General features: G+C 31.8%; 3 protein-coding genes across 8 annotated transcripts; all 3 read right to left on the bottom strand.

Moving 5' to 3' along the window:
- Positions 1-4,446: 4,446 nt before the first annotated feature.
- LOC105344187 (carboxypeptidase N subunit 2) lies at positions 4,447-10,658 on the bottom strand. Of its 2 annotated transcripts, none has more exons than XM_066069805.1 (2): positions 10,556-10,658; positions 4,447-7,184 (listed from the first exon to the last, which is right to left on the bottom strand). In XM_066069805.1, the coding sequence occupies exon 2, from the start codon at positions 6,912-6,914 to the stop codon at positions 4,836-4,838; it is 2,079 nt and encodes a 692-aa protein (XP_065925877.1). In that variant the 5' UTR covers positions 6,915-7,184; positions 10,556-10,658; the 3' UTR covers positions 4,447-4,835. The 2 variants fall into 2 exon arrangements, with proteins under 2 accessions (XP_065925877.1, XP_019929171.3); XM_020073612.3 differs by having other exon boundaries at positions 10,407-10,592.
- Positions 10,659-19,968: 9,310 nt separating this feature from the next.
- Positions 19,969-29,095, bottom strand: LOC105344175 (toll-like receptor Tollo). The gene is made up of 2 exons (XM_011451846.4): positions 28,804-29,095; positions 19,969-24,370 (listed from the first exon to the last, which is right to left on the bottom strand). The coding sequence occupies exon 2, from the start codon at positions 24,200-24,202 to the stop codon at positions 20,045-20,047; it is 4,158 nt and encodes a 1,385-aa protein (XP_011450148.3). The 5' UTR covers positions 24,203-24,370; positions 28,804-29,095; the 3' UTR covers positions 19,969-20,044.
- A 5,230-nt stretch (positions 29,096-34,325) lies between these two features.
- On the bottom strand, positions 34,326-59,846 carry LOC105344170 (toll-like receptor 2). 5 transcript variants are annotated; one of them, XM_020073607.3, is made up of 3 exons: positions 59,626-59,846; positions 39,924-39,972; positions 34,326-38,632 (listed from the first exon to the last, which is right to left on the bottom strand). In XM_020073607.3, the coding sequence occupies exon 3, from the start codon at positions 38,460-38,462 to the stop codon at positions 34,683-34,685; it is 3,780 nt and encodes a 1,259-aa protein (XP_019929166.3). In that variant the 5' UTR covers positions 38,463-38,632; positions 39,924-39,972; positions 59,626-59,846; the 3' UTR covers positions 34,326-34,682. The 5 variants fall into 5 exon arrangements, with proteins under 5 accessions (XP_019929166.3, XP_065924436.1, XP_065924438.1 ...); XM_066068364.1 differs by lacking the exon at positions 59,626-59,846 and adding an exon at positions 41,439-41,979; XM_066068366.1 differs by lacking the exons at positions 34,326-38,632; positions 39,924-39,972 and adding an exon at positions 42,829-48,120 and having other exon boundaries at positions 59,626-59,821.
- Positions 59,847-60,948: the final 1,102 nt, after the last annotated feature.

Consider the following 60,948-nt stretch of genomic DNA (forward strand, 5'->3'; position numbering starts at 1 on the left):
GTGGTAATGTAAGTGCACGTATATAAAGAACACGGAAACACCAAATTCGATTACAGATGCGCAAAACCGAAGCGTGCTGGGACACAATAGGCAGAAAATCTCTTTGTTTCCTTCTATGTATTTGTATAAGCATATGTTATATTACCACAGACGGGTCTTAGATCGACATTTTCAATCATCTTATTAGTCCTGACCTACATAACAATTGTACTTTAATTAAATTCGTACGACTTTTGTAATAATTGGTGTCAGGCTGTATTTGAACTTAATATTAATCAAAGCTGATATTTTTCTTTTTTCTTATGAGAGAGAGAGAGAGAGAGAGAGAGAGAGATTAAATCAAATGAACATATTTTTTACTGCGCACTTCCCTTATAACAGATGAAGATGAACTACATTCATTCTTGCATGTCTTATGGCTGAATTCTTACCAATCTCTATTTAAACGGAATGTTATATTTAATGATAAGGAAAATTCTCAATTCCAGCACTGCGACCTCCTTTGTCGTGAACAATTTGATTTTCTCTATATTGTTTTATAGTAAAATCTAACGATAACTTAATCTTATTCTTGTCATTATTAAGATTTTAGTTTTTGGGAGTTGATTTTAATCAACTCTCCTATGCAGTTATTCAGACAAACCGAAAGTGAAACAGTGTTTGGACCTCAGCACATATCATTGCTGTTGACAAGACTTAGTTCTTGAAATTAATTGATAAATTCGATGTAATGTATGCTAAAGCATTGTTTTTCAAGGAAACTTATTTATAAATACCTTGAAAATAGACAGATTTTATGCAGTTATTCAGACAAACCGAAAGTGAAACAGTGTTTGGACCTCAGCACAAATCATTGCTGCTGACAAGACTTAGTTCTTGAAATTAATTGATAAATTCGATGTAATGTATGCTAAAACATTGTTTTTCAAGGAAACTTATTTATAAATACCTTGAAAATAGTCAGATTTCAAATGGTATGGACAATTTAAATATTTTTTGTAGTCGTATGTATTCCTACGCCAGAGTTCAATATAGTCTCGTTTAACTCAACGCTCGGCTGTCTCCGTAAATCTTTGTCGGAGATTTACGGTGTCAGCCGAGCGTTTGGATGAACGAGACTAGAGTTCAATATTGCTTGGATCCATACAATTTTCGAGAAATATTTCTATTACTGATACATAGTTTAATTGAATTAATTTTATCTTTAAATATTATTTAACATATGGGGGTTTCTCGACATTCTTGTCGAAAAAGTCCAAAAATTCATATTATAAAATGTGCATAATTCATCTTCATAAATAAGTAACTACATATACTTGTCATGCAAAAAAACATATCATTGATTTTAAAATAAATAAACATCGACAAAATCAACTCCCGTCAGTTCTTCAGTACTTTGATTATAATAAGTTGCCGCTTAAATGTCATGGATTTGTTATTATGTGTGTCAAAGAAATTACACACCTTAGAATATCTATTTCATTTTTTACTTTTTATATATTTAAATAATGCTAATATCTAATGGATTTTTCTAATGTAAAATATGCAGGAATATCCAGAGTTTTAAGAAATCCATCAACATATTGTGAAAACGGAAAACAAGCATGGAAAAAAAATAAATACAATGGATTGAGACAAATTATATTTGAGGGGGAGGCGAAGAAGTATTGCACAGCGTTTGTAAAAACGTGCCTGCTTGTATTTTATTTGGGCGTAAGGCCTGAAAATTGTTTACTTGTATGTGAAAACAACTCCAAAAAAATTATAGAGGATCTAAACGACGACGTCAACATCAATAATGTTGATTTTACATTATAAAATCTTGTATGTGAAACTGTAAACAAACCTGACGGACGACCATGCGCAATTCTCCTCAAAATTCTCACTAATTTTAATTTGACTACCTGTAATTTTGTTATCTTATATGCCGAATAACACTCCCTGCAAAATATGCATCAAATAAATATTTTTACGTTCTATTCGAAATGCAATTAATTTGCTTCTTTAGTATAATCTGAAATTTATTTCTTCAGAATTACTATTTTATTGTAGTTACAATGCAATACTTTATTATCATATTATCACACGTATATTAAAAATTGCTACATGAATCTATATATCTTTGCTTATCTTTGTTTGGTAAATCTACCAGGTTTTTTGTTAATAATACGAAAGCATTTGCACGATTTTGGTAAAAAATTCTGTTTTCCGATTTTAAAGGGGCATGGTCACTTTTTTTCTCAAAAAATATTTTTCCGATTTTAATATCTACATTGCTTGAGAAAGGCATTTCTAATAGGCAACCGATATTTGAGTGTCATTCGTTGAGTTATAAGCGAGTTTGGAATTCTTCGCTATGTTAACAGAGCGTTTGTTTACATTTTGAACGTTAGTTTTAAACCTAGAACGAATGTGTTAAACGTTAGAAACTGTTTCTCTATGCTTAAAATAAATAAAAAGATAGACAAATAAGTTGGAAAAGATTTTTTTACTGGTATATTGAACTTATGTAAACAAAAACAGGACACGAGCCGCCTTGTTTACATGACAAAGACTTGTGAGCCCTGTATCATGCTTATAACTCTACGAATGATTCTCAAATTTTATTTGACCATTAGAAATGCATTACTAAAGCATTTTAAATAATAAAAACATAAAAATAGAATTCAACCAAAATCGTGATCATGCCCCTTTATTGTTTACAATGCCTCAGTAAGGCATTTTTAATAGACAACCAAAATATGAGTGCCATTCGTTGAGTTATAAGCGAGTTACAGAACTTACATTCATTGCTATGTAAACAAAAATTTTGTTTGCATTCTGAATTTTAAGTAAAAATTTCAGTTTCAAGCCTGAAACGAATGTGTAAAATGTTAGGGACTGTTTATTTATGCTTAAAATCTGTAAGAAGATAGACAAATCAGCTTGAAAAAGATTTTTCACTGGTGTATTGAACCTATGTAAAAAAAAACAGGGCATACGCCTTGTTTACATGACAAAAACTTTTGAGCCATGTATCCTGCATATAATTCTACGACTGACTCTCAAATTGCATCTGGTTATTAAAAATGCATTAAAAAACAATTACGATTACGACAAAGAGAATTCTCACTCCTCCTAGGCACCTGATCCACCTCTATCGATTTGGAAGTCCGTGTTGCTCTGCTTTGAATTTGTATTTCGTTTTATGGATTTTCGAGATGGTTCACGGTTTCTTATTGTCATTTTTTAAATCTAGCTTGTCAGGTTCATACACGAAGCTACAGTTAAAATATTCTATGAGGATTTTACATCGCGAACCACATGCTAGTTCTTGGATCATAATGATGAAAAATTGTGTGAGGTATTCTGGATAGTAATAAAATGCAGCATGTATGGCCTACTTGCGAGTCGGACACACGTCTTGTAATTGCGGTTGCTGGTTCGATCCCCTAATGTCTTTAACTTTTTTGTTTCTTTTCATCAGGAGTACAATGATAAAAAACGAAAGTTGAGATCATATTTGCAGCTTTTTTAATCTGCTTAAAAGTTAAAGCAATAAAAACAAATCTTAAACAAACATTTTTTCATTAATATTCCACATTTTTTTGACACACACCTTGATCAATTATGTTGTCTGAATTTAATCTCAACTCGAAATATCAAATGATTAGATACATAAGGTTTCTGATTTCAAGACCAGTCAAAGAACACCAATACTAGTACCTTTTCAAATGAGTACTTCAGTAAAACTAGGTACATGTATATTATGGTTTTTGAAAAATGTACTTCTCGTTAAATCCAAACACTAAATTAATTCAACAGAAGGGGAAAAGTGCTGTTTTACCCCTTTCCTTGAATATAAATCTCTGTTCTCGTCAAATTCTTAGGTTAATAAAAAGACGTGTCAACTATAAAGAAGTCTTTTGATCGATGCTTTACCTTATATAAGGAATAAGGAATCATTCTTTGAGTATTATGAGGTGATAATTTCGGTCGGGGCGTGATCAAATCCAATAAAGCCCGAAGGGCTTTATGATAGATTTGATCACGCTACGAACGAAATTATCACCTCATAATATTCACAGAATGATTCCTTATTACTTATATTTATATAATTTTAGGCCATCGTATGATTAAATATATAAATATGAATAAGCAAACCCCGCTGGCGCCTCAATTTGGCGTCATTTGTATTATGGGTTTTATAGTACAAAATCGATACATAGTGTTATTACAGACAAAGACACTGGGAATGTAAATATAATTTATTGATATAAAGTACACCTCCCTGACAAGCATGTGAATTATTTTTAAATTGTCAAATTATGAAAAAAAACCTGGGACAGAGAATAGATGTTTTATTGATAACAAATATCTTTTATTGATTGTAGCAAAATAGCTTTGGACTACGAAAAGTAAATTATTTGTTTGAACTAATTCATTAAAATTTCACCGTAGTTGGACACAAATGAAAAATTCAAATAATTCAATAAAAGAATTTTTATTACATAGAAACGAAAAAAAACATGCATTATATACTTTACAATATAAATAACATAAAATCATGGATATAAAAATCACATATTAATAACAAAAAAAAGACGTATAGAAATGCTCAAGTTCAATTACATTTTGCCCTGAGTATAGAAATATATGTGACTTGCACATATATAAACTTATTCTTCTACATATGCATGCAGCTGGTCATTAGATACAGAACTAGGATCATTGGCTTCCTGAAAATTCAAATAAATAAACATCATCAGTATATCGAACAACAATCAGTGTCATACCCGTGTGTATTTTTTTTTCGAAAATAATACATATAAAAATATGATTTTGTGCAATACTTATCATGTCGCCAATTTAAGAATGTCGAACCCTCTGATAACCTCGGGGCTCACTTTCAAATGTTTGTTCCCACTTAATAAAAGTTGTCTTGTTCTTGATAGATAGGAAGTGCGTGTGACGTTTGTAATGTTATTGTTTTGAAACCAAAGATCCAGAATTCCATCTGGTAGCTGTTCCGGAAAGTCTGTAAGTCCGCGATTCCGACAGTCTACGATCGTTATTCCACTGACAGACCTTTCATAGCAGGAACAGGTAGCTGGGCATTTTGGAATGTCTATTTTACAATAAGTATCCGACTCGGGCACCTGGAAAACTGGCTTGTATCGGAATTCAGCCGGAGATGAACATTTCCAGTCATTGAAGAAATACTCGTTTCCCCTCAGAAGGCCATCAGCAAGCATTCTTTTAACAAATCTAGTGAAATGGTTGATTCGACAGTCACAATGAATGGGATTGTCGGTCAAAATGAATTGGAAATATTTTAGCAAAATCAGTAGCTTAAGCTTTTTCATCCGAGCATTTAACCGTGTTGAAAGACTAGTTCCGAAATATTTTAGATGGAGGTTGTTAATTTTGCTTCCTGTTAAATCGATCCTTTTCAGCCTCCTTGGAGACGATTTGAGCAGGTCGGTCTCTGTTGTGGTCGAGCTTTGTGCGTTACCTTCAGCAAGCAAAGAGAAATTCAAATCCAGAAGCATCTGTGTGAAATTTTGAAAATCAATGCTGGTATATCTTAAACTCACTTCTTGCAGCGTTTTGAAATACAGAACAGCATCCGGAAATTTGCTCAGTGGGTTACCGTCCAAAATCAAGGACTTGAAAGAAACCGAGAAAGCTGGAAACATAGAATAACTGAGAGTTACTATATTGTTATACTCCAGTCTAAGTTCTTGAAGGTGGTGAAGTCTTGAGAAGGCGTGGGGTCCAATCATTGCTATGCTGTTGTTAGAGAGGTCAAGGTAAACGAGTTCCGTATTATAATAAAACATGTCATCAGAAACCACAGACAAGAGATTTGCGTGTAAATTCATGTGTCGGAGGGCGGTTAAACCACGGAACCCATCAGTGGGAATGTTTGAAAGGTAATTCACACTCAGGTCAAGATGCTGGAGACCTGGCAAACCAGAAAACGTGAATGAACTGAAGGAGGACAGACCATTCCCAGATAATTTCAACATGTCCAAGTATCCCTCAAATCTGAATCCTACAAGCGTTTCTATATCGTTTGAATTTAAATTAAGAACCCGTTTTCGCATGTTTGGCTGTATGATGACATTGTATCTTGTAGCAGAATCGTACAAACCAGTTTCAGATAGCGACTTGTTGTTTTCAAAGTACATTCGTTTATTATTCCATGGGAAATTAGGCGAAGTCTTCAAAAAGGAATCGGATATTTGTAGATCTTGTAGGTTTGGAAACTTATACTTAAGATGAGAAAGATGTTGATTTAAGTCAAAACGTCTAAATTGCAACTCTTTAACATTTGGAAATGTTTCATTACATTGAAACATTTCAGAAAAATTGACTGCATTATGTTTTTCAGGCAAAATAATCCCTATGGCGTTGGCGGACTTGAGATATCTGCAGTTAGAATTTAGCAATTTTGAACCATCACAATAAGAATACTTTTGAAGTGGATATGTATTGATGAAAGACACGTGGTTAAAACTGGCGCGGTTACTAAGTGTGTTCAAGCTATCTGTTGTCAGAAGACAGTTTTCTACTTGAACATGAAAAACCGCGTTTGGTATAGTTGGTCTGGCGTCTGGATTAAAATGAATAGTGTAGTTTGCAGCACATCGCATGATCAAGACAGCAACTGCCCTGTTTCCGTTAAAATGGTAACTATCTAACACATCAGCTGTGTTCAGATAGCACTCATCTGATGATGGAGGCATCAAAGAAATTCCTACAATGTTTGTCTTCAGTGGCTGATTGTTCACTTCCATAACACTGAATGATGTAGACTTAACTTGTCTGTAAAGACACTTCGGTATTCCGCATTGAGTAACAATGTTTGCTGTCGAAAGTTTCATAGCAATAAAGCAGAAGCACCAAATAACGTTGAAATTTCGAAGCATTTTGGATAATGTTTTATCAACCAGTGCTTATTCTAATTTTTGTTCCCTGTTGATAAACAAGAGATGCTCTAGTCAGTCACAAATATTCCACGTTTGTATGATTTACATTCAATTTAAACAAGCATGTGTTGCTAAGTCTTTCGCCTTGTGTCGGCTGTCCAAACTTTGTAACAAATTCTGATTAAGAATGTTTTATCCGTTGGCACGCGTCCATTTTGGCCTATCAGAGATCGCAGATCTAGTCGAGTGGTAAAATCTTTCCGTAGCTTCCTGTAAGAATAATTATGTACATATTTAGTAAATACAGGCCGTTGAAACTCACTTGAAATCTGTCTGTCTTATTGGTCTGATTGGCGACTCTAATTGAATTCATGAATGATATATCATACGATAGAACCGCTAATATCAGCTTTTTGTGTGTCGATAACATAGGACTGGGTCATCAATCAGCGAACAGTGTATGCAATGATATATAGTCAGCGGGGATAAGAAATATCTCTTTCAAGTTTGATAACTCCAAAAAAAAATTGACAATGAGAGTTGTATTTTTATGGGTAATAAAGACTAAAATTTTGTTTATATTCTCATTGTTGTATGAATTTTGTGTAAATCCATTACAAAGATAAAAAAAACTGAAATAAACAATTCTTTGTATCCTTAAATCAAATTAAATTTATGACAAACTTTCAGTTTCACAAAAAAATTATGTAAAATTTGTCAAACATGTTAAATTGCAACTTAAATCTAGTTTTCCGACAAAAGTTGTGCAAAAACTACAATAAAAAATATAAGATATTGATCAGTGGACATTTTAAAAACAAAATATTTTGAAGAAGTACAGAGTAAAGTTTACTCGCTCAAAGAATAATCGTAGTTTGTTTATTTGAACATCTGTAGAAACATCAGTGTTCTTGGGGGACCAATATTCATGGCTTTCTTGCACACGAATTTACATCCAAATTATTGCTCATATTATTGTGAGCTTTGAAGTACAGAAAAAACCATGCCGTTGAAAGGGCTTATAACATGTATCATACGCTAACACATCATCGATATCATTTTGTTTAACATATGCAATGCAATGACATCTTTACCATATTATTTCCCTTCTGTTTAGAAAGCATTATCAATACCTACATGATTATGAAGCAAAAACACCCCTTTGAAAAATCATTCTTATCATTTTGTTTAACATATTGAAAACATATCAACTTAACCATTTTATTTCTATTTTATTCGGAAAGCTAAACTAATGCATACATAATTCTGAACCTTGAATTGCGGTAAAAATATATAACTGAAACGACCTACTACTACTCGATAAATGAAACATTCCAATTTTTTTGTCGACACACGCAAAGCAATAACTACCAGATCATCTTATATCTCTTCTTTTCAGAAAGAAAGCATAACCAAAGCCTAGGTAATCATGAACATTGAAATACAGTAAAAAAACATACCGTTAAAATGACCTAGTCCTATCAAATGACGCAACAATGTTTCTATCCCGTTTTTTAAAGTCGCATAAGGTAAAATAAATTGCAACGTGTGACAGTTGGAGTTAATAATAAAATATGTCATCCCTAATGCACTTTGTTATAAAATAATACAAGGATATTTATTTGTATGCAAGGTTTCTTTTTCTATTTTTATAAAAGAGGAATTTCGTGCCCTATGCTCTTTACCTGTTGAAACCCAAGACCTACATGAATGTGTGTTTAAATGGTGCACTCTTTCTGAAAAAGGGTACACGCATTCAAAAAACGACTTCTTAATTCTAATTAAACATAACAAGATAAAAAAAAAAAAGCTTAAAAGGTGCATGATTAAAATTTAAATTAGAAAAATTAAACAAATCAAATTATGACAGGTTAACATACTGTTATGGCGCCTTTTGATAGAAAAACGAGACTTCATGGGTCTAAAAAGGGATATGATCATATAAGATCTTATACAAATGGCGACTTATTTTTCCCTGAAAAAGTCGGTTTTACCTGATTAAAATATTTTAGTTGGTCTTAGATATGGAGAAGATATGCATTATTAAAAGCATTCAAAAGCAAGTAGGTGTTGTACTATTGAACACAGAAAACAAGATCTAATTAACAATTGGTTCTTTAAATTGTTTGAAAACTATTGTTATAGGCGCTTTATGATAGCCTATTAAATAAACATGAGGCTCTGTCCGCGAATAATTTTGATCAGCTTTAAGAAAGTTGACAATTCAATGCATTTTTGCAGAATTTTGAAAAAGTACTTTTGTTTAATATAATTATAATTATGCTCCATTTTTTCAGTGCTTTTGCATAAATTTATATATACATGTACATGTTTGAATGTTAAAAAGGAAATGGTTTACACTTTAGGGGATCAAATACATATTAATTCTTTAACAATTAATGATTTTTTGTGTAATAGTTAAAAAAAAAACTTCATAGCATAAATATTAATCTGAAATATGATTGGCTATGAAAACGAGATATTAAGGAGGCTGAATAGTTACCAAAATAACCATCAGATCTACATTAAGGTCAATATCTAGTAAATGAAAGGTGCCTTCAGGTTTATAAGTTTTAAGATGTAAACTCTTCCAATGATGCTCCAAAACAATAGCTTTGTCTGATAGGGTGTACCGGGGCTAAAAGTTTTTGTAAACACAACGAAAAATCTTGTTTTAAACTGTCATTTTCAATGCAATATGAAAGAAATAAGGAACAAATCGCGGAGTGTTGTCCATTTTTGACTAATAAAATATATCTAAAATGCCTAGTCTCTCCAAATGATGTCAAATTAAATATAGGTATCAGGATTACTTTTCCCATAATTTAATATAGAATGTCAAGGAAGTGTTTACTTTTCTAACTAATTTCTTTAACGCCTTAAAGTACGGGAAAACGATTCTTCAAATTAATTATGACGTCATAATGTTTCTAGCACCAAAAATACTTTCAGGAATCATTAACTAGATCTTGGCGTTAAATATTAAGAAATGATGATTTAAGCCATACACCTTTGTAAAGAAAAATTCTATAGATATTAGCTTTGAAATTTGAGTAACTCTTTTTTTATATCTTTATATAGTGCTCTTCTTAAAGAGATCAATTAGGACTTAAAATGACCGCCACCATCGGACCCCTAAAGGTGTATTCAAATTTGCAATGTTTTAAATGTTGAGATTCTAGATGTATCTGGTTTTATTTGCCTGAATGACAAGTGTATACCATATGAAATTGTCTTAATAAACTCAATAATGCATAAACAAACCTCACCTGATTAAATGTTGCATAATGAAGAAATGCACAATATATGCAAATTGAGTTGCGTAGAAACTGCACCATATTTTGAATAATTCAATTAAAGTGCTCACCTGAGAAATCATGTAAATTTCTAACATGAAAGAAAAACTATGATAAGATATGCCCTTGATATATTTTTTTCCGACAGCTCTTATAATGCGCTGCATATATAAAACAATATTATTTTTGAACTTACCTAGCTCCGATGCAAGATTGTATCACTTGTAAGTTTTCTTGGGAAATATTGTCTATATTTATATAGGAACCGTATATCTGGTGCTAGAAAGATTATTGGATAATTAAATGCATTTAAAGTGTTCAATTCCGGCTGGGGAAAATAAGTACCTGATTCGTTGGCCTCGCCCCCAACAAATCCCTGCTTTTGGTTTTTGACTTTGTAATATGTACCTTTGTTTACTTACTTAGTAAGAATGACGTCACAGCAATAATACCACCTAATAAAATGCTTTTCTTTGCCCATAATAGATTTGCATAGAATTGTTGAGCAATTAATGTGATATATATTCTATCAATTAAGGCTAATGTGTAAATGAGACCTATTACAAGGTATATGTATGAATAAGTCAAAGGGACTTTAACAGTGTTCCTTAGATCAAACACGCATGTTAAACAAAAAGCAAGTCATAAATCTTCCATTCTACGTCACTGTCCTCTGTACATCTACCGTTTCAGATGTTATTGTTCTCCCATTATTTGTCGATTTGGATCGGCAGATATAATTGTCAAACCAGAAATTGTAATGACCATTTTGATTTTACTAAGTTTCTTTCTAGCTCCGTTTTTTCACGAATACATTTGCAAAAAAAAAATGTTTTATGACAAAGATATGAAAACAGAATGCTCTTCATGCAAAAATGTTTTCTGTATTTTATGATTTGCACGTTCTTTCCATTAACTTAATTGTTTTGTATAGAAGCACACTAGTTACACTTTAAAAACTAATTTCCTAGAAAGATTTGGTAGCAGGACATTATGCAAAGCGTGGGCTTGTGAAATGTGCACTGTGCTAATATCCCTCTTAAGAAAGATCTAGACAAGCAAGGAAAATGTCGTCTTAATCCGAACCCCTTACTTAGATTTTTATGATTAAGATTTTAACTTCAAAGTGTAAATTCGTGATATGTTGAATTTCCTATTCACATTTTTTAAAAGGATATAATGCGAAAGTAAAATTGCATTTTAGAAAGAAGCCAGTTACCAGCAGCATGCAAAGACCATGAAAAAATAATTTGGTACAGCCGCCTTGGAAATCAAAATCAAGTCAGTTTGTTGAAATTTTGAAAAATTATTCGAAACCTTATAGTTATTTTTTCTTTTAATTTGAAGTAAATAACACAATCCTGTTAAAAGTTAAATGATATTTATTCTTAATGAAAAAGAACTCTACAAATGGTAAATTTTATACAGATGTGCATCCAGCAATTTTTCTTTTCAATAATGCATGAACGATAACCTTTTAGAATAAATTTAATTTTTGACTTTTGTTGATAACATATTCGGATAAATGTAAATTTTTATGCATGTGTCCTCTTTTAATGCGTCTTATTCGAAACTATTTTTTTCAGGATTTTTTGAAAATTCATCAATCATTTTCTTAAGTCGGAAGCAACACGGATTTATGTCAACGGAACAACTCGAAACCTTGTCAAAAATTCGACATACTTCTGACCCCAACGTGAGCCCTACAGTCATCTTATTTGAATTGATGATTTTTCCATTCATGTTTTTTGTGGTTTGAGTGACTTTTCCTCACTTCCATCCAATCACATATCTAAGTGAAATCCTAGTCCTTCAAAATTGATCGCTAACACGTGTTCTATCTCAAACGGTATGTATTCACTTGGGTTACGACATCTCTATGTAAGGGCGTACATGCATTGGACAGTTGTAAAATGTATGACTGTATATCATTGAATATTCTAAAAGGATGGAGAATCATGTTTCATATGACATTTGCTTCGACAAAATGTATGACATTTTAAAAAATGTACTTTTATTTTATGCTCATTTTTGCTATCGATGATACAAGTATGTAACAATTTAAAAAGATGTGCAATAATGAGAGTTCTTGTTGGTTTGTTAATTATGATGAACAAGAAAATGATGTTGAAGGTGATAAAAATCTAGAAAATTTGCCATTTTATTTTAATAATTGAAGAATTTTCTTGATATGATAATGTAAGAAGTGGCTCCAAGTAAATTAGCAAGAACGTGAATTTCGGAATTTTTGTTTAAATTTTGCAGGTTATTCATCTTTTATATATGTACTCTCATAAAATCCCTTTCTTACTCGATAATGGGCATATACAACATTTTTTATAGTACGGGTACAGTGTCAACATTTAATTCTCATAGACCTTAAGTTCTGCCGGACCTTTGAAAGCCTTTATAACATGATTGCGCTTAGAGAGATAATTTGATGTTTTCTCCTTTAGCTTGCCAATGTATTCTGTCGAAATCTATCTATATGTATAAACAGAAAAAAAAATCCATTAATGGCTCAAATATAACTTCCAAAAAATACAAGTCGAGTGGTCATTCTCCTTCATAAACTTATCTTGTTTACTAAATTGTTGTGAACTCGCATAACCTTCATAATGTTACTCTGTTCCATTCGTGTCACGTGCCATTGATTTCAATTAGCGTGCTCGAAGTGCCTTTATATGCCATTTACTTTATTTATAAATACATCATATGTAAGTTGTATATTCAACGTATTTTTGTCTGATGGTAAGTTTCCTTAAGCTGTTGAGGAATTGCAATAAACGAAGTCACGTGTTTTGTTAATGTGTCTTTTCCGATCTGCTTAATTTCTTCTTATACATATCGTCTAATGTATCAAGATTCACCCATTCTACTCATATTTATTCGTTAAGGACAGGGTTACGAAATGGTTGAGGAATCCTTTCTATTTTTCCATTTTTTATGATTACAATTTTTGATATATAGGTATTTGTAATGGTGAGCCTGAATTTTAACTTTTAAAAGAGACACAGTTTACTTTCCATTGCTACGCAAAAAGATTTCATGACATGTATTTATTATACAGATTGTATTTAAGGAATAAGGAATCCTTTTTTTAGTATTATGAGGTGATAATTTCGGTCTAGACGTGGTCCAATCCAATAAACCCGAAGGTCTTTCTGATAGATTTGACCACACCCCGACCAAATTTATTACATATTTTTTTTTATATTATTTCCAATTTCTTCACTTTAATATAACATGTTATTACCATTTTTTTTTTCATGCAGCATATGCTGTGTACTAATACTACGCGACGCAGTTTATACCATTTTTCGGTTTTGCTATACGACACGCCTATTTTGTGTCGCTCATCTTTCATGAAATTAATGGGTTATAGGCTTCAAAATTGATTCGTATAGTTATCACAGACTAAGACAGTTGAAAATGTAAATAAATACTGTTAAAAGAATGATTTTTGCTTACATTGTTTCTAGCTATAAGATTATTCTGACCATAATTTCACATTTTCTAATGTTGTCACTACTGATTTTGTTTTGAACAACGTATTTTCTATTTATAAACGTGATTGTAAACAAAAACAAGGCACTGGCATTGTTCATATAATAAAGAATGGTTACCTCTACCCTCTACGCTTATAACTTGACAACTGACTTTAATACGAAAACGTATTGGAGCATTGTCAATATAAAGATTAGAAAAGTAAAATTGTGACCATGACCCCTTAAAGATTATGTTTGAATAGATTAACAAGGTTTTAAACCAGAGAAAAAAATACAAATTAATACGTGCAATGAATCGTTTTTAATTTGTAAGTTTAATACTTTTCATTTTCATTGATTGATAATTTTTGATTCCAATGGATTGGACACCAGTATATCGCAGGTTAACCACCAGTGTAAGCCAGTACTAAATGAAACTCGATTGACTGAAACAATGTTGAACAAGTATTCCTTTTGAATGAATGATCGGCATGTTATATCATTGGTCAGCTGCTGTGAGTGTAAGCGAATGCATTAAGGCACATGCAAGAAACATGATAGATAAGTATAAAATACCAATTTGTTTATTTCCGAAATATCAATTGACAACAGTTACTTTGTTCATTTTTACACTATCATTAATAACTATTTTTATTGTTTTACAATCTACCATAGGAAAGAAATTTTGTTCACTCCTCAACATTTGTAAGCAAGTTTGCACTTTTCTATGAAAATAATCTTCTATGCACATTTGCATTAATCCTTTTGAATAAATTAAAGAAAACCCTTCCCAGATGAATTGTTGCCGATAAAAAATTTTGAACAGGTGGGCGTGTATGACAAACAGCTTTTTAAAGTTTAATTTGCATGGAATTGTTGGTAGATACATCAGTTTGTTTTACTTCAAGCATTTCCTTCTGTTTGATAAAATTACACTTTAAAAATAAATTATTGCGATTTGGTCGTAAAACATGCAACCATCCAAGCATTATTGCGTGCAAAGGAAGAGCTGCATTGTAATTTTTTGTTCGTTTCGAAGTTTGAATAAAACACATGAAATATTAGTGAGTATATATGATAACTAACGTTGTATTAATTTTGATCATTTTGTCGTGGTAGATCAAATTAAAAGAATATTTCTTTTCTGGAATTGTTGTTTATGAAAGATTTCTGGAGTTTATCAGATTCACCAGTGCCTTCAATGGACAGCAACGTCATAAACAACAACTCCAGGAAGCTTTTAGTTTTAAATATAAAAGTAAGTATATTCAATCCGTTTTATGGACAAGCAATTTAAATCTAGTTTAACATAGCTAGCGGGAGTTAAATTTCCAACATGATGCATTGCTGAGAAATTCTTTGTAGTAATCTATCTGTACAATATGCAGTGCTTAAAAAGGAATGCGAACCTATCTATTATAATAAAATATATATTTCAAGCTTAAATATAGGTTTAGCAAACATATTTCCTTTCTTTAAAATCAAAAGTACATATTGCTGTGTGAGTATGTCAATTTCAATGTTAAATTATTTCAGAAATTTCAACCAATCTTCCCTGTGCAGGTTTTTCAAATTTGCCTCACCACAATATTGTGTCTGTTTAAGTTTATAAAATCAGCTCGAAACTCAAATTGTATAATGAAATTCACTTAATTGTCACTTTGGAAAGTGTTTCACTAAACGACAATTGTCTTTAATATTTCAATAACATACATATAGCTCTGCTGTCAAAGAAACCCACTCGAGTGAAAGAAGAGTAGTTTGTTCTAGGTCGAAATTCTTTTATTTGCAAGAGCTTCGTCTTTCATCATACATCTTACCTTATTTCTGTCAAATGGGGGATCTCATGCAGTCATGTAACTAATTGTCTGTCTTTGCAAACTGGAAAATAATACATACTGAAATCCAAGTTAAATATACACATATTTTTTTAAAGAATACTTATCCTGTACCTTTTTTTTTTTATCAAAAACTTTGCCTTTAGTCAAGCAATAAAAATGACTGTATAAACTGACAATAAGCATCTTGAAGTACATAGAAGTATTTTGAAGTACAGCATTGCATTAATAAGATAAGAATTTTATCATCGGAATTTTCACGATATAGTAAAAGTTTCGTATTTAAACCGCATCTGTTTATTTAGAGGGGTTGTCAAATACTACCTGCATTGAATGGATGACATTCTCGTGTATGCAAATTAAGTTTAACAATTATCCATTAAATACAACAAATGTATAACTTTATACATGTTCATGGTACACTGTCTGTTTTCCAGTCAAGTGAACCGAACAGATTTTCTTTGTTACCCAACACAACTTCTTTCTCTGTTTGTAACTTTTCCTTGTCCTGTTTGTTTTATCTAAGTAGACAAAAAAAAAAGCTTGAAAAAAGAAAGGAAAAAAGAACTTTTACTGGTATATTGAACCAATGTAAATAAAAACATTTCACAAGCCTTCTTTGCAAACATGTAACAAAGAATTGTAAGCTCTGATTCTTGCTTATAAATCTATGACTGACACTTAAACTGGTTTATTATTTGAAATGCATTACTGAAGCATTATAAACTATAAAATTAGAAAAATATATTTTGACTAAAATTGCTAATGCCCCTTTAAAACGGCTCCCCCAAAGATGGACAAACAACTTTGTTTTTCTTTCATAGACCTGTTCAATGTTCGTAATTAGTGGCGTTTACTTTTGTTGTACTTTCGACATGTAGATTATGATGTTGATGTTGACGACGACGACGATGATGATGATGATGATAAGATGTATTATTCATGAATGTTTTTACCAAATCAAGCAAACTGCATTTTACATTGAGTTATCTTTCTTTGACTTGAATTAGGATAACGTCTCTCTTTAAATTTATTAAGGTATTCCGTTTCCAACGGAAGACCGTCTTGTTTTCGTTCTGTTTCTTTTTCTTCGCTATTTTTCTTTTTTTCCAACAAATTTTGAGCACGCGATTTCTCAAAAACGACTCAACCGATTTTCAATAAACTTTCAGATATGATAGATACTGATCTAAACTTTATAGTTAATCTTTTTTTATTTTGGATGACGTAAATTCCGTTTTTGAGATATTGACGTTTTAGCGATTTTCAGAGGGTCGGCTTGTCCTTGGATCTTCTCCTTAACGATTGAAGATATTGAGTTCAAACATTCAGGGATTGTAGTCGAACAATTGTAGATGTATCTTTAGGCATTCATTGTTGTCTGACTCAAAAGGCGCTGATGCTCGCCTGGACCGGAAATTTGAGATTTAAAAAACGTCATTTTTTTCGGGTTTTCTTTGTTTATCTCTTTTTGAAAAATATTTTGTTAAGACATGTAACGTAAAAATGTTTATTTTTAGTAGACATTCCATTTAACATCAAGAGAAAGAGATTGGCCCCTAAATTCAGGGGACCAAAGGGCTCTACAATTTTTTAACCAATAGTTCTTTACTGAAAGATATTTTGTGAAATGTTATAGAAGCAAATATGTTTATCTTACATTTATGTATCCAAGCAATGCAATGATTTTATAATGTGTTACGTAATTAAGGGTTTTCAGAGGCCAACAGTCTAAAATTTCGATCACTCATAACTCAGAAAGAAAAAATATTTTGAAATGCAGAAAAGTTGTTTAAAATGATGTTCTTAGCAATATGAAACCTTCAAAATCTCGCTAAATGACCCCTAAAAGGAGATAAGGGACCGGCCCTTAAAAGCTTCTTTGTCATATATCTACAGAACGGTAACAAATTTCTAAACACTAGTTGAACAAAATGTGTTTAGAATTAAATGTCCGTTTATTTATTATCAAGAAAAAGGGGCTGACCCCTAAAATTTGGGAACCAAAGTGCCATAAAGTTTTTTATCTTTAGCCCTTTACTGAGGGATATTTTGTGAAAGGTTATAAACGTAAATATGTTAATTTTAGAGTTATGTACCCAAGCAATGGAATGATTTTATCATGTGTTATGTAATCAGGGGTTTTTAGGGGCCAAAAGTCAAAAATTTGATAACCCATATCTCAGAAAGGAAAAATATTATGAAATGCAGCAAAGAATAAAAATTGTTCAGAATGATGTTCTTAACAATATGTAACCTTCAAAATTCGTAAAACGGCCCCTATAAGGAGATAAGGGATCGACCCCTAAAACGTTCTTTCCCATATCGCTCGAGAACGGTTAACGACTTTCTAAACATTTGTTGACAAAATGTGTTCAGAAGTAAATGACCTTTCATTTGATTTCAAGAATAAGGGCCCTTAAATCAAGGGACCAAAGGGTTCTTAAGTCATTTATCTATAGCCCTTTACTGAAAGCTGTTTTGTGAACGAGGTTGTGTCTAGTTTTTTCTATAATTTATCTATTTATCTATATATTTACAGAGAGAGAGAGAGAGAGAGAGAGAGAGAGAGAGAGAGAGAGAGAGAGAGAGAGAGAGATTATTTGATTATTTATAAAAAAAACTCTGCAATAGGAAATAAATATGGAAATTTAATAAAGATGCAAAAATGATTCTGAGTTTAAATCAATCACAACTCAACTGCTTTGACTTTGATTTTTTGCGAGAACGTTTCAACGTATTTTACTTATTACATCATATTAAAACTCTTTTAATGATATCTGGTACCCCTATAAATATGCTGCGAACCTGTTTTGCCAAAGCAATTCGGGTCCGTTGTACTAAAAACAATTTATTCTGCACTGCAACTGTGATTAATCCAAATTATTCATAGCCAATGTATTCTCATATTTTAATTCATAATCTACCCATCCATATATAAATCTATTCCTCCAACGCTATCTATCTATCTATCTATCTATCTATCTATCTATCTATCTATCTATCTATCTCTTTCATGTCATCTCTATTTGACAACACACTGAAAACACAAAAATGTTTCACACCTGTTAAATATAAAACTAAATTAAAATGATATGAGCAACTATGTTAAATTTATTTTTTGAAAATTATTATTAAATCCTTGTAAAGGTGTGATTATATAATAAATGAAAGGACAAAACCAGACAATATTGTTCTGCACTGCTGCCTCATAAACCTAAATTAAATGGAGTGTCATTAATATGTGACAAAGTTTCTGAAGGTAAATATTCTGTGCATTTATAATGCTTTTTGTCTTTTACAATGCAGTATATTTCGATATTATTATTTTTTCAAATGATGAAAGCTTCAATTACATGCCACGTTATTCCGAAACAGAAATTGATTTTGTTAATTGAACAATTACACAACTTTACAAATCAAAACAGTAACGGTAACTCAGTCATTATAAAATATATTGAAAATAGGAATGCTAATAAAAATCAACCACGAATATTGCCCTGATCATTACATTGAAATATCAGACAGCTAAAGAACATTGTATGTCAATTTTATAGAACAGATTTCCTTTCTATTTAAGTTCAAAAGCATTCCATGCATTCGCTTATGTAAATGAATGAATTAAAAGTTTTTGAACATAATGTATTCACAACTAAATATTATATAAAATAACAATTTGTTTTTCAATCATCTTTTTAATTTTTTCAATCATATATCTTTAATATTCTCTCGACCTTTGTATAAATTCATTAAATCGATATTTGCTTCGAATTCCGTTCAAAATTTAATGTCTTGGTGCATATACTATATAGAACTTATGGCTATGAGCGAAGCAATATTAAGGCAATGGTAAGCTAACGGACATATAACAGTCAGTATGGATTAAAAAATTTCACGTTTTATACCAAAGTCCAAACAAAACAAGAGAATTATTTTTTTATTTTTTTTTATCATGCAACATAATTTTACAAATTTTAGTCTTACAACGAAAATGAGCTATTTTCATAAAAGTAGTTTTGCCATTAAAACCATGACGCCAGAGCATCAGAATGCAATTAAACGTCGTATTAATACACGAGGAGACTACACTTCAGCATTGACCGAGTATAAGTTCGGTTAATTTGGATGGCATTTACATAATCAACCTAAGGAGTATTTGAATAACTTATAAATGAAAATTATCATTTGATTAAGTATGATTTATCGCACAGATTTCATAATTCTGACAAAATACACATTTTCTCTACAAATGCATGTATATAATCTTCTCAAATCTTGTTCACCCTCTTAAAAGTTCACAGAGAAGCTAAATTACTGGATCTGTTGTCGTATCATCCTCCCCGAAATAAAAGAATTCTTGGTTCATTATCACAGAGAAAACTTTGAATGGACCTAGAATGCATGCAGAGATCTTTAAAAAATTATACAAAAATAAAATAATAATTTATTATAACAATTATTTGTCAGACATGAACGTACAGATATTGTATTTACGGTTATGAGCTTATTTACATTTCTTTATCATCATTTTCTGAGTCAGTATAGTTGTCACTGTCGCTGACTTCTTCACAGTTAGAAGGGTTATGAGGAGCTGTTATTTGGTAATGTTCACAACTGACAGCACAACTAAGAGGTCCATAATACGGAATGTCAGTATGTCCATGATTTTCTAACCTCACCTCAAATACATTGACATTCTGAATGTCCGACAAGCTTTCGTCCTCCTCTTTAACATTCAAGCACATACTGTCTTTGATGTTCATTTGTAGGGACTTGCCGCATAACAATGTTTCATCACTTACGTTCAAGTGAATGCTGCTTTGATTTACTTCAGTCCTAATTTTGTTTTCGTCTTCACTTTCGTCGGTATCTGAGGACGAATCTATTTCACTATTCTCTTCGTATGACAAGCTTGAATTGTCCTCACGAGTGTTTTGTATACTTTCATTTTCACTCATATTTAAACTGCAACTTCTAGTATCATCGCTTGGTACATCAAAGTTATTTTCGACGACAATGTTGATTTGTGCATTGTCAGCCTCTTCCTTTAGTTCCTCATCCTCGTTAATTTCGTCTCTGTTGTTCTCTATAACGTCATCATCATTATTAACGTCAGTGTCACTATCTTCTGATGATTCAAACAACATGCTATCTGTTACGCTTTGGATATCGTTTTCAAAATTAAATATTTCTACTATTTGAGCCTCATCCTCGACACATCGTACACAAGGTTTAGCATCTGATAAAGAATTCAAAAGTTTTTGCACAAACCATTCCTCACCGATTTGCAGAATTACGTGAGTACTTACAAGATTTTTAATTTCCTCGTCAAGCTCGTCGATATCTACATTTTCACTCAAAATAACAATCAAATGATTACTTTTGGACCTTAAAGATTTTTCAAAAGCAGTTCGAAAAGTGAAAACTGACCACTCGTCTAGCAGGTGGTTCTCTGACACAAAGAATAGTGTGTGAAGGCAGCTGTCAATTGCTTTGAGAATATTTTCTTCCTTTGATGCCCCTGGTATAAAATCCCGGTCGGGAAGCCATAAAGTGTAACCTATTTCATCAAGAACAGGTTTAATATCGTTAAGCATGCAGTTGATTTCTGTTTCGGAGTATGAAATAAAAACATGGCGATCGTAAACTTCTTGTCTTAATGTAATGTCACCGTACATGTTCATAACACAGTTTTGTATGTTAGGTAACTTCTTATCTTTCACATCGATATCACTGAATCCTTTATGAACAGGCATACAATAAAGAAGTTTTTGACCAAACAATCTATCGTTCCATTTTATAATATTACTATTCTTAGCAAATCGTGCCATTTCTTTGTTGGTTGTTTTTCTAAATCGTACGTTATAAAGCACGGTTACAACATAATTATGTCGTAAGGTTTTAATTTTCTCTTGTGCTTCGTTCCATATAAGTTTTAACATCTGTCCTTCCAATAAAAATTCTGGAGACACCACCAATATAAGTCGTTTACTATTTTTTACGATGCTAGAAATATTTTCTTGAAAAGAAAACCCTGGAATGAAATCCCTCATGATTTCGCATACGACGTATTGACTTTTTTGCTTTTCAAGATATGTGACTATGTTGTCCATCACCCACTGTGTTAAACCTGGAACGTGAATAACAAGAACATCCACGGGTTCTCTGCCTTCATCATCATCCAAATCAAATGGATGGATGCCCAAATAGAGAAATGTAAGAACTTTTGCCTCAAATCTAAATACATACAACAAACAGATTCCTATCAAACTAAGCAGAACTGCAAGTGTACTTGCTGTGGTTGGGATGATGCCATCTTTAATAGAGTCATAATCTTCAATGCAGACAAAGTCAACGTCTGGAATATTGATGAATTTTGTACCCTGTTCGCTCTCATTGTCAACATTACAAGTAACATCTGCGATATCCAAGATATATTTTGATTTCTTTATAATCCAGTGTTTCATCCAAAGTGACTTGCAATCACATTTAAATGGATTGTGTTTGATATCGATGAAATCTATGTTCGTCTTCTGTAATTCTCGTGGTAACGTCACTAGATTATTGGAATCCAAGAAAAGATGTTTAAGATTCATTATTCGATCCAATGCTTTAGTTTTTATTTCGTGAATTTGGTTGCTCGAAAGTGAAAGATGTCGTGTACGATTTAAGTATTCAACATTTTCCAAAACAGACACGTTATTATGTTGAAACCATATATCAAGAATTCCATTTGGAAGTCGATTCGGAAGGAAGAAGTAACCACGATTCCGACAGTCAACGATGATAACCTTACTAACGTGTCGCTCAAAACAAGTGCAGTTATATGGACAATGTGGAACAATTTTTTTGCAGTAAGTATCTGATTCCTTGATATTGACAACCAGTTCATTCTTCATTTCGTCCGGCGTAGAACATTTTAATTTCTGAAAAATATATTCAGTTCCGGAAAACTCACCACGTTCTTTTGCCTGAAGGATAATCCTATTAAACTCGTTGATTCTGCAATCACACGTGAATTTGATTCCGTCTAAAATGAATTCAAAGTACTTGACAATTAACAGAAAGATTTTTTGAACAACATTTTTTTTATTCTTCATTTGCACGATTGAACCAGACTCTTTGTAGCCTTCCAGCGGTGCCAGATAAAAATTTTCAAGTTTTGATCCAGACAGATCTATTATTCTGAGTTTCTCTGATGTTTTGAAAAATACTTTATCTATAGTACCTGGTGAAGATGTGATTACACTCATTTGTAGAGAATACCAATTTATTCTGTACAACATTTCGTTGATATTACGTAGGTGAATATTTGTGTTCCGAAAACTCGCTTTTTCCAAAGTTCGAATGTAAAGTATAGATAAAGGAATGTTTTCTAGTGGATTCATATCAATGAGTATATTTTTCAACTTTAAAGAGGCGGCAATAAACAAATTGTCTGGCAGGTGCTTTATTTCGTTAGATCTTAAATTTATTTCTTCTAAATTAGGTAATCCTCCAAACGCATTTTCTTCGACAGTTTTGATTTTATTATATGATAAATCCAAGTACTTTAAATTCTTGGTATCCGAAAATACCTCCTTAGAAATTTCTTTTAGGTTATTAGAACTCAAATCCAAATGTTGCAAATTCTGCAGCAGTTTGAATAAATTCCTTGAAATGGTATTCAGTGAATTATTTCTCAGGTTTAAACGTTCCAACTCCATAAGGCCAGTGAAAGTAGTTTCATTAATATGTCGAAGTCCATTACAAGACAAATCCAATATTAGCAAGTTTCCGTTAAATGCAAAATTTCTTAAATCGCGTATGTTATTATTTTTTAGCGTTAGTGAAGGTGTAAATTTCTTGTCAAATACAGTATTTTCCCGATTGGCACTTTTTAAATCTTTTGAAATGTTTTCTTTTGAATATTCATTTTCTTCATTCCATGGAAACCTTGGTGGCATTGTTATGTTTGAATACGAAATTTCCAACCTCTGCAAATTTGGGAACTTTTTTTCAAGAACGGATATTGTTCGTAGATCCATTGGAATACCTTGCATTAATAGCGTTTTAACTGAAGTATATGAATGGGGACAACTGACTAGAAACGTGAGATTATGTTGTACATAATTTGATGTTGATCCTTCCAGGGAAAATAAGTTTACAGATGACAACACGCCACACATATCTTTGTTCGAATGAATGCTATCACAGGGATTTTTTTGAACGGATATTGTTGTATCCTTTAATGCTAAAGAGCTAATTTTGCCGAAGTTCTTCTTCAACACAAAATAGGAATCCAAAGTGAAACGACATGTTGAAATTTTTATGGTCGAAAAAGTAACGTTGTTCGGAAGTATTTCATCAGAATAAAACTGCAGCCATACAGCCGATAAACATTCAAAGGAAATCAATCCATAGTCAGTATTTACGTTCAAAAGACCAAACAATGACGTTGTGTTAATGGAACAATTGTAATTATTTTCAATAACTACTTTTTTCTCAATGTTGTTGGTTGGTGATTGGTCGCTTGTAGAGAACCCCGAAGTCCTTTCTCCATCTACGTTTATTTTACACTCCGGAAAAGAACATATGTTGCTGCCATTGACCAATAATCCACCATTAGAGATAACGATCGTTGATGCCATGACGATGTAAAAAACATTAACATTTAAGATGTTCATTTTCACAACTGTACACAATATTAACTTGGCATGGAATTTATGCAAAACAAAATCCAGGATGTATATATCCAACAGAATTTTCTTCAGTATTTCATTTTAATATGCATAATTTATTTCGGCACTTTTGCAATAACTTTCTCACTCCTTCCAAAATTTCCCCGTCTCAATCTATATAAAATAAAACATTTAAACATAAATTAATTGTAAAACATTTCATTAAAACACGTCACCTTCTTCCCCATTTTTCTTTCGAAATGGAAAGGAAGAAGTTATTCCCTTCGCAATAAATCCACAGTATTTTAAGACGATGAAATTGTTATGCAGAATGGAAATTACAAATGGCAAATTTGCATAAGAGGACCTCGTAAAATCTTAATTAAGAACAGTGTTTGATCGCTTAGCTTTAGAAATGCACTCAAATGCTGAGTGTTGGATGTATTACTAACTAAAAGTACAATAGCCAGCCAGAACTATAATGCATCGCCTGATCACTTGCTTTTTATTAATATGCAAGTTATTTTAATGGCAAATTCTTAGTTTTATTTATGGTGCGTAATTTTCTATTTATTGCTTTGTAATGCAAGTTTCAGGTAAATTTCGATGGGTCGAAAATATTTTTTTAAAAATTGATCGAAGCATTTCGTATAAATCAACGATTAGTCAAAAATAAATGTAAAATTGCTTTTAAAATTTTTGTATTATAATTCTTTTAGGGGCGTAGTAACCATTTTTTATTTTCTATGTTTTAATCTCAGAACTGTTTTTTCCGAGTTGTATAAAATGTATAAAGACTGTAAAAGATACAGAACTCAGAAAATATTTTTCATGCAAACAAACATCCAAGCATCGTGCCATGGTGCTTTTGATTGTATTTTAAATACCAATTGGTTAAAGGTTCTTCTTGCTAATTCGATATGAATACAGATAAATAGTATTTAGTGTTTTTCATTTTCAAATATGTTTGATATCTTAAAATTCTTTTTAGCATTAGAAATGTAAATATAACTATATACAATACAAAAATATATCATGAAGTTATGCAAATTAAGGTACTTCACTACACCTAGACTTATACTTTTAAGACACTACGTCACAAGATGTCGATTTATATGTTTTGTTAAATTGTTTATATCGTTGGATTGGGTTGTATATCGTCGTAGCTCAGTGGTTAAAGTATCTGGCTTCTAAACTGCAGATCATGAGTTCGATTCCGCCTGGAGCTTTGTTGATGTTTACTGACTAAGATTTTTGAAAATGTAATTTTTTTTTATCCATAACTGCACATTCTTTTGCCTATTAGACTTGAATACTTCTTATCCATTATGATATCCATCATAATCAAGTCATTTTTTGCTGATTCGAGAAAATATTTCACGGTGTAGTGAGTCACCTAAGGCTAATAGCATTTTCTTGGTTTTAATGGTACTATATATGCTTTCATTAAATTAAACATTAAGTGCTGAAATTTGAAGATACAATATGTATAGGTCAAAAGTTGATTAGATAAATTATCTTACCTTATTATCCTTTAAATGATCAAACACGATTTTATGTTGAAAGCAAACATAATGTACGGATAAACTAACTTTATTTTTTATCTAAACCATATCGATCCTTACCCCTTAAAAATTATTTCTTGGATTAAGATAAATGTTTTACTTTTTGGGAGTTTGAGATATGTAATATTCACACATCAAAGTTGAAAAATTGTGCGAATTTCGTTCCGCAAAAAAAATTTTTTTTTCTAAACTTAATAATGATCAATATGTTTCTTTTCCTCCCTTATTTATTGTGTACCTTTTAAATTCAACGTTGGTGGTTTTTGTGGCTTTAATCCGATATATCACAAAAGAAAGACGTTTTTGATTGTGAAACAAATATTGTTTCTTCACAATCAGTACTTCATAGTTAAAACTTGTTCTTGTTTATAAACTCAAACTGCCAGAAACATTGGACATTGTTAATGTTTGTTATTTTGTTTTTATTTTTTAACCTTGTTAAGTGTTTTTTGTTTATTGTTTTTTTTTCACAAATTATAGACTAACAGATAAACATCATGTTTTATTTTTAAAAAAGCAATTATACTTAAATTTAGGCGTCATTTATTTTTTTATCCACTTTAACATACACAGGAGAAAATCTAATATTTACATTTCTTTTTTATGTTAAACTCATTTATAATGATCAATTGGGCCTCACTGGAATTTGCCAATCCCTATATCAAATAGTTGCAAGCGTTTCTTGCACTTTTAAAATTCGACAAGTACTTCTCATGTTTAGGAACATCTCGTTAGATTCGTTCTACCCATGGAAAAGGGACCTTGTGTGGTGTAATGCATTTTTCACTCCCCAAAATTTAATATCTTTGAAGATCTTTAAAAATAAGGTTGCAGATAGTTTAAATCATATTGAAAATAAGTGTATAAAAAGTCATTACCACAGTGACGTCATAATGTAGAAATGATGTCGTGCAAATTGTCTCATTTTAATAAAGTGATGTCTTGTAATAAAATATGGGTGTTTTCCGATGGTTTTCCGATGGTTTCTCGAATGGGAAACATCGAGCTCAGGGTTGCTCAAATACCATTTTTAGTAAGATGTGTATAATTATAGGAAGAAAAACGTACGTTAAAATCGTACTTGAGCAGACATACGCTCTAAACTTCTGAATGCTATATATAAAGAAAAAATGACAATTTTTTCATTTTATGTTGTTGCAAAATTGCGGGAATGGGGAGCTTAGATGACGTCATAGATAAACAAGGAATGAGTAATATTGAATTCCGATGGTTTTTCGAATGGGAAACATCGAGCTCAGGGTTGCTCAAGTACCATTTTTAGTATGATGTGTATAATTATAGGAAGAAAAACGTACGTTAAAATCGTACTTGAGCAGACCTACACTCTAAACTTCTGACTGCTATATATAAAGAAAAAAATGACAATTTTTTCATTTTATGTTGTTGCAAAATTGCGGGAATGGGGAGCTTAGATGACGTCATAGATAAACAAGAAATGAGTAATAATGACTAAAATTAACAAAATAGTGATAGGCATCATAGGTACAGTGATTTATGGAGATTTTATTTTTATACAACACTATCAATTTAAAAACTGGTTAAATTTGGGAAAGGATAATAGACCATACTTAATATAACGTTAGTCCTTTTTTTTAAAAAATCAAATCAAAATTTCCCTACAATGTATGTATGTACATTGGGTTTGTACGAAACATTTTCTGTACTTTACTTTTATTGTTGATCTCCGATAAACGTTATCACTACTCGTGGATTACTTGAAATTAAAACAAATAAACCAGTATTGTATAGATAAATCTGTTTCTAATCATGTTACCAGTGCAAGCCCTTTCATAGCAAAGTAATTTTTAGTTGCTTTTGTTTTGGATAAAATTTAGGTCTAGTTTTCTTTTGGAAATTCGTTGTTTTTTAGGATTAGAATGTATTTTACCAGATATATATTGTATCATTAAACAGGGAATTCCGTATTTGACAGTTACTTATAACACACATATTCAGAACCACATTGTTGTTATTTAAATAAAGTATGCATCATGCTTTAATCGTGTAGTTATATTTCCTTTCTCGCAATCATGAATATTTTTTTATCAGAACAAAACCCAGCATTAGTTTTAGCAGAATTTTTTTGGTTCGAAAAGTTAGAAAGCCAGGTGTGAAAAGGGGCAAGAAGGCGAGTTTTAGAAGAAAAAAAACCAGGAGAACCATTTTAAGAAACATGTACTAAATACTGCAATTGGACGAAAACCATAAGGTTGATAGATGAGGTATCATTTGTGGCAGAGAGGATGATTAGGTCCTTATACATAGATTGTTATAATTCATGTTTTACAATATTTTAAAATGAACGTACTCTCATGATCACTCTCACTATATTTTGTAATAGTATATAAGAATTGTTAAGGTTTTTTAAAGGAAATATTATACCATTATAAGGATGTCATTCAACGTCTTCTTATTTATTGATAATTAATACTTAAGACAAAAAAAACATCTGCTCCCCATTATTATGCTTTTCTAATCAACCCGTTCTTAAAGGCAAAAAATGAAAACATATTCCCATGAAAAGTTAAAATTACGATCATTTTGGCAAAAAGAAAACATTTATTTTGTTTAGTACGCCTTTAAATCTTACAAACATGTTATAAATCTATCAGCCAAGTATCAAAGTGTTAAATTCTGTAATCTTTCGATAAAACTTGAGAACGTAAAAAAAGAGATAAAGCATCATGACCTAATATTTTTATAAAATGCCACTACAACTTTTAAGTAAGGCAGATGATTAATTTGAATTTTTTTTCTCCCAAAGAGTCGGGGGGAAATAATAGCACACACCTTAATCGTACCAAGCCTTATGTAAACAAGTCGTAAAAATGATCGTGTGTACTAACAAACATTAATTGTGCACTTGCAAACAGTTTCAATCAACGACGTTTATAGATGACATATCAGAAACCTAGCATGGCGATTAATGACAAAGTGCAGCATTTTCTGTAAATTTAGATTATTTTTTCATGCATGAGCTGAAAGATATTGAGAGAGAAAATTTGATGTAAAACAACTTACCTATTAGTCTCAAAAGGAGGAAAAGGGTTTTGCAGACTTTCTGTTGTAGTTGAAACTGTGGTGGTTGTAAGTCTGTGGTATTTTGCCATAATTAATTTATGAAGTAGTAGTAGAAAAAAAGGTCATCTTGTCAATCCACTAAACGGAAGCGAGACGAGACTCCACGAGATTAGGCGAGATTTGTTGTTTATATATTAACTTATTTAGAGAAAATGGAACTATCTTGAACTTGTAATGATTCAAAGATACATCAAACCAAATCAAATGAGGAAGTCAAAGTCTCTCAGCGTAAAACAACAAGAAACGTCAGAAAGAAAATGGGATTGCTTAATGGCGTGAGCAAAATGCCCCTAGGGGAGGTTTATAATGCATGTTATATCTGAAGTCATTAATAAATCTTGTTTCTGCTTAGTGTGCCAAGAAAAATCATATCCCTGCACTTTCTTGTTTTTTCTTAATGTTTGACTACTGAGAAGTTTTATCTAAAATCACTTGTTTCTTTCTTTATATTCAGAATTAAATATCAATTATCCATGAGTAATTGTAATACAAAAACCCATAACAAATGATAAAATATTCTTAAATTGGTATTTGTGTCCGTACTTTAATTAAAAAATTACTATACATCCGGAATAATTTATGACTTGAAAAAAAATCATCCTAACTTATTCGTTAAATTGACGTTCACAATTATGAATTACTCGTTTATTTCCCGGATATGATTATTTTTATTATTTGTAGAAAAATAAAAGACATAGTTATTGATTCATTAGATGTGATTGTAAGTGTCAAAAGTTGATATAAAACATCCACCTTTGTCCGGTAACGAAAAGTAAAAACATTTTCAGCATTCCTGAGATGACAGTCATTAACCTAATTTGATACCATGTTCACTATCATTTTGATTATTCAATTAAAGACATATACACCTTATCCATGTATTTATATTTTATGGAAAATAATACCGATCAAAATAGTTTAGGCTTATTGACACAATTGTAAATATGTATAAACGAAATAAACAAAACTTTACATATACACATAAGTCCAGTAAAAAGTAATATCGACAGGGTGAACCCATAAAAGTTCAAAATTTCAGCAATTTAGATACATAGGTTAGTCATTTGATAGAACAGAGGTATTTTTAAACGATGCTCAAATAATTATATCAGTAATCAATTAACCAACAATTAATTTTGACGTATACATCTTCCGTGGAATGTCGTCAAGCCAATCAAACTTTTGTTTCCCCCTGTATTGATGAATTATTCCTCCAAATTTTTCCTCATTTCAATCGTCAATAAACATGACAGCAGTCATTTTTGTAACCCATTACTGAGGAAAACATGAACGGTATACGGTTTTTACATCAAAGAATAATCGTTAGTGCCTTAAGTAGTTCCCAATGTTCGAACAGGACACACCAAATGTCAAATGACACGTGTATCCTTGTTTGTACGAATGTAATTCTTGTTCGTAATAATGTAACAATAGATGAAACAATTTTGTCAGAATATAACACCTAAGTCTTTGTAGAGTGTAGTGTACCATAAAGTTCATTTTCTGTTATAAATTATTCATACAGGATCTTTTTATTTTTCTTTTATTAACAGGCAGGCATTATTTGAAAAATATAACTAGCTCTGACATTTCAAAATTGCAATCGCAACAGCTCATTTAAACACTAGCTGTTATTTAAAAAATTGAAAAATATCACTATAAATTATTTTATTAAAGTATATCAGTTAAATATTCAAAATGTTCTATCCCATACTACAATATAACAAGCTTTTGCATTGTTTTAGCTATGGTATGTTTCCTTTTTTGGTTTTTTTTTCTTGGTTTTTTTTTTTTGAAAACAGCCAGTACTTTAAATATCATTATCGCTGCAAATAGTTTACAAAGTTTATAAAATTGATTTAAGCATTTCATATATAACTGCTGTTACAAAACCCTAATTTACAATAATAGCTTGGGCATTTTAATGAGATTTATTCGAATAAAAAAAAAGAGAAGATCTTTTTTTCATTAAAATATGACAAACTTCAGAATTCTTTTTGTAATACTTTTAAAAATTAGATGATCTCATCGTTTAAGTACCTCTAAAACACATACACAGACAACTGAGAATATCTTTTAAATTATAAATGTGTCTCTTACGCTATTCTGATCTTGTTAAAATAAATCATTTACAACAGATATGAGTAGTGGTCTAAAACATAAAACATATATTCAAAGCTTTGCTTTGCATTTTTAGGCACGAAACACACAAGAGTAGAGACAAATGTTTAGAAAAAATTAGCTTTTGACGCATTGTCAAGCAATTTTAAGCTATTATATCTTTTTTGGAGAGTCAGCTGTATTATATTTATGCATGGTATCAAGAATTAAGAAATGATGTATATGCACTTGGTTTTTATTCCGAGATTTTTAATAAATATCTCTCCCCTTAAAAACGTTGATATTACAATGAAGAATACACCTAGGTGTGTACTTTTAAAATAAGAAACACAGGGCGCAGCACATTATATGTTTTCTCGTCATAAACTTAAAACTCTTTGTCAAATGTTGAAATGGTTTCTTTTTGGTTACCTTTTTTTATAATAGAATTTATTTGGCAGGCTCCACTAAAACCGGGCCTTTGAAACCGTAAGCAACTGTTTCGAAACAGTGGAAGAAATCTGCTACTGGTTAAAAAGGTACTAATAGTGCCATAGTATACTGATGATTTCTGACAATTACTGATATTTTACTGCTGTTTCTGATAGTTACTGATATATCTACTGACGATTTTGCTGAGGGTTCTGATAATTACTGATAGAATGAATTTGACAATTCAAAGCCCAGTATATTATTTTTTAATTATTGAATTGGTATAATTCAAATTTAACGTGATAGCGTGATTTCTTTTTATAAATAGTATACAATATCAGTAATAATAAATAAGTACAACACTTATTACTAACAGCATTAAATTTATTAGTAAATATCAAGCAATTCTCAGCAGTTTCTGTACAATATCAGTAATTTAAAAAGCTATCAGTAAATGGTCACTTTCAGTAGTTATCGGCCAGTAATGTAATAACTTTACCCCAAAAAACTAATTAATTACGTGCTAAATGTGCATGGTAGTAATTTGCGGATATTGTAATGGTCAACAACTTTGCTTCTTCAATGCTTTACAAAAATATTGATCGTTTTTAAGTTATTTGTAATTGAGTTTACGAGTCTTTTGGCTCCTTATATTAGGGGCAAGCCCCTTTTTTCTTGCTATTATACGAAAAATCTTAAAAATAAAAACATATGTTTGTTCTTACAGCTAGTAGTGAATTGAGAAATTGTAGAAAATGAACATTTTTTTCGGCATGACTAACTTTGTGCCTCTTGGCTTCACACAAATCCAAAGCGTAAGTTTTTGCCCTGTTGACTTTCGATTTTTGTATTTAGACGTTTTTATTTACTCTAACACTGTACGTAATGCAACATATAAATATAGACTCGAAATTACGCCGATGGCTTTTTTTACAGATTGACAGAGAAATTAGGACATGGTTAATGTGTGTGTTTTTCCTAATTTTCATTTTTTTAAATAAAGATGAAGATATGTTTTAATGATGACATCAGAAACTGAGAATGCCATTTAACAAGAAAACAAATGACTGTGTCATAAGACCTCTTATTTATGACTTCATACTTTGGTGGGTTATCATTTGAAATTGATAAACGTGTTCCACTCTAAAGACATTACTGGAGTAAAAACTTCACCTACTACTTTAGGTCGTTTTTTACTACAAATTAATATTTGATCATTATTACGTAAACATTATTTAGCATATGTTTTTTTATTTATGAAAAACAACATAAAGAATGGTTCATATGATCAGACACAATTTAATCAAATGTTCCCAAACTATGCCTTAGGAAGATTGTAATACTGGATTTTAATGTTTATTTTTAAGACGGATATGCAATATAGATATAGCCATCTACTATATAATCACTTATCATATATGTTATTGAAAAATCGGTAAAACACCCCAAAATTCTACATATGTGATAAACACAAGAAATAAAAGACTGCATTGAAAAGTCACCTTTTTATGCTAAAATATACATGTGTAACATTTTAATAACAAAACAAGGCACGGCCCGGTACTTGAATGGTAAATACTTACCTTTGTTAATAACTAATCCATTAACATTTAAATTTTGAAATGCATGTACTCAAATAAAATATTGTAAAATTTGAAAACATCGTATTGAAAGTTATTCACCCTACAACCGTACAGCTATGCGTTTTCAAGGAATATAAATCCCTTAAATGGTCGATAGAAAATTAACTTATAACATTAAACTCTGATAAGGGTATTTTGAATTTGAAAATTTTGTAGATATCTCTTTACCTTTAATTTTTTCTCAGTAAGCCTGCTAGATAGATACTTGGCAGAGGGGAAGTAGATTTTCCAAAAGAAGAAGAAAAGAATATGTTTTCAAAGTTTGCATCAAAGTTGAAACTTAATGACATATTTAAAAAATTAAAGACCCAGGATTGAGGATCTAATTTCAAAATTTTCTCCCCCTGTGTATGTTGCAAAGAAATTTTCATAAATCAATCAAAGATGCGTCAGAAAGTTCAACACACCAAACAGAAAATCAAAGTACTGAGGTACTGATGGGAGTTGATTTTATCGATTATTATTCGTTTTAAAATCAACGGCATGTTACTTTGCTTGGCAAGTAGTTTATAATCTGTTCTTGAATTATGCACATTTTTATAATATGAATTCGCGGACTTTTCCGACCGACAAGAATTTTTAGAAAAACCCGTATGAATCGTGTTATGTAATGTTTAAAGATAGAATTGATTCCATCAAACTATGTATAAGTAATCGAAATATACAAAAAATTGTATGGATCCAATCAATAATGAACTCTAGTCTCGTTCAATCAGACGCTCGGCTGTCTCCGTTAATCTCAAACAAGCAAGATAATCTGTACACCAGGTCACGGTACAGCTTTATGAGGCGACCTCTAAATATAGAATGACTCTCTGCTTATCGGAGATTTACGGAGACAGCCGATGGTTTAACGAGACTTTATTGAACTCTGGCGTATGAATACATACGACTGCAAAAAATATCTAAATTGTTCGTACTGTTTAACATCTGACTATTTTCAAGGTATTCATAAATAAGTTTCTTAAAAACCAATGCTTCAAGATACATTCCATCCAATTTATCGATTATTTTCAAGAACTAAATCTTGTCAGCGGTGATGATTTGTGCTTAGGTCCAAACACTGTTTCACTTTCGGTTTGCCAGAGTAACTGCATAGGAGAGTTGGTTAAAATCAACTCCAAAAAATAACCCAGTTATAATAAATGTATTTGTTAAACGATTCATAAAGATTAAAATTTACCCTCGTCTTTATAATAATTCAGCTTTTATAATTGTGTGATATAGTAATGTACTACTGACAGTAGTAAAGACAATAAACACGCAAAATATCAATTGAAACCATGTATGTTATTTTATTTGAATTCGTTTCCACAACAGTTAAAATTAATGCTTCTCATATAAAGTTCACATTATTCATTAAATGTACATGTTTCGACAATATATTTCACATTTGCTGAGGCTAATAGACACACAGAGATCAAATAAACACCTCTTGCAAATTTCTTTTTGGATATATACTAGCTCTCTATCTCTCTGTCTCCCTTTCTATCTATATATTTAACACTCTCTCTGACTCTCCCCAATAATAAAATAAATTACATAATCATGAATTAGTATGAAAGTAAAAAGTTCTGGATGAGCAAATAAATAATAAAACAAGCGTTTTGTGTCTCAGTGACTTTCAGCAACACAATATTTGAGCTACACTTCGTCTTCTTCCTCCTCTCGATCGAGATCAACATGTACATCCTCTTCATGGACGTAAGCAGCATTGTCGAGCTGTATTGTTCCATTTCCTATATGCCTATTTGCAACATGGCCGTTTGCTTCTCTATAGTTTATTTCAGCGACGATTGTTTGTTGTTTTTGAGCATGGTCCCTCCCAATCCTCCCGTTTACTTCTTCAACTTCATCATGATCATCATCTTCGTCGTAATGACGTTCTATTCCGTTCTGCGGATAACGTTGACGCCCGTTAGCTATATCTTCAATAATATTGGGAAGGCGGGCTTCAACATCCGGTAGAGAATTCAACAATTTCTTGAAAAATAACTTATCGTCAACTCTAAGAGTAACATGTGTTTTTATGTAAAATCGTACTTCATCGTCCATCGTGTCCAAATCAGCATCTTGTCCAATGACAACAATCAAATGATTACTTCTAACACGTAAGGATTTTTCACTGGCGATTCTAAACGTAAAAACGGACCATTCATCTTGTAGATGATTTCCAGAAAGAATGAATAAAGTGTGTAGAGAAAAGTCAATAGCTTTTAGAACATTCTCTTCCTTCGAGGCACCCGGGAGGAAGTCACGGTCTGGAAGACATAACAGGTACCCGTTGTCTTCCAATGTTGGTCGCAGTTCATTCATTATATAAGGCATTTCACAGTCGGGGTATGATACAAACGCGTGCTTTTTGTATACATCATCGTCAAATCCATCTTCTCCGTAGGTTTCTTGAATAAAGTGTTTAATATCAGGTAGACTTTTGTTTTTGTTATCAATGTCTTTATACTGCGGCATGGAATATAACAATTTTTCGTGGAAAAGAGCCTGTTTTGCGTCAATGTACCGTCCTCTTTTAATATACCTTTGCATGTCTTTAATCATAATTTCTTTCAATGTCACGTCATAACATACCACAATTGCATAGTTTGTTCTTAATTCCTTGATTTTTTCTTGTGCCTCATTCCATGCGACCTTTAATAAGTCATCATCAATAAATTCGGTAGACAAAACAATCAACATTCTTTTGCTGTGCTTTACAATACTAGCAATGTTTTCTAAATATGTAAATCCAGCAACAAAATCTCTCATCATCTCACAAACAACATAATAATTTTTGTGGAATTCAAGATACTGCACGATATTTTCCATCACCCAGTCTGTAGTATCCGCCGCATGAAGAACTAAAACGTCAATAACTTCTTTTCTATCCTTATCATCTTTATCAAATGGATGAATTCCAAGATATATGTACATTAAAACCTTTACCTCCAATCTGTACACGTAAATCAGACTTAGAAAAATTATAAGAAGAACAAGCACTATCGAACACGTTATACTTGGTATAACCACATGCTTTGTCGAATCGAAATCTTCCAAGCAGACGAATTCCTCATCGTAAACACTGATGAAAAATTTACCTTTTTCGTCCTCGTCATCAACATTGCAAGTGACGTCTGACACTTGTTCAATTGATCCTCGTCTTTGCAACATCCAGTGCTTCATCCACTTTGTGTGACAGTCACATTTAAAGGGATTATTCATAATTTTTATATTTCTGATCTGCATTCTTTCAAGAACCCTTGGTAAGTTCACAAGATAATTTGAATCAAGAAGCAGTGTATCAAGGTTTTTCATGTTCATCAAAGCATCATCATTTATGCTTACAATTTGATTTTCCGATAGGAATAATTGTCGAATTCTAGGGAAGTATTTTCGATTTCCGAGGCTAATAGTGGTGATATTGTTATTTTGGAACCACAAATCCAGAATACCGTCTGGTAGAAGTTTTGGAAGGAACACAAAGTGACGATTACGACAATCTACGATTGTGATGGATGTGAAAGCTCTCGTGTAACACGTGCAATTTGAAGGACATTTGTCGGTTAGTTTCTCACAGTATGTTTCACTGGCCGGTATGGTTATCATCTCACGACCTTTCATATCCAATGGCTCTTGGCATTTCCAATCACTAAGAAAACTTTTGTCTGAGTCCAGGTATTCAAATTTTATACTTTGCGCAATAAATCTATTAAGATGTATTATCCTACAATCGCAGTTTATAGGATTTCCTTCTAGTATAAGTCTATAGTATTTAAGTATGAAGATTAATTTTACCCTTATTACATGGTTAGAATTATAGTTATATCTATCACTGCCATAATAGATTAATTCAATGTGATTAATTTTACAGCCTGTTAGATCAATCACCCGTTTTTTATCTTCTATATAAGCAAGAACTATTCCAGGATTGTCTATAATCTCTTTAGTATTTAAATCATCTTTTTTGTCCACACCATTTAAAATCTGATCGGCCATAATACTGTATGATATATTGCTTATATACGTTGTAAAATTTTTGAACTGTATAAGTGTATTTTTAAAGCTTGCAATTTGTAAATCGCTTAGGTAAAAGATAAACGTAGGTAATTGTGTGATAGGATTTCTGTCAAAATATAAAGACTGCAATTTTGTTGAGTAAATTGGCCATTCCAAAGTATCTACAGAAACTATGCGGTTGTATTCTAAATGAATTTCTTGTAAATCATTCAAAAACTGAAAGGCATTTTTGTCGATTTTTTCAATGTTGTTGCTTGACATATCAAGGTAAATTAATTGCCGGTTATCCAAAAAGAGATCTTCTTGAATTTCTTTTAGTTTGTTAGAATGAATATCAAAGTGTTTCAGGGAATATAATCCACCAAAAACTGTTAAAGGAAGACGTTCTATTTTATTTAAACTTAAATCAATGTGCTCCAAACCGTCAACATTTCGAAATAAATTTTCCGATATGTCTTGAATTTTATTCCCCGAAAATTGAATAATTTGTAAATCACCATGTATGGTGTAATTGCCCAGAGTCCCAATTTTGTTCATGTTCAAATTGAGAAGTTTTCGTATATGATGTTTCTCAACAGTTATATGAAATGCTTTGGCATAATGGTTAAGAGTTAATTCTGACGAAGAAAGATTTCTTGGGAAGGAGATAAAAGGAACTTTCCAGGGAAATGAAATTGGTTGTGTTAATCCGATTGATGTTAATTCCAGAGACACTATGTTAGGAAACTTCTTTGAGATGTCAAATAAAGAGAAATTAAGATGCACGTTATTAATGGTAAGGTCTTTTAAGTTTGGAAATTCCAAACTGCATTGAAAAAGGTCTAAGATATTCTGAAAAGTCAAAGGATTGACTGCATTAACAGTATTGTGGATCCAAAGTGTGGCCACTTGATCCAATGTGTTACATATATTTGAGCGGTTTCCGGTATTTTCTATAACAGTATAGTTTGATGGTATCCCGGCATTCCTCAATAACAAGGAGAAAGGATATATCACATTTCCCAAAACTTCATAAGATTCCATGCTAAAGGAGCAATTATTTATTTGGATGTAGCTAATGACATAAGCTAGCTGAGTCCCATTAAATCTTGTCAAGTGAATAATAGTCTTGTCGAGACAGTAAAAGTCTATTATAGCAAGAGCAGGACTGTCATCAAATTTGAATAGTTCCAAAACCTTATCGATGTCAATATAACACTGCCTGATCACGGTACAATTATTGATAGGTACTCCTATATACATTATACGAGAAACTGTTTTCAGTGGCTGGTCGTTTTGATTCATAAGATGCGCATTTGTTATGCTCTGGTTGTACATTAAACATTCTGGTACACAGTTAGTTTCCATTGTGTAAATCATACAAACGCTGTTTACCAATGCGAATAACATCAGCGCCGAAGAGTAGTGGAACATTTTTGTAGACTTTCAAAGCCTGTGAAAGTTACTCATTAGAAGAACTTTCTATCCTCCAAATAAGAGACGAACAAATGTCCATTTTCAACCTTTAGGGAGAGTGGAAGTCTTGGTAACATTCTCGATAAACACAACACAGATTTTGTTTACATCCACATCATTTGCAACATCTGAAAAAGAGAAAAAAAATTGAAAAAATAATGAAAGTGATTTGTATTAGAAAATAAAATACAGTTGGAAAGTTGCTTTATTCGATAGTTTTTACAATCACTTACCAAAAATATGTTTGCAAATATGTCACTTCATTATTCAATTTTGTTTGCATTATTAGGTAAGAAAAAATATGTGGTTTAAAAACATTACGAAATTTTCAACATAAGTCTTTTACGGAAAGTAGCAGATTAATAAAAAAAAATGATAAAACCCCAAATATCAATATTATACATCTTTTTCATACAATCAAGACAATTTTAAACATTCAAAGATCATAAACATATAATTTATGATGATAACCCACTAGAATCAGAAAACGAATCATTACATAGGCTGATAGGGTTAATAAAACCGCTCTCAGTACACTGTGCTAACAGCGAATTGGCTTCTTTATAAAACAGCTTGCATAATTTGTAGTTTGCCTCGTAGTAATTTCGCCCTCTCAACCCAATCAGTTACCTGCCTGTGCCTGACACCAATACGCATGCGAGTTTTTAAACTCAAAATGCCTACCACTGTGGTATTTATTATCTAGTTCTCCAATGATCGGAAGTTGTTTGCAGTTCATAACAAATCTGACTAACAGTTGTATTACCTTTTATTATTTGGATTCCTCTACTCTTTTAATACCATGATCAGGAATTGTTCGTATTGGATTCTATTTTGCTATCGTAGGAATAATTTGATCAAAGCAACAACAGGACTAAAGAAATGTAGGTCAAAGAGATTGACTGATTATTCTAATAGTTAAGCAATAAGATTGATTTTTTGTATTCGTGTTACATCATCTTAATAAATAGTTGTCTTGTTTTGATATTGTATGAATCGATGATTATATGATTGTCTTAATAGACAGTATTCTTTATGTGAATAGAAAAACACTTCAATGGACAGCAACACATTTTTGACAATTATCTGCAACAATACCAATACTTGGACAAATAACCTTTAAAAGGGCAGAAATGACCTCACAGTCCACGTAACTGATAATTTTTGTGGTTGATTTTACAAACCATTCATCTCAAACTAGGTCATTGTTTCTTTTTACTGACTCTAGTGTGTCATATTCTAATTGTATTGGAACAACCAAAGATGGGAATCATTTCCCTTGTCATAGACGTAACAAAAATAATTTACCGAGAATAAAAACTGCAAAGACAGGGAAAAGTACATAACTATCGACTGAATATAACAATCACAGCGATGAAATATCACAGTAAAGAACTTAAAACTTATAATAGTACTTACCTGGTATTACAGATAGTCCTTTCCGAAGTATAAGCAGAAACACAAATACCTGAAACAACAGTCATTCATTGTTAGAATTAATGACATTCAGAAAAACCACACAAAATTTATAACCTATTTATAGACGGACTGTGACCTATTGCAATTCAAATAAGTGTATATTTCCCGGATAATTGTATTCTCTAGCGCATTGCAACGTCTTTTTTGTATCTTAAGGAATCTTCCTTCAGTTTAAAAGCACCTGTTTTTTCAGTTGTTAAGTGATACAGAGAAAAACGATGTTGACAATTCCGACTTGCCATATGCATCTAATCGATCTTTTGACTTGTGATCTTTAACCGTTGAGATAAAACATTTTTCTGTATTAAACAAATACACATTTGTAACCCCTCTTTTATTTGTTTTTGTCCTGGATCAGTTCATTTGTAATTTTCCAAATGACATGTACAGGTCACCCCCCCCCCCCCACACACACACACACGCACAGAAACACTGACACATTTGACATTGTTTACAAATATTGCCGGATTTCCATGACTTCAGTTTGACGATAAGTTGTGTTTTTCTGCCACCTTTATAGGGCAACAAAAGAATTATTGTATCTTATTATACATTTCCTGAGACGAGCGCCTATATAATCATGTAAGCTCACTATTACACTATTACACTAATAAACTGTTAAAAAACAAAAATAAAAGGTTCTTGTTTGATCAATGTTTAATTTGGTAATCAAAATTCAGAATTTGTTTTGGATCTTTTAATGAAGACCTAGAAAAATGAAATATATAAAAGTATCGAATATTAACAAATATTTATTTATATTCATTATAATACAATTCTGGTAGGGGTTTATAGTCTTGATCGCAAAGGAAATTGCCTCGCACGACTTCTACATATAACTCATTTGCAAGACCAGTAGAATCCATAGTATTCTGATGTCCCTGAAAACCATACAAGCAGGGCTGCCAAATTTACGGGGCTAAAATGCTTCTTCATTCAAATAGCCACCTCGTCTCATGTGTATAAAAACAGTATAAACAGCGTTTTTAAAACATTTAACGACACTTTTTTTGTTTATAAATGACAAGCAAAAAGGGCAATGTTATTGGTTAAAATTAATTGCTCCATGATCATTATACAGTTATATAGACAAAGAAAGACAACTTGTTCTCTTTAAAAAGACTTCATGAGAAGGACTGGTTGCAATTTTTAAAGGAAAAACACCACTAGGGTTTTAATTTTAAATGGAACATTATTCTTTTTGCAGATAACATGGCAAAAAACTAAGGGTACATTTCAAGTTTTTATTTTTGTAACAGCAATATTTTGGATTTTATAAATTATAGCCTGAAAAATGCATTAAAAGATTATGAAACTTTTTATTCAAACAGAAAAGAATCATTTCAAAATAACACTTAATACTTACATACCAGAGACATAAACCATTTTTTTAAATTAATAATTGAAACTTAAGACGCGTCTTTCCTTAAATGAAGAAACCAACATTGTACTTACGGCAGTAATCAATCGCAAATTCTCCGGCCTTTCCGGCACAGCTCGAAAAAACCCCACCTCAAATGTATTAATATTACTGGTTGTTAAAATTTCATACAAAATGGAGTAGCTTTCCATTAAACAGTAGCTGCTCTGTATGACGCTTCTGTGGTAAACTTTAGGGTATATCATTGACTTTAATGAAGTCTAGCTCACATCTCAAAAGATTTTTAAAGATGTTGTATCTATATCAAAACGAAAACAATTTGTTAAAATCTGAAAACTAAAGCTAAGTTTAATGAAACTTGTCATCGCGCATTTGTTTAATTTCAATATTGCACTTTTTAAAAAAAACGGGTTCTTGCATAAAGCGAAGTTCGTAATCAAACTCAGTATCGAAACATGATGCTAAGCTGGGTAAATAAAATGAATGCGTAAAGAAAATAATAGTACATAGAAGTGTATTTGGTATCTTTGTATTTTACTGACTTTATATTTCATGTCAGCTAATCATACAAGATCAAATACTATTAAGTTTATTTGCTGAAGTAAAAAGCATACCAAATTTAAATAATTCGTATCAAATTCAGGGACTGAAATAGTCAAGACCACAATTAATCAACATCCTTTCTATATGATTGATAAATAAAATATTGAATAACACTATATATAAATACTCTGCACTTAGGTTTTCATTATGTATATTAAAAAAAAAATATTGATTAGGGAATATTTTTTTAAATTATATTACTAATGAAGTGTAGAAATCTATTATGCTGTTAAATCAAATCTTCATCTTTCAACAATTATCGATTATTCAGTCACATATCTTTCCATTTCTGAAAGTAATCTATAATGAGTAAAAGTGCCAATGGACATTTTATTTTAGAATAACATGACAACATATATATATATATATATATATATATATATATATATATATATATATATATATATATATAAACAAATCCATTTGAAAATTTTCAAATCGGTCAATATTTCGTTTACAGTTTATAAAATCTTGAAATCTTTTTTTTCCAAGTGATAATTTTTCAATTTTTAGCTAAAATATTTTTAATGTCAAAACGTCCGGTAAGTGACTATTTTTAAACTTGGATCTATTACACAATGTAATCAATACTGTCATGGAATAGAAACATGCGCTGTGGTATGCGTTTCTTTATCCACAGTTATTTCCGAATATAATATGCATGCACACTTATGTATAAACACAAGGTATACAAATGTATCCCCGTGAAAGAAATACATTTTATTACATTTACATATAACTATTCCAAGCAATATTTTATTAAGCTCATGATCTATTTCCAGAATTATTCGAAAAAGAAAACCCACACTTGTTAAACTGAGTAAAGAGTTTATTAATGATATAACTTTAAATATTACACAATAAAACAATTTTACATTTCAAAGAACAAGCAAAACGAAAAAAGAGGAAAATAGGTATAAAAATCATTATTCTACTGTATTGAAATCTGGCCAAATTTATAGAAACCGGTTAACCAAGCGGATTTCAAACAGTTCTTTGTATAAAAATTTGTCCATAAAAATATTAGAGATTTAAATGTACTGCATAAAAATCAAATTTGGTCAGTGCGTTAAATGTTTACTTGACATCAACATGCATAATCTCAAGGTTGGAATAAACCAAAATTAAAATAAACAAAGTTATCTTTCCTGACAAAGGACGCCATTTTGTTCCGTTTATTGTGTTTCTAAAATTGATATTATGACATTGCTTTTCGTCTCTTAAAGTGCGTTTCCAAAAAAAATCACTTTTTCAGAATTTTTTAACCACTTAAGAAATATGTATAAAAATGTTTTTGATTCTAATAATTAACATGTGATCAAACAACCGTCAATAAATAAAAACAGTCATATTGTGTGAAGCATGAAAATTATAATAATTTTAAAAAAATCTATGTTTCGAGCATTCACAAGTTATTGAAAATATAAAAAAAAAAGGCAAGCAAGCATTTCCATCTACTTTTAAATCCAAATAATTTAAAACAGGCAGTTATAAAAATTCGCCCAATTAACCGGTATTTTTTTGCCATTCCAATACACTTTATAAACAACAAAAGAGGTATATCTGTATGGTTTAGACCGTAAAGCTTTAAAACAAAATAAGAGGTAGAGAGTAAGTACACAATGATCATGCACATTCAGCAATGCACAAGGTGAGTATATATGACGTCATAATAAATACTGCTGACAAAATTATGTAAGCTTTTCACAACATGTCCCTAATTAAAAAAAATATGGTGTCTTGAAACGACATTTCCAAACCAACCCCACCCCTCCCTCCTAAAAATTTGATTTCAGATCAATTTTTATTTATTTTTAGAAAGACTGTATGGTCATGGTCATGATAAGACATATGAATCTCTCTAGAAAGAAGAGCGCTGTATTAAAATCTAGGAAAACACTCCAAATCTTTAAGCTAAATTAGGACATTTTTCTGTATTGCTGAGTATTTTATAGCTTAAAATTAAGATAAATTTGTTGACCACCCGTGGTTAATGATGACTTCTATTATAAGCTAAATTTTATCAAGCTGATATTAAGGTCGATTCTCCATTTCAACTACTTTAATTTCTATAACAGTTTTTTCAGACAGCCAATAAGTGAAGGCTCAGAATTTCGGGGGGCATCATGATAAGATTATAAAATCGCCAAAAGATAATACATCTTTAAAGATGGCATGGACCCCATAAAATGTGGATATACTAATCTTGAAGTCTACAACATTGAATCACAAACTGTATATTACATAAAATGTCATTGTTTCTTTCTTTCATTTTCATTGATATCAATAACATCAGTTTCGTCCTTTTGAAAAGCTCTATTTTGATAGTGTTGTGTTCCGTTCAAATGAATATCTGTCAACTGAACATGACCATTCATTTTCCCATTTTGGATTTGGATTCCATTTTTCTTTTCCTCATTTTCTATCATATCGGCAACTATCCTGCTTAGTCCGTCTTCCATCTTCGTTTTGTGCAAGTTTTCGAAGTCCACAAAATTATTGTCGTCGTGTTTAATGTACAACTCGTGGTTTTCGATATCAGGGAGGGCATTCAATAAACGTCTGATAAAACCCTTCTCACTCACTTTAAGAGAAACGTGTGTCTTCACGTAAGCTCGTACCTCCTCCCCCATTGTTTCCACATTCACATCATCACCTAGAACCACAATGAGGTGATTACATTTTTCTCGCATTGACTTTTCACTGGCGGATCTGAAAGTAAAAACTGACCACTCATTATCTAACTGTTCTCCAGAAAGAAGAAATATGGTATGTAAACAGTTGTCAATCGCTTTTAGGACATTTTCCTCTTTTGGTGCTCCAGGAATAAAGTCCCTATCTGGTAGGCATAGTGTAAACCCATTGTCTTCTATAATTGGTCTCAGTTCGTTCATGACGTACCCCATATCGCTTTCGCAATACGACAGGAAAGCATGTCTTTCATACATCTCCGCGTCCGTGACATCGTTCCCATACATGTTCTGAATAAGATATTTTAAGTCAGGTAGACTTTTGACTCTCATGTCGTCGCCAGTTATTTGTGGCATGCAGTATAAAAGTTTTTCTTGAAAGAAACTTTGATTAGCATCAATGTAACGACCTCTTTTGATATATTGCTGCAAATCTTTGTCTGGAATTTCTTTTAAATTCACATCGTATGACACAACAATGGCGTAGTTAGTTTTAAGAGCTTTAATCTTTTCTTGGGTCTCATTCCATGCAATTTTTAAGATGTCGTCGTTTATGAATTCCTTTGAGAGCACGATTACTATTCTTTTACTATGTTTCACCAACGTGGCAATATTTTCTTGGTATGAAAATCCTGCTACAAAATCTCGCATCATTTCGCAAACTAAATAATGAGCACTACTGAATTCCAAATATTCAACAACATTTTCCATTACCCATTTCGTCGCTGCTGGTGAATGTACCACTAGTACATCTACAATTTCTTTACAGTCCTTATCCTGATCAAAGGGGTGAAATCCAAGGTATATATAAAGTAGGACCTTGATTTCAAGCCTATAAATGTACATCAGGCAAATGGTTATAATCATCAAGACTAAAACAACAGATGCAATCACACTTGGAACAAGAACCTTATTATAAGAATCAAAGTTTTCCAGGCATACAAACTCGTTGTCTGGTACACTTAGAAATTGTCTTCCATTTTCGTGTTCTTTATCAACGTTACACGTAACTTTTTGCGAATTAATGGTTATATTTGGTTTATTTAACATCCAATGTTTCAACCAAACCGTATTGCAATCACATTTAAAGGGATTATCTTCTATATTAAGTTTTCCTGAGAAATAGTCCTGGATTTCAGAAGGCAAAGATACCAAAAAATTAAAGTTCAAAAATAGTTCCTGAAGGTTTTTCAATTGACGGAACACACTAGACTCAATTTGTGCAAGACTATTATGAGACAAATAAAATGAACGAATGTGGTTGAGGTATATTCTATTACTTAATGTTGTTATGTTGTTTTGATGAAACCAGAGGTCCAAGCTACCAGAAGGTAACATTTTAGGTAAAGAGCGAAACCCTCTATTACGACAGTCTACGATGGTTATATTGCTGAGAGATCTTTCATAACATGAGCAGTTGAATGGGCAAAGTGGTATATTTTTCTCGCAATATGTGTCCTTTTCGGGGACTTCTAGTAAACTGTGGCTTTCAAACTCAGCTGGCCATTGGCATTTCCAATCGAAGCTTTTATCAGCTTCAAGAATATTGTCTTTTATTAAAAAGTTCAATACTTTTGAAATTTGGTTAATTCTGCAATCACAGCGAAGAGGATTGTCTTCCAAAATAAATTTGAAAGTTTTAAACACCAGAAGAAGATTTTGGTGCAGTTGTTCAATTTCTTTTGATTTTATCTCGTTAACCTCATAGTTTGGTATTTCCAAATTGTCAATTTTGCTTCCAGTTAAATCCAAGATAACTGAGTGTTTATCGTCGATTGGCTGTCTGACAACGAAATTTTGGTTTTCTACTGTTGTTTCGTTATTTACTCCATCTTGAATCGGATTTCTTGTAAAGTCTAAAATTGTTTGAGTAAAGTTTTTAAATTTCGCATTTGTGTTTTTCAAACTTATTTTTTCTAATAATTGAAGTGAGAACACAACCTCTGGGACCTCGGAGAACCCATTACCGTCAAGAATAAGCTTCTTAAATTCTATAGAGCGACTTGGGAAAACGTTTGCATGTATTGCCGCAATTTTATTATATTCCAAATGAAGTTCCCGTAAGAGCCTCAAATGAGAAAAAGTGTTTTGTTCAATGTTGCTTATTTTGTTTCCGGAAAAGTCCAAGTACACCAAATTCAAATTATCAGAAAAATGATCGGATGACAGATAACTGATATGGTTGTTTTTAAAATCAAGATGTCGAAGTTCATTTAAGCCTTTAAAAGAGTCTGTTGGAACATGTACCAACTCATTAAAACTTAGATCCAAATACTGAAACCCTCTAAGATTTCTAAAGGTATCATTACTGATAGTATGAAGTCTATTTCTGGATAAGTCGAGTTTATGTAGAAATCCTCTGAAAGTGTGGTTGGAAAGATCCGTAATTTGGTTTTTGCTTAGTGACATTGTTTTCATATGCATGTCATTAGGTACTTGAATGTGAAAAATTTCAGCGAATTCATAGTGTTCTGTATCGGTTCTGGACATGTTGAAACTTAAATGCAACCAAACATCACTCCATGGAAAATCTGGAGGTTGCATCAGGTCGGAGTTTTCAATGGAGAGGACTTGTAATCTCGGAAACATACTGGGTAACTGAGAGAGATACTGCTTCATTGGGAACTTTACAAAGTTAATTTCTTTCATGTAAGGAAAGGTGGTGTTGCAATAAAAAAGCTCCTTGATAGATTTGACTGAGTTTGTTAAATTTTTAGGCATATACGTGATACCTTCTAGGGTATTCCACACTTTACAGCTATTTCTATGAATTGGTTCTCCGTCACAGTATTTCATATCTAATGATGGATATTTTGTGTAGAAGTTGACCATAAATATCTTGAATCGGTTTTGAATCGGATACAGTTGCTCCTGGGATATTGTACAATCCTTAATCTGTATATATGACATCACATTTGGTAAAAATGGCCTGTGGTCGTCAGTAAAATATACTTCAACATCTTTATGACACAAGAACACTAGTACTGCATAAACAGGTTTGGTGTCAAAGTTGAAGGCGTCGATAAATTCTTTCGTATCCACATAACACCTGGAATCAGTGTAGGGTTCCATGAGAAATAAAAATAATCCGAACATTTTGGTTTCCATAGTTTCATTGAGATAGTGCATGGTATTTGGTGCTGGCTGTTCACGTAAGTAAAATTCACATTTAGGAATTCTACAGTTGGTTACGTTTTGAAGATAAACCACCGAAAACAGACTACAAACGCACATAACTCGTAACAGTATTGGCTCCATTGTGAAAAAATGATTGTAGTCTGTCTTATTTTTTTGTTACTTTTTTTTGTTACCGCTTCTACATCTTTTGTTTGTTACTTTGCATGTTCTCTAACCGAACAAAGATTGATGCACTTTTTCATGATGGAAACGATCACATATTTCTTTTTCCCAATCAAGATATTGTTCTTTCACAACGATGGTGTATCCAGTAATTTATATCAATCTGTGAACAAAAAATGATGTTGTAAATACAACTGTTTTCATCATACCGATCTAAAACTGAATGTGGTTTTGATCTAGTTACGCTTATAGTATAGCACAACTTAATTGCACACCTATGCAAATTTATGTATACACATTTTTCATGATGGAAATAAATCTCTTTGCTGCTGTCTCATTTGTGGACCTAATTAGGAAACCTAAATTAATGAAAATATGCAACAGAATTACCTCCAAACTTTTTACATTTCAGAATCTTAAAAATACTATTTTTTTTAATAAACAGATAATAAAAAACCTAAATGGGTAAAAACATACTTAGTTCAACAAATAAATGTATAGGTAGTATACTTAATCAAACAATGAAATTAATATCCTATAATATACTCAAGAAGATAACATTTAAATGTAATCATTACAAGTATTATTCTAAAGTATAAGAACTTGGAGTTCTCTTCCAATACAACCTTAATTTCTAGTAAGAATAGTAAGAATGTTTATCATACTTCTGAATGCACTGAAAAAAAACCTGGTTCCTCAATGAGAAGTTACCGCAGTATGTCAATGTGTAGTCAGTCGAAGGCTTTTTATGTTTAGAGGTTCAAATGACTATAACGCGAGTTTATCTTTATCCAAAAATATATGATATTTGTGTTCCAGTGAGTAAGTTTTGATTGACAGTGCCACTACGTTTATATTTTCTGGGAACCACAAGAGATCCTTATTCATGTAGTTGATAGATTAATTTTTCTTTGCCAGTCGACATACTGATTTATCACTTCAAACTCTAAAATGACCTGAATTTAATTGAAACGATGATAAACAACCCTTTCTATTTCTGTCACATTTTATTGTGATTGTCCATGCAAACGAGGGGAAAACAAGATTTAATCACAATTATTGATATATATTACTACAACGTGCATGGATGTTTTATTGCAACCTACCATCTTTCTCTATTTCATTTGTTTATTATGAATGATTTGGGGGGTTCTTACTTTTCTTATATAATTTCCTGATAAACATCTGTGTATTACCATAATTATTAAACATATTAAAACACAATATGAAATGCGCATTAGAAATAGAAGATATTTGATCTTACCTTGGCAAGTGAATGCTTGAGTAGTCCTTAGCTAGCTACAAAAGTCTATTCGTCCCAGTGTATTATTTTTTCACGTTCACCTCCGTCAAAACGAACACAGTGCAATGATTAATAACTATTCCAGCGAAGAACACGGAAATCTTTAGTCTACCTGAACAGGTGAGTGGCTCAGGTAAACACAAGAGGCAGCCAAGCTCTACCTACATATGTTACGTTTGGATGACCAAGCCATGTTGGCTGACAGACCAAATTGATTCTGTGTAATCAAGCTAATTTTTTTAAATATTAAGTTTTTTTTTTTATTTAATGCCAAACTTGTCTCTTTGCTCGCAGAAACGTTAAAAATGGTGCAGGGTTTTTTTCCCCTATCGTTAATCTATTCAGTTTTAAGCTGTGTCTTTATTGAAGGACCCCGACGTAAATGCTTAAATTGGGCTTCCGTGGTCGTTTACTTCAACAGAAATAAATATTCATTCATTTAATGAGGGTTTTTATTACTATAATTAGAATCAGAGGAGTTTTACGCACACGTTGTTTCTGCGTTTTTGACATAACATAAAAATAATCATGAAGAAAAAAAAATAAAGGTCAAGGGTTCAAATAGCATCAAATGATTAAGTTCGAGTTATCTAGGCAACGAGGCATAATGGTTTGAAGATTAAGATTTGTTTAAGTTTAGTATATGCTTTAATTATGTTTTGATACACTTGTCAATGCTAAAATGATGCTCAAATGACGTTTAATGGTGTTTGTTTAAGTATCCGGGGATAATTATTCTTGCCAAAGTACATGCCATATATTGCGATAATTCTTGATAATCCCTATCTATACATATTATGATGTACAAATTTACCACGAAACACACTAAACAATTTACAATGTTATGTTTATTTAAAACATTGATGTTGATGTTTATATGTTTTGAACATGTCGAACCTTGCTGAATAAAATTCACATTGTTACTTCTCTGTAAGTAGGACTTTTGTAACTTCTCTGTAAGTAGGACTTTTGTAACTTCTCTGTAAGTAGGACTTTTGTAACTTCTCTGTAAGTAGGACTTTTGTAACTTTTCTGTAAGTAGGACTTTGTAACTTTTCTGTTTTCTTTGCCTTCGCAATACAACGCCAAACATAAATTTGATGTGGCTTTGAATCAATATTTAATAAACTTAAACTTACAACCAAAAATGAGTAGGATAATGGATGGTTATGGCTATGCATGTATATTTGTTTGAATAAAAGCAAGTTGGTCATGAAAAAAAGGTAACAATTTTAACTTCGTGCAATATTGGTTTTCATCGATAATTAAGATCATGTCATTTTAATTGTACATGTTAAAGCCCAACTTTACCGATAATTGTGGGTAAATATCGGCACAAAGTAATTGCGCATTGAAATTCAACTGAGCACGTCAATTTTAGTACAAATATTATAATATTCTTTGATTATTTGGAACTCAGTTAATTCGTACGCACAGTATCTTGTTAGCAAAATTATAGATATATATGCAATATGGTGTTTGAACAATTCAATTCTTTACAACCAGAACTCTTTGGAATCTTAGTCTATAAGTTTCAAATGACTACATAAGTGCTAAACGTAGTTATGTCTAATTAATGTCCTTTTTTAAAAGTGCATAGCGTGCCGTATACAGTGCTTATTGCCAGCGATACAAATTACCGTTACATAAATAATGTCGCTTCGTTTCCTGTCCAACATGATCTATACACACACGTACCGGGATTAGACTCTGACCAATATCGTAGTGAAAACAAAAGATAGATAGATAGATAGATAGATAGATAGATAGATAGATAGATAGATAGATAGATAGATAGATAGATAGATAGATAGATAGATAGATATTAACATCCTCCACGAATTAATAAATTAGGGTAATAAAGTCATATTTCCTCTGTAGGTTTAAGAGAATACACGAAATTACGTTCCCACGAACCTGAAAATTTTTAGCAATCCACGAAAAATGGCCCCCACGAAAATTAATGATTCCACAATAGATAGATAGAAAGATAGATAGATAGATAGATAGATAGATAGATAGATAGATAGATAGATAGATAGATAGATAGATAGATAGATAGTTTCACTGTTACAGTTTATAATTGTTTTGTACTGGGCGTATTTTGGGGAAATGTTTGAATGAATGATCAACAAGCCTGCATTGTATTATAAAACATTCTGTGAATATTTACAAATGAGGGATTGATATTCTCGAAAATCTATGAAATTTAAACCACAACAAATTCTAAGCAATCCTTAAAATGCCCATGTTCTCGTTAGAAAACCAAACACATCCGACTGGTTTGCTAGTTTGAGTAGAGTAGCTCGCAATGCAGTATATAATTCATTATCTTAATGGTTAGCTTCTAATTTGTTGATATTGGCCTTACAGTATACATCATAACATTATCAATTCAAGCTTAGCCTATCAAGTTAACCTTTTTACAGTGCATATAGCGTGTATAATTATGGCGTTTATTATCAAGACTATAAAAAGGGTCTACAAAAGTTTTCTTTTTAATTATAAAATGTTTATCTATAAAGACATAAATGTCACACTCCCTCAGAATATCTGCACCTTAGTGTTGTGTAATAGACTTACGTCAGTCCATTGTCCCGCATGGCAGAGTGATTATCATTAATTTGTTTTTCTGCAGGTGTTTTCATGAAAATATGCTTATTACTGTTTTTCAACAGTTCCTTATTTATGAAGAAGGGTGGTCATTTAGCCTTTTGCTATTAATCGTCCTGACTTAAGATGGTAAATGGCAGTTTCAAGTCTGCTGTTTAAAAGAAGAAGCTGTTTTAAGAAATGTGTCTAGGTACATGTGTCGCTTGAAGGGTCATTTATCTATAATAGATTACCAAAGAAAGAGTAAAGTAACCATAAAGTTACCAAACAAAGACGATATTAGAGAGAATTATCTCAATTTTATGGAAAGATTAATTTTCTTTCAAAGTTGTGCAGAGTCAATAACCGAAATTATTCGTCAGACGATTATATTAATTAAAAGGAGGGGTGAGAAATATACGGCAGAGATGCTATCATGGATCAAAAATAACATATTTGCATTTTTGTATCGATGATCTTGCACTATAAATGAGTAGGTAACATCCCTGTGTAGATATATAAACATGTTGTTTACCTCAAACTATACCCAAAGCCTAAGGACTCTGCAAATAGTGCTTTACAAAACAAGATAAGGTATGCCAGTTGTATTGGCAGTACTGGAGATCTCGTATTGAATTTGTTGCTACAGCTAATTGTTCGGAATGCACGAGTTTTGTTAATTTTCAAAACTGATGATAAGATTATTGTTTCATACATCTACCTTCCGTCGTTTGAGAACTCAACGGAATATACGGTCCACGTGATCTTACAAGCGATTTATTATGGCATGAATTAGAGTTTATGAAAGGCAGTTAAAGAAAACAACTTCTAATGGATACCGTTATGTACTCTTAACATTTGAGGAAAAAAATGATTACCGCATACATTAAGCTCATGAATATGCATTAATCTTCAACATGTCAACAATGATGGATGAAAATGTGGTTGAAATCTATAAAACGGAGAAAAAACTATTTCTTTTTTCCTACTCAAAAGTCATTTCACATGTCAAATTTTAAAAACAGAATGACAAAAAGGGGTTTATTATAAAACTGAATTTAAATATTAAGAGTATAAATTTCAAGGTAAAAGAGTTGTACAATGACGATATATACCAAAACGTTGTCACTTTCGAAAATGAAATTTAACGAATCCATGTTTTCAGGCAAAATATAGAATCTGTGAGAAAATACCAAAACTATATATACATATATACTATTTGTTTTTCTCTGAGTATTATGAATTAGTGTTTCATAAAAATAATTTCTTGTAATAATCACCCATAGTACTTGAATACCGTTTTGCGCATTTACTAGTTATTGTTGATTAGTGTCAAACTTCAGACCTGCTTCTTCCAAGAGACGAGTGTACCACACACAATTCTATGAATAATTCATGAGATATTCAAAGTGAGCGGGTCAAATGATCTTATCTCTTGAATATTTGATTATTTTTATATGTTTCCGTGTGACAACATTCTACGATCCTAACGATTCTAGGAATTGCTTGCATACTGACGGTTATCTTAATGATCGAAGTGCAATTGTACAACCAATCTCTCTCTCTCTCTCTCTCTCTCTCTCTCTCTCTCTCGCTCTCTCTCTCTCTCTCTCATATTTCAGTATTAAGTCGTTTTGTCTAGCAAAAATGCCAATGCTACACATCGATAACAGGCACGTAGCGTCGTTTCTGAAGGGTGGGGTGGAGGGGGCAGACTGACCAAAAATATCTTGACAAACAAAAAAAATAATAATTAAAAAAAAGAGGAAAATATTTGTAATTTAATAAACTTATTTGTCGCGAGAAAAAAAGGAGGGGGACCCCCCTCCCCCTGCCTCTCCCCCTAATGCTATGTGTTTGGAAAAAAATATGCTTACCCCTTCCCATCCCCGCCACTCCTCCCCACACACCCACACACACCAAAATACTGGTAAATAAACACACATATTGTATTCAATTATACAAATGTACCACAACTGTCCAGATACACGAAATAGAGAAGACATCATCAAAACGATATTGATTGAGATCATATATCAAAAAGGCTTATACTACAGTTGTACTAGTATCGAATGATCTTGCAGAGATTTATTGTGAGAGGGGGTGGACGTAGAAAACAGGACCAGAATTTTCTAATCTCACCAAACAACTGACACAACAACAAAACTCAAGTGGTGTTTTTTTTCTGGTTTGCGCAGGATGTGTTCAAAAAGACGTAACAACAATTTCATTGACTTTAATTCGTCCTATTTAAGGAAAGGCGGCCAACATCCAATTTAATCTTTAATCTTTTTCCGGTGATCAGGCGCCGAAGTTAATGGATAAAAAATGCCCTATGTTTGTCGAGTGTTTATGTTTGGGTTTTTGTCTCCCGGGGATTTATCTCCAGCTGCGGGTGAACAAAAGTAGTAAACAGGCATCCGACTCACTTTCTTTTATCGACATTGATGTATCTGATAGAGGAAGAACACAAACAGTTGGCGCGTTGGCTAGATTTCTATCCGGATTTGTTCAAAAGATTGACTTTTATGTTATATAAATACTAAACAACAATTAAAAAAAACCCCAACTTAACTTCGTGTTTGAATATTTACTTTTTTAAAGTAACATTTTTTCTTCAGATATTATAGATACATATCTGAATACCTTATCCATTTCAAGAATAATTAGTGTCAAAACTTATAATTTACATCATCCAGAAACTCGATCACTATAAAATTGGCCAATTAGAGTACTGTAGAATCACTAGAATTCGTGGTGGCTGAATTTTCGTGGTATTCGTGGGTAACCCCCCCCCCCCCCCCACGAATTTAAATCCTCAACGAAAAGAATTTTAAAAAGAGTTATTTTTGTTACTGAAACAGTAACAGACGCATCAACGAAATAACATCCCCGCGAATAAACAAAAAAGTCACGATCCACGAAAATTGGCCCCCACGAATTAAAGTGATTCCACAGTATCTCATACGTTATCCTGCTGAGTTTTGTTTACAAAATTAAAATTGATATATTTTTGGTACATGTGTACCGACAAAATTATTCGGATACTGTTGAATTATTAAGAAAGTTCCCAGTCATAAGTTAAAAAATTGAAATCCAACAAACTCTTTTGCGTTCGAGGAAGAAAAAGACCATAACGAACGACGCTCTTCCAAAGCTTTCTTAAACCAGTACTTCAGAACTTCAGCTAACTAAAAATTGTCCTTGTTTTTTTTTTCTATATGAAGCTCTTATTTCTCTCCCAAGGAATTAATAAAATCTAAAAAATGACCCCACAATCATCTTAGTCTACCCTTTCAAATGTACGTTCAGGTTCAATGTTTCAACTTTTTGCGCAGCTGATAATTAAAATATGATAATTGGAAAATTGTGTATGGTAGACATGAATTAACAAAGGGCCAGTAGCAATTCTTGAGGCCAGATACTATTCATTATGAATATTGTATGTTCTTCAAATTAGATTTCAATGTTAGCTTAAAATACTCATCAAGGGTGATTTATTTCCTAGCTAGCTATCTAGTGAATGAAAACGAAAGCGCAATAAAAAAAGCTATTCGACAGAAATTATAATTTTTGAAGATAACCATTCAAACAGTGGTTAAAAAAAAGCTATAAATGTTACATTTCTTATTCTGTCTGAATAAATGGCGATGTTTCCATTTACAGTTGATCGAGTAAGGTTCTTTGGTTTTTTTTTAAATGAATGATCACTTGTTGTACTTAAACTTTGATGAGAAAAAAAAATTAACACCAATTTAGTTTTAGCTGTATAGAACAAAGTCCTATCTGCAGTGTCTTTGCGTTTTTGGATCCACAACAATCATATCATACAAAATTGTTTTGATTCAAAGGTTTTTAACTTAACAATGATATCATAATTAATACATTTACACTTTCCAGTATATTTGCTCGTGATAACACTACGAATTGGTTTTGTAATATAAAGTCAAATACATTTCACAATTGACTATTTAAATACCGATAATTAATCGTACAATTGATGAAAATTACATAAATATATTAAGTAATAAAGAATTATTCTTTGAATATTATGAGGTAATCAAATACGGTAGGGCTTGATCAACTCTAACATAACGACCAAAACTTCAAGCTTTATTGAATTAGATCAGTTTCGATCGTATTTGACAACACTATAATGCTAAAAAATCACTGCTTGTACCTTAAATAGGCGCCTACTTAACACTTACAAGTTACAGACCATATTCATTAAAAAAGAGGCAATCGTTCAACATTTATTCTTTATCCTAATATTAACACTGAAATACAGTACTAAAACGTCGATGTAATATCAAATTTAACAAGCTTAAATCTCTTTTAAATGAGTTCAATAAATTATCTTAGATACATGGTCAGAAACACAGAAACCTTCATAACTTGTTTATTATGGCAATAGATTTGGCATGTCTCTTGATTCCTACATAATTTAGAAATAGTTTGGTTTTGATACTAAAATAATCATGTGGATACACGCTATATACTTGATGATAAATACAAGTATTTAGAAAGGTGGTTTTCTTTGAGAACAATTTGGTATTTATAGGGGATGTAAACAAGGTGGTCCTACTTCCCCATACTTGTTAATTGTCTGTGGGGAAATTCTATTGCAATTCATTGTGAACAAATTGCAAACCAAAAAAGCAGTGTAATAGTGGTAAGGTACATTATTTTAGACATTCAATTACACTTAATAAAACAGTCATAGTGCTAAACGGTTCCCTCTATCTCTTTTTCTGGTTCTTACCTCATTATAAGTACTACATATTTATTTTCTAGCTACCTTTTCAACACTTAAACATATATTTTGTAGATGTATATGGAAATTAGAGTAAAATTTAAGTTTACTAGGATTTAAGAACTGGTGAAATAGTTAAACTTAATAATTATATTTAGAAACAAAAAATCAAAGCATTGATACTACAATGGAAAGGGGAAGGCTTTTTTTGTCAGAGAGTTACAACGTTTGCTCCAGATCAAAGGCTTACTGTAAATCAGTTTTTATTCGCGTGAGAGAAATGTTGGCGAAGTTCGCGAGCGCATAGTCATCGCTGATATTTTTCGTCTCGAACCAGTCCTTGCCGTTGAGTTGTTATAACAACTTTGGCATGGATAACTCTTGGTTGCGAAACAGTTTATCCAAAGAAAATCGCGAATAAAGCTTGTTTACAGTATGATTTAATCTTGTGGTTACAATGGAATCCCTCACGGTAGGTTCCTACAGTACTCACAAAATTAATGGGATAGCAGTATATTTTCTCATGTGATTCATAACCACCATTGTGTAAAGAAGCCAAACAACACACAACTTCCTCGGGTCATCTTTCATTTTACTTAGATATTGCTCCATAAAGACACGGACCCCGACTCGTCAAAAACATTAAACACACTTCATTTGAGTAAATATACACTTTATACAACAGGAATAAAATAACTGATGACGGGATTAGAGTTAGTTTGGGTGACTGTAATAGATATTTTGCATGAAACATCTAGAAGCAATTCAAAATTGCTGTATTTTTGACAATTTCATAAATACTACTATTAGGAACAAATCTAAGCATGCATACTTTAAGAAAATCTCCAAAAAGGTTAATGATATAGGTGAAATTTCACCCACTGTTTGTAATAAATCTCATAATTCTGTACTATAACTAATACATTTTTAACCAATTAAGAAAAAAATGTTTATATGTCTTTATTTCAAATATAGGGCTGGTTGAATAGTTAAACATTATTAAATCATTTGAAGAGTTAAAACAGGACAATTTTTGGGCAGTTTGCAATTAGAAAAAAATACTTTTGACCTGTAATGTTGTCCAAAGTTAATTATATGCAAATCCTACCCTCATCTTTACAATTTGTAGAAATACATATAATTACTAAGTATATAGGTTTGGGATTTTAGTTTAAAATGACGTTGAGCCATGATTCTGGATGGCCTAATCTACAGTACTGTAGAATATGATGAACAAACTAAACTGCTGTACTGGTGTTAAACAATGTGTATAATCAGCAAAAATGTATATGTTACAGAAGTATGTATTAACTACGAAAAGGTGAATCGTTCCACTTAAATGCACAGCATTAAGGTAATGTTTTAATTTGAAATAAATATTTATTCAATACTGTGGAATCATTAGATTTCGTGGTGGCTCAATTTTCGTGGAATTCGTGGGTACCCCTCATCCACGAATTAACATCCTCCACGAATGAATAAATTAGGGTAATAAAGTCATATGTCCTTTGTAGGTTTTAGAGAATACACGAAATTACGTCCCCACGAACCAGTAAAATTTAAGCAATCAACGAAAATTGGCTCCCACGAAATTAAATGATTCCACAGTATGTTAAACTCTATCAGTTTCAGTTTATTACGAGCTTATACTTTAGATTATTGGTCTATTTACACTGATCACTCAAAGATTGTCTTTATTTTTATCTTTCACGACGAATACTGTGGAATCGTCAGATTTCGTGGTGGCTAAATTTTCGTATAATTTGGAGGTACCTCGATAATTACTAGTAACCCGTAATAACGAGATTTTTTTCGTTATTACGAGATCTTTTCTCGTAATAACGAGATAATTAACTCGTAATAACAAGATCTTTTTTCGTAATACCAGGATCTTTTCTCGTTATAATGAGATCTTTTCTCGTTATAATAAGATCTTTTCTCGTAATTACGAGATCTTTTCTCGTAATAACGAGAAAATTTTCTCGTAATAACGAGATCTTTTCTCATAATTACGAAATCTGTTCTCGTAATAACAAGATAATTTACTCGTAATAACGAAATCTTTTCTCGAAACTACGAGATCTTTTCTCGTAATAACGAGATCTTTTCTCGTAATTACGAAATCTGTTCTCGTAATAACAAGATAATTTACTCGTAATAACGAAATCTTTTCTCGTTAGTACGAGATCTTTTCTCATAATAACGGAATAATTAACTCGTAATAACGAGATCTTTTCTCGTAATTACGAGATAAAAATATTTTTATGTGGCCCTATTCGTCTTTCGTACATGTCACCCTTTGTAGGTGTAATAGAATATACAAATTACGTCCCCCTGAACCTGTAAAATTCAAGCAATCCAAGAAAATTGTCTCCAACAAATTTTAATGATTCCACAGTACTTGCTGAAAGGATGCATGAGCGGTGCATCAGCAAGCTACATGTAACGCTGCACAGCGAATCGAATATATATAGCGTTATTCCCGGTGAATTCAAGGAAATAGGTACAAAATATGCACCAGTATTCAAGATATGGAACTTTGATTAATCATTGTGTATAAGTAATTTCTTTAAAGAGTTTGCAATTCAACTGTAACAATTAATGCATCATCGTGCCGAGAATTCTTCAAAAGAAGGAAAAGAAAAACGTTCAGTTTGAAACATGGTTTGCAAATATGCATGTCTGATGTACTACTTGCCAGACCTTGCAGTTTGACACAGGGCTTCCATTTTCTCTTGTTGCGGTGATTTCAATTACAAGACAAGTTATGCAAAGCAAGTGAAAAGGTGGGACTACTTTTTATGATTACAATGTCCCATACCGTGGCGTAATGGGGATAAAACTGATGCACGGACCACAAAAAAAACGAACACAACAAACACACAAGGAACCGGTTGTCATTGAAAGATGTAAGCAAATGTAATTAATTAACATTCAGGTTAATTAATCACCCAGGAATAAATCCCACTCCATATCTTATGCTTAATTTTACCATTTATCATCACAGGCCGCTAACTCACCTTAATTTTTTGAGGAACTTGATTTCGTCCGTTCTTTCCGGATATTTCTTATCCGAATCGGTAGATTTCCTATGATTCGAGTATTCCACTGTATATAATTAAGAATGCACTATTTCTTCTCTGACACTATCTGTTTTGAATAACACGTGTATGACTGACTTGTCATAAGCTGGACTACCTGGAAAGCACGTGTGTACATTGTCTTACCTGTTCAGGACATAGACCCATATATCTATCGTTGCATGCCATTTTCCACATTTCCTTGTATTGCTATTTTTTTCAGAGCAAAAGAATTTTAGAAATAGCTGTAAAAACATCGACCGCAGTTCGACATGCAGGAATGACTGGCACTAACTTTCAACCTGTATGATTGAATGATAAACAAACTATGTCAAAAATGTAATTAATTTAAATTATTATCTTGATTAGTAATGCATTTATATACTGGTTTGACGATCTCTCTTAAATTTTATTTATTATTGAAAGATATCAAACATTTAGAAACAAATCTCTCTCTCTCTCTCTCTCTCTCTCTCTCTCTCTCTCTCTCTCTCTCTCTCTCTCCACCCCGGCCCCTTTTCATTTAATAAATGACGACGATGATATCATCATATCATGAAATCAATATAGTCTGACTACATGTAACGACATCCGGATTTCTATCATCAAGCAGAAAAAACATTTCCGGTTCCCCCATGAAGGATGAATAAACATTCAAAACTAAAGTAAGAGGGGATTAATTCCAGTCTGGCATCATCGTTTTCCACCCGTGAAGTTGGCGTTGACGGAAACAAATATCAAAACAAAACATGTTTATCTGTTTTGATGTAGGTTGGATTTTCCAAAAAAAAAAAAAGAAAAGCGAAATGAATCACAACGATACGGGTCCACTTATCTCTCGGTCCCATTTCAAGTGTTTTGTGTGGGGAGTTTTACGCAGTTAAAATTATCAGTCGAATGATGACTAATTCATGAAGAAACAACCTTTCACCGAATTTAGGAGAAAAAAATTAGATAATTGATTAGAACAATTAAATGGTCACTCAATAGTCGAGCGATTTGCATAAGTTTCAAATTAAATGTAAATAATGTCCGCACATATACGCAGTATGTAGAATTATGTATCAATACCACGTAAATACATTTAAATATAGATATTAAATTAATGAGTTTGTCTTTTGTAAGAATAAACTTTAAAGAGTCATTGACTTTAAGATCATGCTTGATGTATATTTTTTCCCCTGATAAATTTCTACATGTGTCTATTATGGTTAAAAAAAGAATTGTGCCTTGAATTTTTTGATTAATTAATCCAAAACACCA

The sequence above is a fragment of the Magallana gigas genome, chromosome 8 (genome assembly GCF_963853765.1).
Source record: "Magallana gigas chromosome 8, xbMagGiga1.1, whole genome shotgun sequence".
In the NCBI taxonomy this organism is placed as follows: Eukaryota; Metazoa; Mollusca; class Bivalvia; order Ostreida; family Ostreidae; genus Magallana; species Magallana gigas.

What these genes read in the sequence shown, in the direction of transcription:
- LOC105344170 (XM_020073607.3), bottom strand. Translation starts at nt 38,462, where the DNA reads ATGTTCCACTACTCTTCGGCGCTGATGTTATTCGCATTGGTAAACAGC.
- LOC105344175 (XM_011451846.4), bottom strand. Translation starts at nt 24,202, where the DNA reads ATGAACATCTTAAATGTTAATGTTTTTTACATCGTCATGGCATCAACG.
- LOC105344187 (XM_066069805.1), bottom strand. Translation starts at nt 6,914, where the DNA reads ATGCTTCGAAATTTCAACGTTATTTGGTGCTTCTGCTTTATTGCTATG.